At 47.8% G+C, this 70,958-nt stretch overlaps 2 protein-coding genes and 2 pseudogenes across 3 annotated transcripts in view; 1 reads left to right on the forward strand and 3 right to left on the reverse strand.

Annotated features, from left to right (window-relative positions):
• Positions 1-7,397, forward strand: part of CYP2E1 (cytochrome P450 family 2 subfamily E member 1) — an 11,206-nt gene extending 3,809 nt beyond the window's left edge. Inside the window, exons 3-9 of the mRNA XM_008017283.3 lie at positions 50-199; positions 583-743; positions 1,151-1,327; positions 2,212-2,353; positions 5,390-5,577; positions 6,071-6,212; positions 7,095-7,397. Coding sequence (XP_008015474.3) covers positions 50-199; positions 583-743; positions 1,151-1,327; positions 2,212-2,353; positions 5,390-5,577; positions 6,071-6,212; positions 7,095-7,279 — 1,145 coding nt within the window. The 3' untranslated portion in view covers positions 7,280-7,397. The remainder of the gene's footprint in view (positions 1-49; positions 200-582; positions 744-1,150; positions 1,328-2,211; positions 2,354-5,389; positions 5,578-6,070; positions 6,213-7,094) is intronic.
• Positions 7,398-21,394: 13,997 nt separating this feature from the next.
• SYCE1 (synaptonemal complex central element protein 1) lies at positions 21,395-33,192 on the reverse strand. Of its 2 annotated transcripts, none has more exons than XM_008017285.3 (13): positions 33,066-33,192; positions 27,642-27,704; positions 26,849-26,908; positions 26,416-26,490; positions 25,705-25,752; positions 25,402-25,456; positions 24,597-24,686; positions 24,283-24,346; positions 23,512-23,578; positions 23,311-23,434; positions 23,128-23,238; positions 22,882-22,969; positions 21,395-21,839 (listed from the first exon to the last, which is right to left on the reverse strand). In XM_008017285.3, exons 1-13 carry the CDS (start codon positions 33,136-33,138, stop codon positions 21,801-21,803), a joined length of 957 nt encoding a protein of 318 aa, XP_008015476.2. In that variant the 5' UTR covers positions 33,139-33,192; the 3' UTR covers positions 21,395-21,800. The 2 variants fall into 2 exon arrangements, with proteins under 2 accessions (XP_008015476.2, XP_008015475.2); XM_008017284.3 differs by lacking the exon at positions 21,395-21,839 and adding an exon at positions 22,306-22,660.
• A 697-nt stretch (positions 33,193-33,889) lies between these two features.
• Positions 33,890-36,257, reverse strand: LOC103245980 (shadow of prion protein-like; annotated as a pseudogene).
• A 14,054-nt stretch (positions 36,258-50,311) lies between these two features.
• LOC103245975 (keratin, type I cytoskeletal 18 pseudogene) lies at positions 50,312-51,594 on the reverse strand (annotated as a pseudogene).
• Between the last annotated feature and the right edge of the window lie 19,364 nt (positions 51,595-70,958).

Below are 70,958 nucleotides of genomic sequence, written 5' to 3' on the forward strand. Positions count from 1 at the left end.
CCCCAGAATGGGTACTTGGAATAACCCTCTCCTGTCCCCTCTGCCTTAGGAATTATTTTCAATAATGGACCTACCTGGAAGGACATCCGGCGGTTTTCCCTGACTACCCTCCGGAACTATGGGATGGGGAAAGAGGGCAACGAGAGCCGGATCCAGAGGGAGGCCCACTTCCTGCTGGAAGCGCTCAGGAAGACCCAAGGTGCGTATCTGCTGCAAGGCCCAGTCCTCATGCAGACCAGGGGCGCAGGGAGCCCTGGCTGGGACTCCTAGACTGCATCTGAACCACAGGGACCTGCGGACAAGGAGAGGGTCCTGTGAGTCCACAGATACTGTGTTTTAGAACTCTAGTTTCCAGCTACACAGTTCAGGGAGCAAGGGTGGCCATTAAACATGTGACTTGTATCCTAAATACTGTCGAAAAGCAAAGGAAATTCAAACAGGTTCAGACATTCACTATCTTTTGTAAATCGCCAGTTATCAGGGCACCTTCTCACAGGCCTTGGTGAACCTCAGCGGGTGACTGAGTCGGTGGAGGAGTCTCCTCGTGTCCATCTTCTGATTGCCCCGACTGCCTGTTTCTAGGCCAGCCTTTCGATCCCACCTTCCTCGTCGGCTGCGCGCCCGGCAACGTCATAGCCGACATCCTCTTCCGCAAGCATTTTGACTACAATGATGAGAAGTTTCTGAGGCTGATGTATTTGTTTAATGAGAACTTCCAACTGCTCAGCACTCCCTGGCTCCAGGTGAAGCCACTTTCCTCTTTCATCAATCATCAACTGTATAGTTTACATTAGAAAAAGAAGGAAAATTCAGGTTATATGTGATAGACAGGACTGCAAAAGCCAAAGAACATAGCTTCACAGGGTGTTTGATTAGACATCCTAAATATTACTCCCAGAGACATCTCTGGGGCCCTACACACCCCGTTTCGTAACGTCAGGATGCGTATTGACCTGTGTGTGCCCATTTGCCGTGCAGTGTGCACTGCTGAGGAGAATGGTGCCCAAGAAGGACACTGTTAACCCAAAATATTCCAAATAAACAATGATTACAGCCACAAATTCAGGTTTGGAGAATGTGTTGTTGTTCTAACCCACAGAATTATGTTGCATCCAGAAGAAAATAGTAAAATATTTTTTTCCCTCTCTAGCTTTACAATAATTTCCCCAGCTTACTACACTACTTGCCTGGAAGCCATAGAAAAGTCATGAAAAATGTGGCTGAAATAAAGGAGTATGTGTCTGAAAGGGTGAAGGAGCACCTTCAATCTCTGGACTCCAGCTGTCCCCGGGATCTCACCGACTGCCTGCTTGTGGAAATGGAGAAGGTAGGCTCGGCCCTCCCGTGATGTGGGCTCTCTGGGGTGGGCAGGGAGCGCACGATTTCCGATTTACAGTGTGACCTGCACTCGCTGGTGTCCAGGCCTTCCAGCGCAGCACGCTCTTAGTTTCACACACACACTCTTGGCTTCAGCATGACCACTGGACGCAAGTCAGCCTGCCTGGCTGCCAAGCTGGCCTGAGGCTTTGGGGTGGTGTAGGTGGGCCCCTTAGCTCTCTCCAGGTCCCGCTGCTCAACTCTTTCTAGTTCACAGACTTTGAGAATTGCATATTGTCTGAGGAGAAACCCTCAGCCTTCCTTGTGGGCATGTACTCCCCAAGTGCACAGGTGCAAGACTTCTAGCCCTCCCCAGCTTCATCCACCTGCAGCCGCTCAGGACCCTGATCCCCTGCCTCCTTCCCAGCTTGGAGAAGCTTCTTGTGTCCTTGTCTTGTCCTTTCCTGTGGCTTGTGGCTCAAGAACAACATGTGGAGCCCACACTGATTTCCCAGAACTGTCTGAGCATCTCCTCCACCAGTTTGGCCCCTCATGGCAGCAGACACTAGCCCTGTAGCAGGAGGGGTCAGCAGGAGCCGTTTAGCTCCTGCCTGAGCTATGACCAAGGTCAGGGGGATGTCGCCTCTCCCAGGGTGGCCCTCATGCTGTTGAGGGAGACAGAGCCCTGTCCTGCCCTCAGCAGGTTTCCAGGGAGCCTCAGTTTCCATGGCTGTGCGGTGGAGACGACCCTGTCTGTCACAACTCCAAGTCACAGTTCCACTGGGAGAGCCTCTTGGACACTGTCTCCTGTGTCCCTGTGGAGCTGGGAGGTGGCTGGTTCTGTGCTGAAAGGAGACAAGCAGCCCCTTCTCCTGTCTGTCTCTGGCATCACAGGAAAAGCACAGTGCAGAGCCCTTGTACACAATGGATGGTATCACCGTGACTGTGGCCGACCTGTTCTTTGCGGGGACCGAGACCACCAGCACCACTCTGAGATATGGGCTCCTGATTCTCATGAAATACCCTGAGATCGAAGGTAAGCAAGTGACTGGAGGGACACCGTGCGTGCAGATGCATCTCCCTGGATGGCCAGCCTTGCACGTTTTAGGCTGCAGCTTTCTGTTTGAAGCTGCTTGTTAACCCTCATGGTGATGTGGTGAGATGGCTGGATGCACTGCTTTGAGGGGAGATGTTACTGTCTGTGCTGGACACCTGGTACTCTTACACACTGGTCCGTACCCCACGAAGAAGCCCCTGGTTGCAGAAAACATCCCAACACCAGAGTGGAGAGAGGTGGCAGGGTCAGCATTCTGCTCCATAAATAACCTATTTATGACAGAGAAGATAATGTCCCAGTTCCCCCGAGTAAGACCTGGTCTTCTAGGCAGAGCAGGTGGGGAGGTTGGAGCTGGAGGGGAGGGTCCTTGCTGGGGCATCTTCCTCAAATGCAGATGTGAGGAGGGAAGTCCAGGAAGAAGCAGCTACAGCTGCCCTGGACCCTCGTCATTCCTTCCCCAGGTCTCCTCCCAGCGGCACCTGGGGCAGTTGGGACTCTGTGCCTGGAGGAGGTGTGAGGGGTCTGGGCCTAGGTGGGCAGAGGGTCGTGTCCTGAGAAGCACCCATCTGGGCCAAGTAGAGGTGATGTGAGGGCACCCACGTGTAAACAGGCCAGTCAGGGCTGGTTCCAAGTAAAGGGGAGGAAAGGGAGCTGCAGCCTGGCTGGAGACTGCCTGGGGGCCCAGACCCCCGCCTCTCGCTGGGCTGGACACAGGGCTGGGCAGCCTCTGCCCGAGGCAGTTCACAGCCGGAGTGGTGTGTCCCGCCCTCCTCAGAAAGCTGCTGCTAATGGTCATTTGTGGTCTTAAGTCTCGTCAGCTCCTGAAAGCAGGAATTACAGGCTATGAAGTTATTGTCCCCAAGAAAGTCGACATGTGACGGACCCAGGGTCAGACCCTGGCTTTTCTTGTTATTTTCCTCTTCCTCTTCCTCTTCCTCCTCTTCTTCTTCTTTTTCCTCTTCTTCTTCTTTTTTGAGGGGACAGGGTCTCACTCTGTTGCCCAGGCTGTGCAGTGATGCAGTCATGGCTCACTGTAGCTTCTACCTCTTGGGCTCAATTGATCCTCCCACCTCAGCCTCCCAAGTAACTGGGCCACAGGTGTGCACCACCACACCCAGCTGATTAAAATGTAAAAGAAAAAATATTTTGCCTGGGCATGGTGGCTCATGCCTGTAATCCTGGCACTTTGGGAGGCAAAGGCAGGTAATCACGAGGTCAGGAGTTCGAGACCAGCCTGGCCAACATGGTGAAATCCCGTCTCTCCTAAAATACAAAAAAGTAGCCGGGTATGGTTGCACGCGCCTGTAGTCCCAGCTACTTGGGAGGCTGAGGCAGGAGAATCGCTTGAATCCCAGAGGCACAGGGTGCACTGATTGGAGATCGTGCCCCACGGCACTCAAGTCTGGCAACAGAGCAAGAATCTGTCTCAAAAAAAAAAAATTTGTAGAGACAGGTTGTTACTGTTTCGTCGGCTGGTCTTGAACTCCTGGGCTCAAGTGATCCTCCTGCCTTGGCCTCCCAGAAGTGCTGGGGTTACAGGTGTGGCCACCATGCCCCATCCCTGGCCTTTGCTTTTTCAATCACATGGAAATGTGAAGGGTCAAGGAGCCAAAAGTTTAGGGAAGGAATCATTGCATGGATCTGCAGCGATTATAAGAGAACTTTCAACTGCTCTGCACTAGGGGAACCATGGACTCAAAAAATGTTTTAAATTATTATTTATGAGGAGGTTCCAATATAGACAAAAGGAAAATAAATATGATTGACATGCATATATCCATTGCCAAATTTAACATTTATTAACATTTTGCGATACTTACGTCAGAACTCTTCAAAAGAAAACGTGTTACAGAGCCAGCCAAAGTCCACCTCCTCACATCTCCCCACCTCTCTCCCCAGAGATGGCTCCAGAATTGCTGTGTGGCTTTGCACCTTTAACAGTTATTAGTTAGCACAATATTCATATTATTGCTGTATGTGTTTAATATTTCACCTGGGTACTTACATAACATTTTGCAACTTGTGTTTTTTTTCACTCAACATATGATGACATTCCATGGGAAACTCCAAATACGGGAAGGCTAGGCAACTTGCCCAAGGCAGCTGTGACCTCTGTCAGAAAGACAGAGACTGTCCAACTTCAAGAAGTAGACCCTGCATGTCTGATTCTGTTCTGTAAATTCCCTTCATACTCAGAAGCATGCAGTAAACAAGCCTGGAGTAATTATCAACGCAAAGATTACCCTCCCAGAAGAAATTTCCAAAACACTTTCATTATCTTCTACTCATTACATGAAGAGAACTGAATAAGCCATCATCAACTAAGATAATGGATGCCAAAACATCCTGTAAATAACCTCATAGAGCTTAGCTCTCACTAAGTTTTTGGAGAATTTTCCAGTAATGCAAAGGACCTAGGGAAATTTAAGCACTGCTTAGGATGTTCCATAAACATCTTCTGGCTGGGTAGGGGAGTGGATGGATGGGGGTGGACAGACAGACGGATGGATGGATGGATGGATGGATGGATGGATGGGTCAATGGATGGGTGGATGGGTGGATGGTTGGATGGGTAGATGGGTGGATGGGTGGGTGGTTGGGTGGATGGATGGGTGGTTGGATAGATGGATGGATGGGTGGGTGGGTGGATGGGTGGTTGGGTGGATGGATGGATGGGAGGGTGGATAAATGGGTGGATGGGTGGATGGGAGGGTGAATGGGTGGGTGAGTGTATGGGAGGGTGGATGGATGGGTGGTTGGATGGATGAGTGGGTGGGTGAATGGGAGGGTAGATGGCTGGCTGGGTGGGTGGGTGGGTGGATGGTTGGGTGGGTGCGTGGTTGGTGGATGGATGGAGGGTGGATGGATGGATGGAGGGTGGATAGATGGAGGGGTGGGTGGATGCGAAGATGAGTAGATGGTAAAAGGGTGATTGAATAGATGGGTGGATGATGGGTGGGTGTCCAACTGGCCATGAACCAATCCCTTAAATTTGTCCCATTCATATCCTGGCAGAGAAGCTCCATGAAGAAATTGACAGGGTGATTGGGCCAAGCCGAATCCCTGCCATCAAGGATAGGCAAGAGATGCCCTACATGGATGCTGTGGTGCATGAGATTCAGCGGTTCATCACCCTCGTGCCCTCCAACCTGCCCCATGAAGCAACCCGAGACACCATTTTCAGAGGATACATCATCCCCAAGGTCCAGCGTGAGCCTGGAGCACACAGCATGAACACCATCTTATCAGCTAATCGCCTTCATGCCAGGGAGCAGGATGGGGGCCCCAAGACCCTTCCCTTTGGCAGGGGTCACCGAGTGGAGAGGCTGCCCCCTACTCCCACCCTGTGGAGTGCTGCTTCCCCAGGAGTGCTCAGATTGGCCTGGTGACCAGAAAGGTGGAGGAAATCTGGAAAATGCCTCAGCAGTTAATGCCTGGGACTGTAGTGAATTCTAATGCCAGGAACAATCACAACCAGTTCTGGGGTTAATCCTGTGAGATTAGGGCTTTCATCTTCATTTAGACCTGACCCCTGACTGCTTTCTATCTAATCCTTCACTAAGCAACTCCCTCAGTTGGAAATATACTATCTTCTATAGCATAATATTCAAAACAACATTCATCACTGGGGGTTTCCAGGTGAAAGCCCACATTTTGTTAACATGACTCACTGAGACAAGTCTTTGTTTCTTCCAGGGCACGGTCATAGTGCCAACTCTGGACTCTGTTTTGTATGACAACCAAGAATTTCCTGATCCAGAAAAGTTTAAGCCAGAACACTTCCTGGATGAAAATGGGAAGTTCAAGTACAGTGACTATTTCAAGCCATTTTCCGCAGGTGAGAAAGATCAGAGGCAGCACCTTCCCTTGAGGAGCAGCCCACACTCCTCATGTCCACTCCACGTGTGCTCTGCCCTTGTCCCAGGCACCCACTGACACCCCAAACCTCACTGTGTGTCCTGTTTCTATTGACAACATGACCCACATGTACTCTTCCCTGTTCAGGGAAGTTACATAACATCTTTTAGCAGCAATCCTGGGAATGAAGTGTTGTAGGTGGATTTTTTTTCCCCAAAGACTAGATATTTTACATCATTCATTGCTAAATTCTGTTTCTATTTTAACAAGACTTAGTGAAAAGCTCTCAAAGCCATATAATCCAATTCTCCCTAATTGTAAACCAGAGCTACTAAACAAAACCTAACCTTTGGTTACCTAGAATCATCACAGGAAGCATCAAAGCCTTCCTGGGATGTGACTCAGTGACTCTCTCTGAGGCACTTGTCCTCCTTCCCAGGGCCTCATCTTAGGGATTGTTGTGGGAAGATCACACAACCAACTCCATACTTTTCACACCCAATGCTGGAGCCCCAGCTTCTAACAGGGCCCTACTTCCCTCCTGTAGGCATCACTGGTGAGCACTGGGGGTGGCTTCTTTACTAGGCAGACACGGTCTTCCCAACTTAACACCGGTTTTTGTAGTTGAGCTCTGGATAATTGAGGTTGATGAAGGCTGGTCCCTGAATTAGTCAGTGTCGCTGGTATTCTTCCACTCAAGTACATTTTGTGCTGCTTTTAATAGACAGAGAGGGGTGAGTCCTGCCTTGTGATGGTCATTTGCCCACAGCCTCCTCCTCCCTGCTTCCCCTAGTCTCACTGTTGACAGCGTCATGTCTCTGAAACTCCCTCAGTGTCTCATCAATACCATTGTTACTTCTAGGAAAACGAGTGTGTGCTGGAGAAGGCTTGGCTCGCATGGAGTTGTTTCTATTGTTGTCTGCCATTTTGCAGCATTTTAATTTGAAGCCTCTCGTTGACCCAAAGGATATCGACATCAGTCCTGTAAATATTGGGTTTGGCTGTATCCCACCACGTTTCAAACTCTGTGTCATTCCCCGTTCATGAGTGTGAGGAGGACCCCCTGAATCCCCTGCTTTCAAACAAGTTTTCAAATGGTTTGAGGTCTGGCTTCCTCAAATCGATTCCTTTCTTTGCATATGAATATTTGAAAATAAATATTTTCCCAGAATATAAATAAATCATCACGATTATTTTAACTACACGTGAAGTCATGGAATACCTTAATTGTTGAAGTGATTCTCACAGAGAGAGGTTTTTTTTCCTTTGAGAGTTTCGCTCTTATTGACCAGGATGAAGTACAGTGGTGCGATCTTGGCTCACCGCAACCTCTGCGTCCTGGGTTCAAGTGATTCTCCTGCCTCAGCCTCCCGAATAGCTGGGATTACAGGCACCCACCACCATGCCAGCTGATTTTTTGTATTTTTAGTAGAGACAGGGTTTCACTATGTTGGTCAGGCTGGTCTTGAACCCCTGACCTCAGGTGATCTACCTACCTCAGTCTCCCGAAGTGCTGGGATTACAGGTGTGAGCCACTGTGCCCAGCCAGAGAAAGGTTTTAAATATATGTTTACTTTAATATTAAGTTGTAACATAACTTTCATATTATTGAAAAGCTCTTCAATCTAGGATCACATCACTTCAGTTTCAGAAACATATTGAGGTGGGGAATTTGTATTAAGTTTCTCTAAAGGGACAGAAACAATAAGATAGATGTATATACGAAGGGGAGTTTATTAGGAGAATTGACTCACGATCACAAGGTGAAGTCCCACAATAGGCTGTCTGCAAGTTGAGGAGCAGAGAAGCCAGTTCGAGTCCCAAAACCCCAACAGTAATCCTTTCCTAACGTCAGGATGCATATTGACCTGTGTGTGACATTTGCCGCGCAGAGCGTGCACTGCTGAGGAGAATGGTGCCCAAGAAGGACACTGTTGACCCAAAATATTCCAAATAAACCATGATTACAGCCACAAATTCAGGTTTGGAGAAAGTTGTTGGACAATTCACTTTATAGGATAAGTTAATAAATAAGATTTTTCAAACCCAATTGCACTATCATCCTCACGATTCTGGAAAGGTTGAACGGACAAATGGTATCTTGAAGCTAACATTAGTTAAACTAACAGAGTCAAGTGGTTTATTTTGGTCAAAAGTTTTTACCACTAGCCTTAATGGTAATTAGATTAACCTCTATGGGAAAACACAAACTAACCCCTTATGAAATAATTACTGTAGCATCTATTCCTTTGATAATACAACATTGTGTATCCCCTGTACTTGTTAGCTCTGATGTGACTCAATAATGCAAGGCCTTGATGCATTTTGCAAATGTACATGTCCACCACTTGAAGTAGGCTTTCTATGAACCACCAATTGATAATGTTCAGATCTTCCATCACCTGGAACCTAAAGACTGGGTCTTTTGGAGATGACACTAGAGAAAAACTGCCCTTGAGTCTCACTGAAAAAACCATACCAGGGTCTTCTTACTACTCAACACTGCAGTAAAGCTTCAGTGCCTGAGCCTTGGGTTCATGTCTCTGGACTAAAGAGAGCTCCCTTGGTTTCTTGGACTTGTCAACCTATAGGTGACTTAAAATTGAGAATATCCAAAGGAAATCTTTCTTAGAAACAGATGGCATCACGAAGTAGACAGCTTTCCCAGGATGGTGCACCAAGACTTCATTTGACTCTTTTTCATTGACTAAGATTTGTTTTTGTTTTGCATTAATGTAAAGATGTTCAAGCTTCCTCTTTTGTTAGAAACTTTCACTACTCAAACCAAACATCCTTTAAGGTCTACTGTGCAGAGTATAGCCACTCTCACTAACTGAAACAATTGCTGACTATGTCAACTAGATATATGGGAAGAATCCAAAGTAATATTAGAACCTCATCCCATACACATTTGGGTGAGCAATTCAGGAAGCTGACTTTATCAAAAGGTTTGGTATCCTTCCCTTGGCAGATTGGTTGATTTTTTTTTTTCAGTGTATAAATATTATCATTCTATATTTGTTTCTTGATTGTAAAAACATTTAGAGAGCACTGATTATTATAATCAGAACTAGGAAGATTATCAAATAATGTTCCTGCTGTTATTGTTTTTTATTCTTTATTTTTTAAATTTTTTCTTCTCCATAGGTTCTTGGGGAACAGGTAGTAGGTATCTGGCTACATAAGTAAGTTCTTTAGTGGTGATTAAAAAAAAACTTGCGGGCCGGGCGCGGTGGCTCAAGCCTGTAATCCAAGCACTTTGGGAGGCCGAGACGGGCGGATCACGAGGTCAGGAGATCGAGACCATCCTGGCTAACACGGTGAAACCCCGTCTCTACTAAAAAAATACAAAAACACTAGCCGGGTGAGGTGGCGGGCGCCTGTAGTCCCAGCTACTCGGGAGGCTGAGGCAGGAGAATGGCGTGAACCCGGGAGGCGGAGCTTGCAGTGAGCTGAGATCCGGCCACTGCACTCCAGCCTGGGCGACAGAGCCAGACTCCGTCTCAAAAAAAAAAAAAAAAAAAAAAACAAAACAAAACAAAAAAAAAACTTGCTCATGCATGTTTATAGCAGCACATTCACAACTGCAAAAATGTGGAACCAACCCAAATGCCCATGATTGAACAAGTGGATAAAGAAACTGTAGTATATATATATGATGGACTACTACTCAGCCATAAAAAATAATGAGTTAATGGCATTCACAGCAACCTGGATGGGATTGGAGACTATTATTCTAAATGAAGTAACTCAGGAATGGAAAATCAAATATCGTATGTTCTCACTCATGAGTAGGAGCTAAGCTATGAGAATGCAAAGGCATAAGAATGGACTTTGGGGACATACCATGGACTTTGGGAACTCACAGGAAAGGGTGGGAAGGGGGTGAGGGATAAAAGACTGCAAATTGAGTTCAGCGTATACTGCTCAGGAGATGGGTGTACCAAAAATCTCACAAATCACCACTAAAGATTGGTTGATATTTATGATCAACTAGTTTGACATTGGGAAGAAGCTACAGAACCAAAGGGATAGACTGTAATTACTACTGGTTTTCTTTCTCTCTCCTCTCCTCTCCTCTCCTTTCCTCTTTCTTTGACGGAGTCTTGCTCTGTCACCAGGCTGGAGTGCAGTGGCGAGATCTCGGCTCACTGCAACCTCCACTTCCCAGATTCAAGCGATTCTCCTGCCTCAGCCTCCCGAGCAGCTGGGACTACAGGCAAGTGCCACCATGTCCAGCTAATTTTTGTATTTTTAGTAGAGACAGGGTTTCACCATGTTGGCCAGGATGGTCTTCATCTCTTGACCTCGTGATCCATCCACCTTAGCCTCCCAAAGTGTTGGGATTACAGGTGTGAGCCACCACGCCTGGCCTACTACTGGTTTTCTTAAAGTATTCTTTTGCTCTTAATGAAACTGCAAAAGGTTTTCATTTTTAATTCTGAAATCTGTGTCTTCTTGAAACATCTCAGATTAATATCCCAGGAGTTCAACCTTTGTGGTTGAACCTTTGAATTCAGTACCTTACTGAATTCCATTTTGCAGGCCATACTTATTGTCTTCTGTTCTTTATCCCTTTGAAAAGGTATGTTTTTTCCCTTGACTATGATGATAACTGTCTCCTTCCATCATTTTGTCAACTCCTGTAACTTTTTCTCTGGTTGTAATTCTGCTGTTATGACCTGATACTGAAATGTTTATTTTCAAGGTCTAGAAAAAGCATGTTTTCCTACAGTATAACTTGATTTTGTACTCTTGGCTTTTCTTGGTATGTCTGAATTGTTCAATGTAATCAGGAAACTTACCATGCTGTTATTAAGAGCCATGTATTCCCCAATCAAGGAACTAGTTTTCTTGTTTACATTCCTCTATAATATGGTGTACACTCATCACAATGGACATACTCTTCCTGTGTCTGGTTAAAGTACCCTTTTCATCAGGTTTGACTTCCAGTTTATCTAAATGGGCCTTTAACATTTGTATTTCTAGCAGGAACCTTAAAACTTTCAGTCTGTACTTACCTATTACCCAGTTTCAAAGCCATTTCCACATGTTTAGATATTGTCACAGCAGTACCACATTCCTGGTAATACAATTTGTCTTAGTCTACTTGAGACGCTATAACAAACTATCATAGACTGGATGGCTTTAACAACAGAAATGTACCTCTCACAGTTCTTGGACTTCTGAAAAGTCCAAGATCCGGAGCTGGCTGATTTGGTTCCTGGTGAGGGCTCTCTTCCTCGTTTGCAGATGGTTGCATTCCTATCGTGTCCTAAGATTGCACTTCCTTGGTTCATGCATGTGGGTAAGGTCGGGAGAGGTGGGAAAGGGAAGATTTTCCTGCTTTTATAAGGCCACTGATATCATGAGGGTCCCACCCTTGTGACTTAATCTAATCCCAATCACCTTCCAAAGACCATACCTCGAAATACTACCACACTAGGGGTTAGGGCGTCAACATATGCATTTGAGGAGCGACATAAATATTCAGTCCTTAACACAAAGGGGGTGGTTGTGGTGGCCACGGTCAAATACTCAGGACAGGAATTCATGGTGGAAAGCTGCAGTAGGGAAGTAGGAGAGGCACTGGGAAGTGGGCTATCCTCTCCTCAAGGACAATTGCCTCCTTGTGAATGCAATAATCTTCATTAAATGCTAAAAAAGGGATGGGTAGTAGTAACCTCTACCAGGTTTCCTTTTAGGTCTGGGAGTGTGGGGTGTAGGTTGTGGCAGAGAGCCAAGCCAGGATCATGACACAGTTGTGTAATTTGAAGGTGTCTTACTTAGTCTGTTTAGTGTTGCTATAAAGGAATACCTGAGGCTGGGCAATTTATAAAAAGAAAAAGAAGTTTATTTGGCTCATGGTTCTTTAGGCTATACAAGAAGCATGGCACTAGCATCTGTTTCTCATGAGGGCTTCAGGCTGCTTCCACATATAGTGGAAGATGAAGGGGGATCTGCTGTGTGCAGAGATCACATGGCAAGAGAGGAAGCAACAGAAGGGGAGGGAGGTGCCAGGTTTTGTTTTCTTTTAACAAGAAGTTCTTATGAGAACTAATGAGTGAGAACTCACCCATCCTAAGGGAGGACATTAATCTATTCATGAGGGATCTGTCCCCATGGTCCAAACACCTCTCATTAAGTTCCATCTCCAACACTGGGAATGAAATTTCAACATGAGATTTGAAGAGGTCAAACAAACCAAAGTACAACAGAAGAGAATATTGGGCCTGGGAGTCTGACTGGCAAATATACTTTAAGTCAAGGAGCTATGTGCGTGCACAGGTGGCAAAGGCAATGTTGACATCTGCAATACTGTCATAATGAACCAAGGTGCAGTAACCCAACTGGGAAAGTTAGAGCCCAAATTAAGGGTGGGGCAAGCAAACAGTTTTTTACATTGCAGCGTTTTGCCCCCAAATGGGTGATGTTCTATTGCAAATAGGTTTTAAATCATATGGCCTGATTTGGGTGTGCGTTGTTAATAGACTGTGAGGTTGTCTGTCAATTAAAACACTGCCCTGTGGGCAGGCCCAGTTGTTGGTTTGTTTGGTCACAGGCAAGCCAGGAAAGTCTTTAGGTTGTAGGCTTGTAGTAGCCAAAATTGATGGCTTGTTGTTCTTAGCATTTATGCTGTTGGTTTAAACAATGGCTTACTTGGAAGGTTTTGGCCTCTGGATTGCAAACCAATGAAAGCACCCAGACCAATATAGTAAGGAGATCAATAGTACACAGAAGAGTGTGCAGCTGCATTTGACTGGCTTTTGTTGTTTATTATTGAATTTCCTCCAGAATGTACTACTGCCAAGAAGGGGTTGTCTGGTTTTTTCATTATTGGATATAGTATTGATTTTATTATCTCCAAATTTTTATTTACTAAGTGGAGCGTTCTACCTCCCTTTTTGGTACTGCATACTGCTTGTGGGAATGACCCTGTAGAACTAATTTTAAACTTCTTGAAGGGAATCAGAGGGAGATCTTGGATTATTTATCTTCTTATGGCTGAAATATTCAGAAAGTGGGGGAGGGGCCAAGATGGCCAATTAGAAGCAGCTCTAGCCTGTGGCTCTGACCTAGAAGAACAAACACTGTGAGTGAATCCTGCACCTTCAGCTGAGGTATCCAGGTTCTCACTGGGACTGACTAGGTGATTGGCGTGATCCATAGAGAGTGAGAAAAAGCAGGGCAGAGTGACAGCCCACCCAGAGGCCACACAGGGTAAGGGAAACTCCCACTCACAGCCAAGGGAGGTGGCGAGTGATTGTGCTACTGCATCAGGGAAACCACGTTTTTTTCCATGGATCTGTGCAATCCACAGATCAGGAGATCTCCTCATGAGCCCATGTCACCAGGGTGGATCCCAAGCACAGAACTGTGCAGGCTCTTGGTGGCTGCTTGGGTTGCAGCCAGCAGTAGCACACTGGAGACTGCCTAAGGTGACTGAGTTTCCAGGGGGAGGAATGGCTGCCATCATTGTGGCTCCATGTGGCCATTTTACCCTGCTTGTGCCAGGGAGACTGGGTGGTTTGGACCGGGAGGAATTCCCCACAGTGCAGCACAGAGGCTGTGGCAGATTGTGGCCAGACTGCTTCTTTAGGTGGGACCCAGGTCCATCTCTCCTCACTGGGTGGGGCCTCCCTGTGGGAATTTCAGCAACTCCAGCCAGAGGTTTGCAGATGGAACTCTGATCTCCCTGGGATGGAGCCCCTGTGGGGAAGGGCAACCGTGGTCTCCAGTTCAGCAGACTCATCTTTCCTGCCTGCTGGCTCTGAAGAGTCCAGGCAGCATGGACATGGGGGATTCCAACCAGTGCAATGCACCCACTCTGGCAAGGGACAGCCAGAGTGCTTCATTAAGCAAGTCCCTGATCCCATGCTGACTGACTGGGTGAGATCTTACAATAAGGTTTGCCAGACATCTCATACAGGAGAGTTCCAGCCGGCATCAGGCTTTTGCCCCTCTGGGAAGGAGCTCTCAGAGGAAGGAGCAGGCAGCCATTTTTCCTGTTCTGCAGCCTCCACTGGTGATAGCTTCAGGTGAAGGAGGGACCCCAGCAGATAGGGTCTGGAGTGGACCCCCAGCAAACTGCAGCAACCCTGTGGAAGAGGGGCCTGACTGTTAAAAGAAAAACAAACAGAAAGCAACAACAACAACAGCAACAAAAAGGACCCCACAAAAACCCAATCCAAAGGTCAATAGCATCAAAAATCGAAGGTAGGTAAATCCAAGAAAATGAGAAAGAAATCAATGCGAAAAAGTTGAAAATTCAAAAAACCAGAGTGTCTCTTCTCCTCCAAATGATCACTGCACCTCTCCAGCAATGGCACAGAACTGGGCTGATGCTGAGATGGATAAACTGACAGAATTAGGCTTCAGAAGGTGGATAATAACCAATTTTGCTGAGCTAAAGGAGTATGTTCTAATCCAATGCAAAGTTCTCTCAGTGGAAACCCTATAAGCCAGAAGAGATTGGGGGCCAATATTCAACATTCTTAAAGAATTTTCAACCCAGAATTTCGTATCTGGTCAAACTAAGTTGTATAAGTGAAGGAGAAATAAAATCCTTTTTAGACAACAAATGCTGAGGGAATTCATCACCACCAGGCCTGCCTTGCAAGAGCTCCTGAAGGAAGCATTGAATATGGAATGGAAAAACTGTTACCAGTCACTACAAAAACACAGACTAATGACACTATGAAGCAACTACATTAAAAAGTCTGCAAAATAACCAGCCAGCATCATGACAGGAACAAATTCACACATATCAATATTAACCTTAAATGTAAATGGTCTAAATGCCCCATTTAAAAGACCCAGAATGCTAAGCTGGATAAAGAGTCAAGACCCATTGGTGTGCTGTATTCAAGAGACCCATCTCATGTGCAAAGACACACATAGGCTCAAAATAAAGTAAGAGAGGAAAATTTACCAAGCAAATGGAAAGTGAAAGAAAGTAGGGGTTGCCATCCTAGTTTCTGACAAAACGGACTTTAAATCAACAAATTCAAAAAAGACAAGGAGGGCATTACATAATGGTAAAGGAATCAATTCAACAGGAAGAGCTAACTATCCTAAATATATAGGTACCCAATACAGGAGCACCCAGGTTCATAAAGCAAGCTCTTAGAAACCTACAAAGAGACTCAGATTCCCACACAATAATAGTGAGAGACTTGAACACTCCACTGTCAACATTAGACAGATAATTGAGGCAGAAAATTAACAAAGATATTCAGGACTTGAACTCAGCTCTGGATCAAGTGGACCTGACAGATATCTGTGAAACTCTCCACCTCCAAACAACAGAATATACATTCTTCTCAGCACCACGTGGCACTTATTCTAAAATTGATCACACAATTGGAAGTAAAACACTCTTCAGCAAATGCAAAAGAGCTGAAATCATAACAAACAGTCTCTCAGATCACAGCATAAACTAGAAGTCAAGATTAAGAAACTCACTCAAAACCACACAACTACATGGAAATTGAACAACCTGCCTCGCAATGACTCCTGCATAAATAATGAAATTAAGGGAGAAATCAAGAAGTTCTTTGAAACTAATAAGCACAAAGAGACAATGTACCAGAATCTCTGGGATGCAGCTAAAGCAGTGTTAAGAGGACAATTTATAGCACTAAATGACCACATTGAAAAGCCATAAAGATCTCAAACTGACATCCTAACATCACAACTGAAAGAACTGGAGAACCAACAGAAAATGGATGAATTCCTGGACACATACACCCTTCCAATACTGAAACAGGAAGAAGCTGAATCCCTGAATATATCAGTAATGAGCTCTGAAATTAAGGCAGTATAATAGCATACCAACCTAAAAAAAAAATAAAAAAATAATAATAATAAAAAAAAGGCCGGGACCACAAAAATTTACAGCTGAATTCTAACAGAGGTACAAAGAGGAACTGATACCATTTCTTCTGAAGCTATTCCAAACAGTTGAAAAGAAGGGGCTCCTCCCTAACTCATTATATGAGGCCAGCATCATCCTGATACCAAAACCTGGCAGAGATACAACAAAAAATGAATACTTCAGGCCAATATTCCTGATGAACATCGATGCAAAACTCCTCAATAGAATAATGGCAAACTGAATCCAGCAGCGTGTCAAAAAGCTTTATCCACCACAATTCAGTTGGCTTCATCCCAGAGATGCAGGGCTGGTTCAATATATGCAAATCAATAAACACAATTCATCATAAAACAGAACTAAAGACAATAACCACATGATTATCTCAATAGATGCAGAAAAGTCCTTCCATAACATTCAACATCCCTTCATGTTAAAAACTCTCAAAAACCTAGGTATTGAAGGGACATACCTCAAAATAATAAGAGCCATTTATAACAAACCCACAGCCAATATCATACTGAATGGACAAAAGCTGGAAGCATTCCCCTTAAAAACCAGCATAAGACAAGGATGCACTCTCTCACCACTCCTATTCAATATAGTATTGGAATTTATGGCCAGGGCAATCAGGTAAGAGAAAAAAATAAAGTGTATTTAAATAGCAAGAGAGAAAGTAAAATTGTCTTTGTTTTCAGATGACACAATCCTGTATCTGAAAAACCACATGGTCTCAGCCCAAAATCTTCTTAAGCTGATAAGCAACTTCAGTAAAGTCTCAGGATACAAAAATCAATGTGCAAAAATCACAAGCATTCCTGTACACCAACAACATACAAGCAGAAAGCCAAATCATGAATGAACTCCCATTCACAACTGCTACAAAGAGAATGAAATACCTAAGAATATAGCTAACAAGGGAAGTGAAGGACCTCTTCAAGGAGAACTACAAACCAGCTCAAGGAAATCAGAGAGGACACAAACAAATGGAAAAACATTCCATGCTCATGGATAGGAAGAATTAATGTCACAAAAATGGCCATACTGCCTAAAGTAATTTATAGATGTGATGCTATTCCCATCAAACTACCATTGACATTCTTCATGGAATTAGAAAAAACTACTTTAATTTTCATATGGAACCAAAAAAGAGCCCACATAGCCAAGACGATCCTAAGCAAAAAGAACAAAGCTGGCGGCATCAAGCTACCAGACTTCAAACTATACTACAAGGCTACAGTAACCTAAACAGCATGCTACTGGTACAAAGACAGACACATAGATCAGTGGAACAGAATAGAGAACTCAGCAATAAGGCCACACACCTACAACCATCTGATCTTCAAGAAACCTGGTAAAAAAAAAAAAAAAAGTAATGGGGAAAGGACTCCCTATTTAACAAATGGTGCTGGTGGCTGGGCATGGTGGCTTACACCTGTAATCCCAGCACTTTGGGAGGCCAAGGCAGATGTATCACGAGGTCAGGAGATCGAGACCTTCCTGGCCAACATGGTGAAACCCCATCTCTACTAAAATACAAAAAATTAGCCAGGTGTGGTAGTGCACACCTGCAGTCCCAGCTACTCAGGAGGCTGAGGCAGGGGAATCACTTGAAATTGGGAGGTGGAGGTTGCAGTGAGCTGTGATTGCACCACTGCACTCCAGCCTGGTGACAGAGCAAGACTCCATCTTAAATAAATAAATAAATAAATAAATAAAATTGTGCTCAGACAACTGGCTAGCCATATGCAGAAAACTGAAAGTGGAACCCTTCCTTACACCTTTACAAAATTTAACTCAAGATGGATTAAAGACTTGGAAGTAAAACTGAAAACTATAAAAACCCTAGAAGAAATCCTAGGCAGTACCATTCAGGACATAGGCACAGGCAAAGATTTCATGACAAAAATGTCAATAGCAATGACGACAAAAGCAAAAATAGACAAATGGGCTCTAATTAAAGAGTTTCTGCACAGCAAAAGAAACTATCATCAGCACAAACAGACAACCTACAGAATGGGAGAAGATTTTTAACAAATTTACAAGAAAAAACAATCCCATTAAAAAGTGGGCAAAGGACATGAACAGACACTTTTTCAAAAAAGACATTTATGTGGCCAACTAACATATGAAAAAATGATCAACATCAGTGATCATTAGAGAAATGCACATCAAAACCACAATGAGATACCATGTCATGCCAGTCAGAATGGCAATTATTAAGAAGTCAAGAAACAACAGATGCTGGTGAGGCTGCAGAGAGACAGGAAGACTTTTATACTGTTGGTGGGAATGTAAATTAGTTCAACCATTGTGGAAATTCCTCAAAGACCCAGAACCAGAAATACCATTTGACCCAGCAATCCCATTACTGGGTATATACCCAAAGGAATATAGATCATTAAATCATTCTATTATGACGATACATGCATGTGTATGTTCATTGCAACACTATTCACAATAGCAAAAACATGGAATCAACCCAGATGACCATCAATGACAGTCTGGATAACACCATGCAGCCATAAAATGAAATGAGATCATGTCCTTTGCAGGGACATGGGTGGAGCTGGAAGTCGTTATCCTCAGCCAACTAATGCAGGAACAGAAAACTGTATATTCTCACTCACAAATGGGAGCTGAATGATGAGAACACATAGATGCATGGAAAGGAACAACACACTGTGGGGCCTATGGTGGGATGACATGGTGGGAGGGAGAGCATCAGAAAAGATAGCTAATGCATGCTGGTCTTAATACTTAGGTGATGGGTTGATAGGTACAGCAAACCACCCTAGCACAGGTTTACCTATGTAACAAACCTGCGTATCCTGCACACATTCCCTGGAACTTACCAAAAAAAAAAAAAAAAAAAAAAAAAAAAAAAAAAAAAAAAAAAAAACCCTTGATATTTGACCTTAATTGAAAATGCCACATTTCTTTAGTAAAAAAAAAAAAAAATTTAAAAAAGAGAAATATTCAGGAAGGACTTAGGGACAGTGAAAGTTAAGCTTACATGGGTCCTATTGCAGATGGGCAGCTACCTGGTCCATGGGACGTTCTACAGTTAATGGATCTGGCCTCTAGCCCTTATGGGGTGGGGACAGGAAGAAAATGTCATAAAGCTAGGAGACATTATTAAAGGTCCTCATTTATAAGCAGTCTTTGTATACATAGAAATGAAACATATCCCACTTTAAAGATAGGAAAGTGTGATGGGAAGGTTTTTCAAGTTGGTATAAGGTGTAAGTCTACAAAAAACCCTTCAATTAAGAGAGTAAGGTTTGTGGCAAGACAGAGACCTATTTAGAGATCCATTGCTGAACTGGTATTTGAAAAGGGGTTGTTTTAGGAGACCACTATGCCTCTTTGTTAAATCAGCTATCTTGGGTCTAGCAGGGAAATTAAATTTTATTCAATGCCTCTTTCAAGAGTCCAGCATTGTGTATCCTGACAAGTGAAATGGTTACTATAGTGCCGTGGTTATTATCAGTAGTGACTCCAACTCCAGAAGGAATAATGAATGATAAGGATATATCTGTATACACATTTGCTTGCAGACAATGCTTCTGCCATTACTACTACTGGTGGACTTACAGAATGCCATTTCCACAACCACGGTACTACAACACAGCATTGCTGCTGATCAAGGAACTCTCTTCACAGCAAAGGAAGCACTTCAATGGGTCCATGCTCGTGGAATTAACTTGTCTTACCATGTTCCCCACCACCCTGAAGCAGCTGGTTTGACAGACTAACGGAGTGGCCTTCTGAAGACCCAAAGTACTAGCTAGGTGGCAATACCTTGCAGGGATGGAACAAGATTCTCTAGAAGACTGTATATGCTCTGAATCAGTGTTCATTATTGAGTACTGTTTCTTTTGTAGCCATAATTCACAGGTCCAAAAATCACAGGGGTAGAAATGAGAGTGGTATCCCCATTATTACCCCTAGTGACCCACGAGCAAAGGTTTTGTATCCTGTTCCCATGACTGTGCTCTTAGGTCTTAGTTCTGAAGGAAGAAATCCTTCCACTCAGAGACACCCTAGTGATTCCACTGAACTGCAAGGCTGCCACTGGCCACTTTGGGCTACTCATGCCTCTGAATCACCAGCAAAGAGGGAGTTACTGGCTGGGGTGGCTGATCCCGACTACTGAGTGGAATTTGGACTACTCTTTCATAAGGAAGAGTATGTCTGGAATACAGGAGATTTCTGCAAAATTTTATTGAAATTATAATGGACTTATATGTCCTTAGGCAGGAAGGACATCTTTACAGTAATGAGTTTCCATTAATGAATATGACCTTTCTCTCCATTTATTCAGATCTTTTAAATTTTCTCTAAAGTTGTTTTGGGGAAATAACATACATCTGTCGCTACATTAATTCCTTGGTACATGGTATTTTTATAATACTGCATTTATTTTCAAGTGTATTTTTGCTTTTCGTAGCTGGCTATTAGTTCTACCAGGTATGCAATGGGCTGAGCTCTGTTGCTGGAATGAGATGTACCTGCATGGCAGTGACCCCTAACTGAGGTGTCAAATATACAAATTAATAAGTGAATCCAAGTTGAGTTTGGGTATGGTTGGTACCATCTCATCACCATTGCCATTGGTAGTAGTAAAACTGATTATTAAATAGGTTTCCACCTGGTCTTGGCGAAAACACAGGAAGAGATCTTCTGTTGGGAGCTGGTTTACAGTGAGAGTATGTCTACATCATCAGCAGGGTATATAAGAATCCCAGTTTACATTATATTCCTACACTACGGCTCCAAATAGAGTGTAGAGAACCAGAACAGTTCTCCCATTCTGAGCTATTCTACACACACAGCTGATTTCTTACCTGAGGAAGCATATTCTGGCAGAACCCTGCAGAGAGGAAAAAAATAGAGCTCGTGCCAGCCTCTCCTGACCCTTCACTGAGGCAGCCTTTGACTGAGATGCTTATCCTTATCTGATGCGTATCATTATTTTGTTACTGGTTTTTGTATCCTTTTCTATCAACTAACTGTAGATTGCTAAGTGATGTATTTTGTGGGTCCTGTGCCCTAGCATTGAGACACAAAAGTGATTTTGAAATATTGATCTGTATTTAGCAAACTTTTATACTCATTTAGACGTTCTGAAATTTATCTGTAGATTGAGATTCATAAAGCATATAATCATAAATCCATGTCTTAACTATTTCACCATTTAGAACTTCTAGTATGATAAACAGTATTTGAATATTGCAGACATCCTTATTTCCAACATGAAATTGTTTAGACATCTCACCAATAAATCTAAGGGAAACTGTTTGTTTTTTTAGTAGTCTTTTTTTTTTTTTTCACATGAATAAGTGTGGAACTGTGTCAAAGGCCTTTTATTCATTAACTGAACAATCACTGGTTGATTTTTTTTTTTTTTTAATTGTGGTGAACCAATAAAAGCTAAAGTTCTTTCTAATCATGGGCTTAACTGAATTCGTTTTAAAATGTGGTGTCTTCATTGCCATTCAGTTCAATATATTTTCTAACTTCCACTTGATTTAAAATTCATGTTTGATAGTGTATCACCAGTTTGTTTGAAACAGGCATGATTAACTGCATCTTAGAGAACTCGTCTGTCCTGGACTGATTGAAGAATTTCTGCACTTTGCCATGTTCCATTTTTCCATGGAAACAGTGCTCTTCAGTGAGCCTCTCTTTTCAACTCCACCATGTCACTGGTCTACCTGGTCTGGGAGCCTGTCAAGAAAAGGGATCTCTTTTGTCATGAATTCAATGTATTCGGACTCAGAAGATGCAGACTTTGACTCCCACCATTGGCCTTGATTGGGTCAATGCATTTCAGTGAATTTGAAGCATGCATCAGATGCACATGACTTACATCCTAGTTGATTGACTCCCTGCATGCTGAGGATTTCTATCCTGTTCCTGTCCAAAAGTGCCTGAGTTATACATTTTGTGTTCTTGAAAGCACGAACTACACAGCTAACACGTGGAGACTATCATATGGAACTGGCTGATTTTGAACCCCAGCTCACTGATCCTCATTTTTTAAATTTTTTTTAATTTCTGGGAGTCTGTATAGTCCAGACCTGTAATGAAGGAATTGAAGAATAAATCACAAGGTGTGTGTATGTGTGTATGGAGGTGGGTTCCAGACCTCCTGGGTCCACTGTGAGAGTGTCTCAGGCCTGCATCCCTCTGCCTGGGGACCCAGAAGAGCCTGGCAGGTCCCAGAGATGAGCAATCCAGAGACCAGGAGGTTAAGGAAGCATTTATTGAAAACCTGTGATGTATCTCTGACCCAGACCCAGAGGCAGAGTCAAGCCGAGGCTTCAATCAGTCACAGGAGCCTGGGGGTCTTGGGCCCGACCCCTACTCCTCACCAGTAGACTCAGCTGAGATGGGTCGTATCAAAGTAACTCCTTTGTTTCCTGAAAGCCCCTTGGGCTAAGGTCAGGGGTGGAGTGTGTCCTCTTGGCCTATGAGGACATCAGGTCCTGCTCGGTGTGCAGCTCCAGGTCTTTCTCCTCAGGGGCTTTTAGGGGCTTGGGACTGGCCTGCAGGTGGTTAGTGTCCAGGGTGGGAATCTGTATCTGTCCCCATGGCCACATGGTCCCCTCCTGCCCCATCAGCACCTTGGGTGGACCCACTATGGGAAAGCCCCTCGCCACAGACCATCCTCTGAGGAGTCCCAGGACCCCCTCCCTTGTCCTCCTGTCCCTTCCTCCATCCCTTCAGTAGCTGTCTCTGTTCCCTGACACCCAGTTCTGGGACTTACCACATCTCCTGGGCCAGCCTCTTCCTCTTGTGTGCTCTGGGCTTGGGCAGGGACTTGCATTCCACGCTTTTCCAGCTCTTCCTTCAGCCTGGACAGGAAGAGGTAGGATGGGGGAAGGAAGAAGAGGGAAGGGTGGAGGAGGGACAAGAGGTTTTCAACAGTCAGAGAGACAGAAAGTGGAGAGAGGAGATACAACATCAGTCACCTTCCTGGTGGGGGTTGCAGGGACAGGGCCTCCACACACACCTCTGCCGCTTCTGCTGCAATTGTTGGCACTTCTGCTGCAGCTGCTGGTGGCTCTGGGCAGCAGCTGCTAGGAGCTCCTCAGCCTTCCTGTGCTCTTCCTGAAACAGCTGCCTGGGGGGTCCAGTAGGGGGTGGTCAGCACCGGCCACTCCCTCCTCCCACCCTCTTCACCTCCACATCTTACACTGTGGCTGCAGCCTCCTGGCTGCGGAGAAAGAGTCCCTCATCGAGGGTGGAGGGGCCCTCAGCCCCACACAGGGAGCACAGCTGATGCTTCACATCTTCCAGTGTTGCCTTGACCAGTTTCTCTGCAGCACGAAGGGGCAGGTGAGCACATGAGGGCACGTGAGGTCAGATATGGGCCATCCACCTTCCCTGGCCTCACCTTCCTTGAGCAGCTGCTCCTTGTTGCTGTCCAGAGCACAAATCTCCCTTGCCAGCCGCTCTGGCCTCTGAGGGGGAAGAAAAGGGGCCTGTCCACAGCTCTTGGCTGTCCCCCATGCCTCAAAGAAGGCTATCTGGATCTTGTTTCATACTTGCTCACTATGCCTCACTTCGAACAACTCTGCCCCTCTGTGCACACCAGCCACAGTACAGCCTTAGGGCCATGGCACTGGCCATTTCCTCCCTGTGCACTTCTGTCATTCTACATCTCTGCAGTGCTGCAGTGGGGAGGCTCATGGATTGTTACAACAGATAAACCTGCAAACACTATGAGTCTTGGCTATTTTCTGGAGGATCAGGTACCAGTTTAGCTCTGCAGCTCCCCCCACTCCCCTCTTGTCCTGGTGTGACCTCCTCACTGAGCCCTTCCTTCCTAACACTCACTGTCTATTTTCCTGTTCAGTGCCTAGGGTCCCCCTGACGGGCAAACACTGATTGCTTATCCTCGTTGTCTCCCTTGTGCCTGTGATGGTTCCAGACACATCCACTGACACTGATGGAAAACTTGACCTTGGCTCATCAGAGATGCCCCTGACCACTGAGCAGCAGGGCCACAAGGAGGTGACAAGGGGCTGGATTTGGGCAATGTTGATCTTAGCACCACCAGGGCTTGCTCGAGGACTGGGTGTGACAGGTGAGAGGAAGTGACCGTTTGGGCCTGGTGCTGCTAGGGTAGATGTGGAAAGGGGAGAGGTGGCTTTGAGGGACTCACATGGAAGTCCCAGAGGTCCTTGTGCTGGCCCATCAGCTCCTCCAGCTGTTCCTCGAACGCTAACCTGGGGACCAACCACAGGCATGAGGTGATATGGGATGACATCACCACCTTCACAGCCTGTCCAAGTCTGTGGGTCTTCAGGCACAGACCTTGGGGTGCTTTGCTCATGGTCTCTGCTCCACTGGGAGCATCTTCTCCACCTTGAACTTCTAAGGCTCAGCATAGCCAGCTCTTCTAACCCCCATCTTTGACATTATGCCCCAACTACCAGCCATCCAAACCTCCCCCCTGCCTCAGGTGCTAAGGTTTACCTCAGCTGTCTCTGTTTGTTCTTCTCTTCTTCAATCTGCAAGCTTAGAGCAGAAATTCTCTCCTTGCACTCCTGCAGCACGGTGTGCTTCCTGGGAGAGGTGAGGCAGCCCTCAGCCATGTTTTCTTAAGCCCCAGGAGGGCACTGGGTTGGGGCTTCTGCCTCCCTCTATTGAGGCTATTTTTTTCCCCCTCTACATTAAGGTCCTTCTCTGTAACAAGTGATGGGTAGGGAGTGACGTGAGCATTTGCCCCCTGGAAGTAATGTTGTCAGGTTAAGAGAGATGAGTGTGGACATGGTCAAGTAAGCAAATGCACACACATCTTAATATAATCTGGTTTTCCCAAAGAACTGAAATCTCAGTGTGCTAGGGCCTGTGGCCTCTGGTAACAAAATGAGCTAAATCAGGAAGTGGAGAAATGCATGGACAAATCGATGTGTGGATGAAAAGATAATGGATGGAGAGAGAATGGACAAGTGGTTGGCTCAATGCCAACAGACAAGTGAACAGACAGATGAGTGAACAGACATCCAAGGAGTATGACAAAGAGTAAAAGGCAAAGAATAAAAACCAGTTGAAGAAATCTAATTGATAATTTAGCAAATGAACGTCTATGCCATTGAGAGAGTTACCCTTAACACTACTGCCTGCTGTTGGAGCCAAAGGGGAAAGACACTCTTTGGACTCTCCATTGTTTAGAGGGAGAGAATGAGAGCTGTGGATCTCAGACTCACCTTCCTGCCTCTTTCTGCTCTACCAGAATAAAGAGGTAGGGGCAGAGTTAGGCTCAGCTGGAAGCTCTTACCTCTGTGCCTCACTTTCCTTTTCCTGGCAATGCAGCCGGAGGATCCTCAGGGTCTCTGTAGGGAGAGCAACAGGGTCCTATGAGAACCTGTCAAGGTATCAGGTTTTGGCAGGGGAACACGGCCAGATCATGTCAGGTCTGTGGACACTTGATTGAGCTTTAACATTTACTACATGTCTGGTGGAAGCCACAGGCGAGAGGCAAGCTGGGATAGGTTTCAAAAGGCTTCAGCTGCCATAGGGGGAGAGTGGGCCTCTGTGGGCTGGCAAAAGGAACAAGCCTGGAGACGGGAGTGGCAGATACCTTGTTTTTTGCTCAAGATCTCCTTCAGGTGTACTTTCTCTCCATGCACTGGAAAACAGTGACACATTTTGGCATCAGGGACTATGCAATGCACCCTCAGGGATGGGGATTGCTCACGGTCACATGGGAAGTTGGGCACAGCCTTGCCCCCAATCCAAATGTGAACCCCTCGAGGTGAGCCCCTCCCTACTCTCTGGTGCCCACATTCCCTGTAAGCACCAAAGGGCCTTCACATTTACAGAGGGTGGCTGTGAGGGCCCTGGAGGATGCTCATGCTTTTACATGGGGAGAAGAGAAAAAACACAAACACTCATGAAGTCGGGTAAGGGCTGTGAAGAAACACATCAAATAGGAAGGGGCATGTGACCAGATGGTGACAGGGTGCCACCTTTAGATGGGATGACTGGGGAATGCCAGTCATCCTGTCTGGGGACATTCTAACTTAGAACTGTTGATGTGAGGAAAGAGGAACCTGTATTATCTGAGGAAGCATAGGCAGCACCTGGCAAAAGCTCTGAGGTGGGAATGAGGTTGGAGGGTATTTCTTGAACACTTCCACAAGCAGAGAGGAGAGGGGGAGACTGGCAGGACATGAGGCTGGAGAGGGTACAGGACCCTTGGCCATGGCAAGGATGCTTATCATCTGGAATACAGGGTTAGAGGAGGCTTGAGACACTGTAGGGACCTCTGGGTGACCCCCAGCTGTCTTACGCAAGTCCAGTTCCTTCTGCAGGGCCTCACAGATGGTCCGGGCCTCTCCTAGGTCTTCATTGGCTTTCTTTTTGGCTTCACCAGAGAGCAGAAAAACATTGTGTGAGTGCAGCCTCTATTCTCTTGCCAACAGTGACATTTCTCATTTGCCTTCAGGAAAATCTATAGTGGCCTAGATTTTACACAGTAGGAAACAAGGCTTCCAGAGTCCAGGCTCTCCTTGCCAGGCTCTGCTGATAGCAGGGCTAGGATCATGGGTATATTAACTATGGCAGTTGCATGCTGAAACGCCCTGTACTTAATTTAAGGCTCTGCTGCTGCTGTTGTGAATAACCAGTAACTTTGGAACAAGGGACCCTGCATTCTCATTTGGCACTGAGCCCCGCAAACCATGTAGCTGGTACTAGCTGGCAGCCAAGGCCCCTGAACTCACCTTGCTGGGCCTCATTAATCCGGTTAATCAGGACCTCAACTCGGGGCTCTAGGCTTCCCACTGCAGGGAGGAAAGGAGGTTGAGTTGACAGGGCAGGCAGAGGTGGGGTGCTTGCCAGCCTTGTGTCTCTGCTGCTTTCACGCAACACAGATCTATTGAGTACCTACTGAAAGCAGGTGCTGTGTGGGGCCCTCACAGGGCTCATGTTCTGGGTGGGCGAGACTGGGAACAGACACAATAAGATACCGAGTGGGGCTGTGGTAACCGTGTTCAAGAGAAATAAAGTAGGGCAACGGGGGTTAAAGCGCAAAGGAGTGGAAAGCGCTCCTCAGATATGGGAAGGTATCATGAGAGCCCCAAATCAGGTGGCAGGGGGGCAGGCCCTGCAGCTCTTTGGGTTGGGGTGGGAGGTGGTCAGTGCAAAGACCCGCTCTGAGGTGGGAACATGGCTGGCAGGAGCCTACTGAGCAAAGAGGGAGTAGCGGTTGAGGGGAAAGGAAGGGAAGTAAAGGTGGCAACTTCTGGATTTAATGGACTGCAGTGGAGCCAAATGGGTGACCAGCAAGAGGTTTGGGACAGGGTTTTGGGAAAACACTTTGCCTTCCTTACCCTTTTTCCTTCTTTAATTTTGAATCATGGGGCCCTATTTTTAGTTTAAGTAGTTAAGTTTTAAAAGAAAGAGAAGGTGAAGAGGATTATTTCCCAAGTTTGTACATTGTGGGGCCGGAAATTGAACCCACATCTGCTTGGCCCCAAATCTCAGGCTGAGCCTCACACAAAGGAGACACATGACCTTTCTGCAGCTTTTTCACCATTTCCATCAAGTCTTCAATTTTCTGTGAGGATGTGTCCTGCCCTGTGGAGACAAAACCAAACATTTCAGAATCAAGCAGGGCGAGAGGCCAGAGGAAGGATCTGACAGCCCCTGGGCTGAGACTGAGGTAGACTGAGGGCAGGTCTCCAGCCAGAGTGGTAGCCCTGCTCCTTGTCCTAAGGTGAACAGTACACTAGATGAATCAGGCTCCTCCATGGTCAGCTTTTCCCTGCAGGGTAAAATTATACCAGACAGCCCTTTGTAAAACTCTGGGTGAGGGCAGGGGTGTACTCTCACTGCTGAGGCTGTTCAAAGTAAGGTCAAAGCTCCTGATATAATAATTCAAGAAAAAAAATGAGGGTATAAAAACCTGGAACAAGGAGTCAAAAATCACTGTAACTAGCAGATGACATAATCTAGGAAGTTCTTAAGAGAGTTTTCTATAAAACCATAAGGATTAGTAGCAAAATGCCTTAGGATGTTAGTTTAAAAACATATATAAATACAAATAGCTTTCCTATATACAACCAATACTAAACCTGAAATCTCCCCATAAAATATTTCATATTAATTTTTTATAATTATTGGAACCTATTTTTAACACTAAAATTAGTAGATCTAAGAAATTATTTATGGCATTAACATTGTGAAAGGAAAATAAATCTTTTTATAAATATTTGAAAATAAATCAATTCAAAGTTACCCTCTGCTGAGATAGATGCGTATCTGATTTTGTAAAATAAATATCTGAAAATAAATGAATTCAAAGTCATCTCTCTGCTCACTCAGATAAATGCATATCTGATTGCCTCCTTTGGAAAGGCTAACCACAAACTCAAAATAATGCAACCATTTGTTTTTTATCTACCTATGATCTTGAAGTCAACCTCCCTGCTTCAAGTTGTCTCATCAATGCTTTGAGGTGACCCACCTTTCCAGATCGAACCAACGTTCATCTTACATATGTTGATTCATGTCTCATGTCTCCCTAAAAAGCATATAAACCAACCTGTGCTCTGACTACCTTGCCACCCTGGGCACATGTCATCAGGACCTCCTGAGGCTGTGTCGCAGGCATGCATCCCTAACTTTGGTAAAATAAACTTCCTAAATTGACTGAGACCTGTCTCAGATTTTGGGGTTTCACATTTTGGCAACCACAAAGGGATTCTGAGTAGAGGTGCTCCTGACCTTTGACAAATATTCTACCAGTGCCTGCTAGCCGCTTGAGCTATCCTTGTGGCTCAAAATAATTTGATAAGTTGCTGAGGTCTGGAAGTCCCCTATCCAGGGAATCCCTCATTTCCCAAAATTCGTTCCAAGGCCAAAGTTTATTTTCTGAACAACTCTTATCTTTTTCTGGAGTTTTACTTGCTTTTGACAAGGAAGGCAAGTTTTCCTGCTACCATGAAAACTCATTTCTGGAGTTTGAACTCGCTCCCAACAGGAAAGACAAGTTTGAGGGGTTTTTTTCCTGCTTCTAAGATGATAGAGACAAGTCTTCAGCCTAAGACCCGTCCCTAGGTAAGTAACTGAATTGGGGTTTGTCTTGGCTAAAGGTAAGATTAACAACCAGCTGCTCTTAATTTTTCCTTACCATTACAGTGTTCAGTAATCACACAAGTTGTGTGATCATTTGTTTGTTATGCTTAACCGCTATCTTTTTTGTTGTTTCTTTCTGTTTTTGCTGTTTTGGTCCTTTTCCCACTGGGTTTGGCCAATTCTATCTGACCTGATCAAATCCAAAGGAAAGTTCCAAATTATGTGGAAAGGCCTCTGAAGTGGCTAAATTCCCATCAGAAAAGTGGTGGTGGGGGAAGAAAAAACGGCCAGTAAAAGTAAAAAAGGGGGAGAAGATTTTTGATTTTGACTACTTAAGTGGTTTCATTTACATAACAAGGCCATCTTTTTGCTAGCCAGGCCAAAATGAAAGACAAATGATTGTCACCCACACTGCAGTTCCATAGCTGAGGTTCTGTCTTCTTTTTTTCCGTAACAGCCTGGGTTTGGTTCCTAAATCAAGACCTTTCTGGTTTGATACTTGGTACTTCTGAAATAGCAACTAATCGTCCTAGCTGAAATATGTTGAAGAGATTTAGAAAAAAAGTTTAAAAGAAATTCAAAAGGTTAAAACTCAGCTTAATTAAAAGCTAACATCCAAGATATATGTGTGTGTGTGTGTGTGTGTGTGTGTGTGTGTGTGTGTGTGTGTATGTTTAAAAGGCTTTCATGATTTTTCTTTTTTCTCTCTCCTAGGTCCTCGTGTTTTTTGAGCAAGTTTTTTTTTTCTTCTCAGTTGACTGAAGGTTGTTTTCTTCATTTAGTTCTGCTGTCTCTCCTTTCTCTTGCACCCTCTGCTGCATGAGGGACCTAAAACAGTTTATAATAGCATGAGGTTCCTTAAAGAAAATGGAGAAGGCATCAGACTCCCATTTGCGGAGAAAACTGCTTTTCCTTATGCATTCCCAAGAGTGTAAACAGACAAATTCATCTCAGCTCTTAAACTGCTTGCTTTTGTACTGTGTTACCTGATATATATATATATATATATATATACACACACACACACATATATATATATACACACACATATATATATATATTTTAACTAATTATTGCAACAGATACTACTTTTGCGTTTTTAAGGAAGAGTATATTTTAGACACTTAGAAATTTTTTTAAAAAAAATGTTTCTTAAGTGTACTGTTAAAGCATCCATGTGGACTAGCCTCATAATAATTCTCCCTTTTGGACACCCATGATTCAGTGTGGCCTCTTCCCAGAGCTCAGAGATCCAGTTAAAAGATAGGTGGTCACTATCTAAATAAAATTGGTCTCCTGTGATCCGACCACCTCCCACCAGGCCCCACCTCCAACACTGGGGATTACAATTCAACATGAGATTTGGGTGAGGACACAGATTCAAACCATATCACAGGCCAAGGCCGAGGCATGGTTGAGAAGGCTCAGAGGCACCTGACCAAAGTTTGTCACAATTTTGATCGACATTACCAAATTACCCTCCACTGATGTATACAAGATGCCCAGTTTTTCATTTTTACCAACCACCTGTGTTTTCAAATGTGTTCATCTTTGTCAACCAGATATGCAAAATCAAGGTGTCTCCTTACAAACTCTCTGATAGTAAATATCAAAAGTTTGGGTGCATCTTCTTTTCTAAGACTATGTCCTAAGTAATTCTGATATGGATAATGCACAAGGTGTTCATCACTATATTGTTTATAATAGTAAAAAACTGGAAGAAGCCTAAATATGTCTTAGGGGATTTGTTAAATTATAGCACATACACAGAATAAATAATTTACAGCCATTAAAAATCATGGATACATGCATAAGGCCAGGCTCAGTAGTTCACATCCATAATCCCAGCACTTTTGGGAGGCTGAGGCAAGAGGACTGCTTGAGCATAGGAGTTCAAGAGCAGCCTGAGCAACGCAGCAAAACCCCATCTCTACAAATAACAAATTTAAAAATATTATCTGGAAGTGGTGACATGCACCTGTGATTGCAGCTACTTAAGAGGCTGAGGTGGGAGAATTGCTTGAGGCCAGGAGGTCAAGGCTGCAGTGAGCAGTGATTGTAACACTGCACTCCCGCCTGAGCAACAGAGCACAATCTTGTCTCAAAAAAAAAAAAAAAAAAAAAAAAAAAAATCAAGCATAGAGTTTTGTGAAATGCTTATTTTTGAGTTTATGGAGTCACCTCATTTTGGTCCCACCTGAAATCTTACACAAATCACTGCTCATAAATTTATGAATTAAGTTTTACATTATGCAAGTAATTGGCATGTGTGAAAAAGCATGAAGAAAAAATTGAAACACAAACATTCGTTTTCCCCAGTCATTCCCCTTTATAGTAATAACTGCAGCCAGTTAGATGGAGACTAACAGACGTTTTACTAAAATGTATCTAGTGTCACTGATCCTAGATAACATCCCGACTAAAACTGGAATCTTGTCCTTTAACTTTCTTCTGTAGCTGGTCACTATAGACTGAATGTTTGTGCCCCCATCCATAATTCGTATGTTGAAATCCTAATCCCTTAGTGTGACTGCATTAGGAGGTGGGGTCTTTGGGAGGTGATTAGGTCATGAGAGTAGGGCCCTCAGCAATGGGATTAGTGCCCTTATAAAACCAGAGAGGCCGGCAGCAACTTCCCCCATATGAGGACAAAATGAGAAGACAGAAGTCTACAGTCAGGAAGCAGGCTCCCACCAGACGCTGCATTGCACCTTGATCTTGAACTCCTAGCCTCGAAAACTGTGAGAAATAATGGTATTTCTGTTGTAGCAGTTTGAACGAAGGCACAAGCAACGTTGGTTAAACCTTATCTAAATATACTAGGTTATGTGAGGAACATGGAGCTGTGATACTGAAAGGCTACCACAGTGGCGGGCCAGTAGGTGCTTAATGAAAGGGATACGTTTGCGTCTGTCCTGTTTACTTGCTTCGTCCTTCACTGGGGCTTTCACTGTGCCACATCTCACTGTAGGGATGCTTTCTGTGCCAAGCTTGTTTCAGTATTCAAACCTTCATTTTGTAAGAACACGACAGAGCACCTCATGATATTCACGCAGGTAGGGCTGGAGGGAGCCACTGTGGCGTTTGTTAATTGCAGCGTTTTAACTCAGGGGGGACACATGAGCTCAGGACAGAGTGACAAGTTGAGTGACCGCAGGAGGGACGTCACCGTACAATTCTCTCCACTTTTGTGTAAGTTTGAAAATTCTCCCAAAACACCCAGAGGTACACAGCGTCCTGAAGTGGAAACGGCCAGGACAGTGTTCCTTCTCTTTGTTGGGCTGCAATTTCGGGACTTCTGTACAACTCTGACCGGCTGCCTTGTCCCTCCCTTCCCAGGGTGAGGTAGGAGCCTCTACGGCAGGTCGGGGTCGGGGAGAAACAAACGGGAGATCTGCGCGGAGTCGGCCTCCCCCGGTTCCCCGGGGCGTCGGGATGCTGGGTGGGGAACCCACTGTCAAGAACCAGGTTAGTGCGACCGGGAAATCTGGACACTTGCTGGTTCTAGGAAGAGGAGTGTGGAATTAGGAATTCCCTTGGGATTGGGAGCGTCAGGAAAATGTCCTTTTTGTTTTAAGAGGTGTGTATGGAAAGTCTGTGGAACGACAGGATGTCTTTTGACTAATTACCTAAACCAAAATTGGAGCAACCACGATAAAGGTTCAATGCTTTAAGACGAAGTGAGGGGTGTGCGGGCAAGCACTCCCTCATCTTGGCGGAAAGTTTTCTGAAGAAACCCGCTAAGTCTCAGTCAGCACCATCAGGACTGACAGGAAGAAGTAGTCGCCACCCGCGCCCCAACCCTGCCCCGCCTCGGCGAGGTCAGACCCTCACGCACAGTTCCCTGCCTCCCTCCACTACCTTCGGCCTTCTCAGCCCCGTCCATGGCTCCGGCGGTGGGCTCGGCCTTCGACGCCAGGGACCTCCCCGCCATTTCCTCTCAGCTCAGCAGCGCGGGTGGCTTGGGAGGGAGCCTCCAGTGGTGATTGGAGCAACCCCTGCAGGGGGCAGGGCTCCAGGCAGCGCGCCTGCGCAATGCACTCCCGCGCGCTCTGGATATGTGAGGTAATGTTCGGCCGGCCTGCCTGGCAGCTAGTGCGCATGCGTAAAGGCTCGAGGGTTACAAAGCCCGCGAGGGCCACGTGCGGCCGTCCAGGCTCGCGATTGGCCTGGTTCTGGGTGCTCCTGCGCATGTGTGCTGGCTTCCGAGGGGGCCGGCCCTGGTTCTGGAGGCCCTCCCCACGAGCGAGCAGTGCGCGTGTGCCACTCAGCAGCTGCCTGTGAAATGTGCGTGTCTCACGGACGACTCCACGAGGCGCCGTGACCCCGGCAACCTCACGGGGTCGCGGCTCTGCTTGGCCACGCCACCGCGGGAGTACACGGACCCCAGCAAGTGACGCGTCTGTGGCAGCCCCCGCGGGGCCCGCTGTTCCTGCTGGCGCAGAGGAGCGCAGCCTGCCCCTAGGCCGCGTTCCTGTGAGCTCCATGCCCACAGCGGCCCATGCCGGCCACAAGCCCACGGTCCCTTCTGCACGGGCCCTGCCACGCTGGGGCCACTGGGGAGGCCTGGAGGGCACTGGGAGGAGGGAGGAGGAGCCGAGGCTTTCGGGAGAACACAGCCCTTCACCGGCCAGGGGAGGCCGCGATGCACCGTGACTGGTTGTGAAGAACCAACAGAAGAACTTCCCGTGCAGGTGAGTGGGAGACACCAGAACACCCGCCCGTCCTAAATACAAAGCCTCGAATCCCAACCTATAAAAGGTTACCTTAGGGTTTTGGGTTAGGGCTACAGATTAGAGTTAGGGATAAAGGTTAGAGTTGGGGTAGAGTTAGGGTTTGGGTTAGGGTTTAGGGGTTAGAAGTTAGTTTTAGGGTTGGGGTGGGGTTAGGGTTTGGGGTTAGCGTTAGGAGTAGGGGAAGGATTAGGGGTAGGGTTAGGGTTGGTCCAGGGTTGGGGTAGGGGTAGCATTTAGGGTCAGGGTTTAATCGTTAGGGTCAGAGTTTAATGGTTACGGTCAGGGTTTTAGGGTTGGGGTTAGGATGTTAGGGTTAGGGTTTGGGGTTAGGGTTTTGGGGATAGAAGATTAGGGTCAGGGTTAAGGGTTAGGGTTTGGGTGTTAGGCTAAGGATTGTTAGGGTTAGAGGTTAGTGTTTTAGAGTAGGTGTTAGGGTTAGGTGTTGGTTTTGGGGTTAGGGTTAGGGGTTACAGTTTAGGGTAAGGGGTTAGGTTTAAGGGTTAGGGTTAGTGTTAGGAGTTACAGTTGGGTTAAGGCTTAGTGTAGGGGTAGGGTTAGGTTAGTGCTTAAGTTTAGCATTGTTATGGTTAGGTTTAGCTTCAGGGGTTAGGGGTTAGGGGTAGCAGTAGGATTAGGGGTTATGGTTTGTGGTTTCGGTTTAGGTTAGGGTTTTAGGGCTAGGGGTTGGGTTCAAGTTTGGGTTCGGGGGTTAGGTTTATGGTAGCATTAGGATTCGGGCTCGGGCTGTGGCTAGAGTTTAGGGTTAGGGGTAGGGGTTGAGGTTAGGGTTAGGGTTCAGGTGTTGGGTCATGGGTTAGGGTTGGATTTAAGGGTTGGGGTCAGGTAGGCGGCGCGGGCTGGGGGCCAGATGTCGCCCCTGAGCCCAGCCAGGCCTAGGGCCGTAGCAGCCCCAGGGTGCTGAGGGCGCCACCCAGTACGAGACAGAAGCGGGGGCCGCGGGTGGGTCCAGCGCCCAAAGTCCACGCCCGGTAGGGTTAGAATTAGGGGTTAGGGGTTTGGGTTTGGGTTGTGTTAGGGTTGGGGCTTAGGGGTTAACGTTAGGGTTAGGGCCAGGGCTCAGGTTTATGGGTTAGGTTTAGGGTTTAGGCTTAAGGTTTCGGATTAGGGGTTTAGTGCTTTTCCTTGGGATTGGAGTAGCGGTTAGGGTTGGGGTTTAGGTTTAGGGGTTAGTGTTAGGATTAAGGGTTCGTGTTTGACATTAGGTGTTAGGGTGAGGGGTTAGGATTAAGGGTCAGCATTAGGGTCAGGGGTTAGTGGTAGGGGTTGCACTTAGGGTTTTGGTTAGGGTTCCTGGAGAGACGGTTTTCTTGCTTGAGAGTGTTTCTGGGCCGTGAGGTGTACTCTTCTCTTCTGGGCAGGTGGTTAGCACCTATCGTTTTCCCCTCACTTCCCTGCAAATCCTTAAGTCCTTTGGTCCATTTCATTGCTTCTTTTGGGGAGGGTCAGATTCCTCAGGATGTCAGGGGCAGAACCAGCCTGAGGTCGCCTCCCTGCCCATGGGTCACCACAGCCCCAGGGAAGGTGAGGGGAGCCGGGGTGGCTTATGTTCCTGGTCTTGGCACCTCCCTTTGGGCAGCTCTGGAGCGTGGCTGGGCCGTTGGTACAGGAGCCACAGGCCGCTGCCTTTTTGACTGAGGGTACCCTAACATCCTGGAAGGGGTGGAGCAGGGCCCATGGTCCCCTCTAGGTGGGAGGTAGGAGGCTGAGGTGGTGTGGGCAGGACAGTGGATGGCAGGTCCACAGGGACAGCCTGCAGTTCCTGCACAAACTGGGGCTCCAAGACTGTGGGCAAGGGAGGAAGGAGGAGCCCAGGTCAGAGGAGCCTGGGGATCGGCGCGGGCTGGGGGCCAGATGTCGCCCCTGAGCCCAGCCAGGCCTAGTGCCGTAGCAGCCCCAGGGTGCTGAGGGCGCCGCCCAGTACGAGACAGAAGCGGGGGCCGCGCGTGGGTTCGGCGCCCAAAGTCCACGCCCGGTAGGTGTAGTTGCCGAGGCCGGTCCTTTTGCCTCCAGGAACCCAGTCCTCATCGTCCTCCAGGTCGCCTTCCCCGGGTCCCGCGGCCCTTCTTCAGCCTGAACTTGCTGCCAGGCCCGCTGCCGCCCTCACGGCCGTTCCGGCCGCAGCCATGCGCAGCGAGGAGCCCGGGGCACCATAGCGCGGCGCCGGCCTTACACGCACCATCTAGGCCCCTATCAAGCCCCCGCGGAGCCCTCCGCGGCCGCCCTTGGCTGCACCGCTGTCTCAGAGGAAAGCGGCCGCCGGTAGCAGAGCCAAGCACGTCGCGGGTGCCTAGTTCATCTTCATGGGGCCAAGCCTGCAGGAAGAGCGGGAAAGGGCCCTCGGTTTCCATGGAGATCGGGTGCCCAGGGGCGGAGGCCTCAGGGCTGGAGAGCAGAGGAACCCTCGGCTTTTGTGGGATCAGGGTGCCCTCAGCATCTTGGAGGCCCACGCAGGCCTAGGGGGGTGCGGTTTAACCTCTAGCATCAAGGACTGAGGCCTGGAGGAGGCGCTGGGAAGTGGCAGGTGAGGCAGGAGGGTTCTGCAGCTGAAGGTTGTGCACCTGGATTGGGGGCGTAGAAGCGGGGATGGAGCCCCGCGGTGGGAGTGTCCAGGCCTCGGGGGGCGTCCAGGTCCTGGGTGCGGGGAGGTAGGCCTGGGGGAGGGCCGCCATGCTCCTGGGCTCTGCACGCGTTGCTGGGATGTCGGGGGCAGCATGAAGGGAGGGGTGTTGTGTTTGGAGTACATGTTAGCGGGGGCCAAGTGCTGGCTCAGATCAGGGTCTGCAGCGCAGGCCAGCAGTGCCTGGGCCTGGCGCCCACCTTTGGGGCCAGAGCCTGGGTGCGGGCCTTGCGGGTGCTGCGGCGGACAAGCGGCTGCTGACACCATGCGGACCCCGCCCCAGCAGGCCAGTACCCCAGGGACGGTCCGTCCCGCGCAAGCCCCGTGCTCCATGCAGTCCCTGGCCGCCTGGTTCAGCAGCTGGCGGGGGATAGGACAGGGTCGAGTCGCGGGGCTGCCTCCGGACGCGGCCACCTGGGCGACGGCTGCATCCCCTCCCTCGCTTCCGGCTCTATACCCGCCTCTGTACCCGCCTCAGCCTCCCGGCCTTACCCGCCACAGGCCTCAGTTGGAACCGGGCACCACAGTATCCTCCCCAGGGGCCGCGGCTGAGCGAGAAGGAGCGGGCGGGCGGCGGCGCAGACCCTCAGCCGGAGCTCGGAGCCGAGGCGCCTGGGTTTTGCGCGAGGCCTCCGCCCTGGGATTGGGGCGGGCAGTCGCGGAGGCGCATCCGGGTGAGCCGTGGGAGGGGAAAAGGAAATCCTCATTCCCCATCCTCGCGGCCTCCTGTCCTCCGTCACCAGCCCCCTCCATCTCCTGCATCACAAAGTCCGGGCTCCGCCATCCCCCGTGACCCCCGCATCCGGCCCCGTTCCACCCACCCGGCTTCCTTCCCCTTCACACCCTGGTCCCCACCTGGTCCCATCCGCCTGTGAGTCCCGGTGCCCGGGGATGAGGGCCAAGGCCCTGAGAGGAGAGGGTCCCTGTGCCGGCCCCACGGAGGCCCGAGCCCACCCCGCGGTCCCTACCCCGGCAGGTGCGGCTTCTCGCCTTGTCAGCTGCGGGGCCGGGCAGGGACCTCCTCAACCTTCGACCTTGTTTCAGGGAGGATGGGGTCGACTCTCGCGATCCCCAAAGGCCTGCCACGGCCCCTCCTGGGCCAGCTGCCTCCCTCCTGTGGGTTCTGATGCCACCTGGGCCCACGGCGTCTTCCCAGCCCAGGGCAGCCGCGCCTCCGGTGAGTTTCAACTGAGCCTGGCTCCGGGTGCACCGCCCACGTGGGACCTCTGCTGTCCCGTGTAGGGTTGCTCCGCAAATATGTGATGAATAAGTGAATATATACTTTCTGTCTTCTAACTTGCCGGATATTAGAAGGACACCAAGCTGTGCTTCTCATTTATAGCTACCGTTAAGGACTGAACAGAAGCTTAGCTTTCTGGGTGAGAGGGACAACAGTGTTTTTAGAACCTCTGGAAAGAACATGTATTTGAAAGTGACTGACAGGTCTTCTGGCCCTAGGGGGCCGCCTGAGCAGGTCCACCCAGCTTCCCTCCAAGACAGAAAATAAATTAACAAGGAGAGCAGGAAGGGCCCCGGGAGACTCCAGACCGGACCGGGGATGCTGCCCATCAGGGAGGACGAGCTTGGAAAGGAGGGGCCGTGGCCGTGGGATGTGGAGGTGGAAGTGGGGGTCATCATAGATCTGTACACTCTGGTCGAGTCCCCCTTTCCGGTCACGCAAAGAACAGCCAGCAGTGAGCTGCTTACTCTAAGGAGTCAAGGGGGTTCATGGGCAACCGCTGGTGCTGGAGCCAACAGTGGACAGCACCACAGCCAGACCTCGCTTATTTTTGGCTCATGAGGAAAGTCTGTGACTGTTCCCTCCCCTGGCCCTGGGAGGGGATGTGTGACTTCCACTCAAGACAGTGATGCGGCTGGAGGGTGGGGTCGTCCCGGGCACACAGTGGGGCTGCTCTGCTGCTCTGCACTACTGGGTGTCTCACCTCTCGCCCCTGTTTTAAGTAGGTACTCCCTAGACTTGCAGCTAGATGTGTACCTTAGACTTAAAGGATGGTAGAATTTCTCTACCAGAACAAAAAATAGCTTTAGGAAATATAAAAGAAAAAGTCATTCATAGCCTGGCATGATGGCTTATGCCTGTAATCCTAGCACTTTGGGAGGCCAAGTCGGGCAGATCACCTAAGGCCAGGAGTTTGAGACCAGACTGGCCAAAATGGTGAAACCTCGTCTCTACCAAAATTACAAAACTTAACCAGTCGTGATGGCACGTGCCTGTACACAGGAGGCTGAGGCATGAGAATCACTCAAACCCTGGAGGTGGAGGTTGCAGTGAGCTGAGATTGCACCACTGCACTCCAGCCTAGGTGGCAGAGCAAGACTTCATCTCCAAAAAAAAAAAAAAGTCATTCACCACAGTCCACAATGTAAAAGACCTCTATGGAGAACATCAAAAAGTTATTAAAGAATATAAAAGAAAATCTGCATAAATGGAGCATGAACAGGATATTACAAAGGTGAGAATTCACCACAAATTGAGCCATAACTTTAATGAAATTACAATCAAAATCTTGGCATAATTTTTAAAAGGCTCTGTTATGAGCTGAACTGTGTTTCCCTCAAATTCATGCATTGAAGTCCCAACCCCTAGTACCTGCATTTGGAAATAGGACCTTAAAGATGTGTCTAAAGTTAAATGAGGTGAGGTGAGCTTGATGTCCTTAACAAGAGGAGCTTAGGACCCAGACACCAATTGAGGGACAGCCCTGTGAAGACATAGGGAGAAGACAGTGTCTACAAGCCAAGAAGAGAGGCTGCAGAAGAAACCAACCCTGCCAAACTGTGAGAAAACAAATTTCTGTTGTTTAAGCCACCCTGTCTCTGGCACTTTGTTATGGTAGTAACAAAATAGTGCAGAACCCAAAAGTTTCTAAACTCTATATGGAAAAATAAAGGCCTAAAATAACTATTAATAAAATAATTTTGAAAAAGAAGATCAAAGAAGAGCAACTCACCATGTCATATTAAGACATTATAGACAGCAATAGTAATAAAACAACCCAGTCTTGGCAAGGATTAGACAGAGACTAACACGAGAACAAGGATACCATTAAGAAACTCATGTAGGAACCTGTCCATGTCTACTGGAATAAAACAAGATTGAGAATTTTGGTAGAGAATGGGAAACTAAAAGGACTAAAAGGAAAGTCTGGAATCAAAAAATACATTTTAAAACACAGAAGATTAGGCATGGCTAGAGAGAGAATTAGTAACTTGGAAGATCAGAAAATAATCCAGAAAAAAAAAGAGTGTGGAGAATAGGATGTTAGGAGGCAGAGGGTACACTATAAAAAAGCCTGACATGCCATGTAATATTAGAACCAATGGAAGAAGAGGAAGAATGAGGTAGATGTAATATTCAAAGTAGTAATCACCAATAATTTCTAAAAACTGATGAAAGGAATTAAATCATTAATTCTAGAAGCATTACAAACTCCAAGTGCAATAAATACAAAAAGAAGCATACCTAGGTAAGACAGCTGTAAACCAAACAACTTCCAGAAGCAGGGGAAACTCAAATTACCTACAAAAGAGTAAAAGTAAGACTGGCAGCTGACTTCTCAACAGAAAGCAGAAATGCAGTTTGTCAAGTCCCTTTTCCAGCATCACAGAGATGTGGGCAAAATGACTGGTCTCCATAGCAGCTGTTCATCTGAGAGGGTCAGGGGAGCGGCCATGAGAGGGGGCTTCCTGTGAACTCCAGGCCCAGCTTCTCCTGGGGGAGGCTCCCAGCTGCCATGGCTGGGACCCAGCAGTGCTGAGGTCCAGGTCTGGTGTGTCTGCCCCTCCCCTGCTCATGGAGATGCTTGCCTATGGCCACTCTATGCTCTTGGCAACTCTGACTCTGGGTGATATGGGCGAGGGTGGGGCTTGCTGACTGCCCTGGTGTGAGTGGGCTGTGGCTGCCTTGGGGGGTCACCAGTGTCTATGAGCACAGGGAAGGGAAGAGGGATTGGGCAGCGCTCCCTCCTGCAGCTGGTGCTCTAAACGTGCAGGGCCTGGAGGAGTTTGGCCAGGGCCTCCCTGATGTTGCAGTTCTCCAGGCAGTGGATGATGAGTTTGAGCTGAGGGATCCTAACCACGTAGACCCCTGACACCAGCTTGATGAGGTCAGAGGAGCCGCCACTCCAGGTGGGAGACATGGGTGGGGAAGGCCTTTGGCTGCTGGACTTTCCTGGAATTCTTAGCAACCTGGCCAGGATAAGGGTGTAGGAGACTGTGGTTGCCTGCAGGAAAGCCACGAGGATCACCTGGGCTGCCTGAGTCCAGCATTTCTATGGCAGTGGTGTGGGAGCAAGAGAGCCACAGTAGTGGGGGTGAGATATCACAGAAGTGGTTGAGGACTTGGGGGCTGCAGAGCCTCAGGCTGGAGTTGAGAGCCATGGACATAAAGGAGTCCGGGAAGCCACAGAACCAGGTGCTCAGGGCCAGGTGCATGCAGAGCCTGGAGTCCATAATGGACTGGGTAGTGCAGCAGGTGGCAGATGACTGGGGGCCAGTCACAGTCCATGGTGGTCAGGAGGAAGCCCTCAGAGGAGCTAAGTGAGAGGAAGAGGAGCAGCCAGGTGGGGTGCCCCAAGAAGGAGTTAGATGGTCCTTGCTGGTACCAGGAGGCCGGCCAGCAGCTTCGGGATGGTGACCAAGGTGTACAGGGTCTCCAGCACCGAGAGGTTGGCCAGGAAGAGGTACGTGGATGTGTGCAGGTGGTGGCTGGCTCCGATGGTCCCCACATGGATGATGAGGAGTGACCAAATAGCAGCCCTTGAAGATGGCGCCGCTCTGGAAAGCCCAGAAAGACCACCTCTGTCACCAGAGTATTGCTGGAATTGTACATGGCCCTCCTGGTGAGGGAGGTCACTGCTGAGCACACTGGAACAGTGGAGAGACTCGGGTGTGGTGTGTGATGGGCTCAGAGCCCTGCTCCACTGGTGAGAGCTAGGTAACAGCACTGTAACCCCTCCTGGGATCTTAGGGCAGGGGCTCAGGCTCACAGGCAGGGAGGGTGATCGTCCCCCCATGCACGTTTGGGACCTGCCGCAGTACTTACCTGTCATCCCCACCTCTCAGCACAACATGCACGCTTCCCCAGAGCTAACACCTGGCTAAGGGGCCTTGGGACCTGTGCACACTCATATGATCAGGTATACACCCCTTACACCTATACACCCTGAGATGCATAATCTTCCCTGCCCCAACACACAGGTACATGGCCAGGTGCACACAATACACACCCAGTGCCTGTCCTTCCCCAGACGCACACACACCCTGGTGCACACACATGCACCCAGGTGCACACCCCCAGATGTACACACACAGCGCAAGGGAAGACCCAATCTTCCTGGTGTGCTATCTCAGGGGCTGTGTGCCCTGGAGCCCTTCCTGGAGCTCAACCCTGCTGGCCCCCAGGGGCCAGGGGCACCCTGTAGGGGTGAACAAAACTTCCAGGGGTTTTGCAGAGGTGAGGGAGACTTCTCCCCACGTTTTAGGCCCTGACATCTTTATCTTGTACTTTCTGAGCCAGCAAAAGGGTGGACAAGGGAAGGGTGGGAGCCATCCACTCAGAGCCTCCAATGGGTCTGTGTGGCATGGGGTTTTGTTTCCCGGACCTGCCTGCATTTGGGTGTCTGAGGGCAGGTGGGGGGTGGAGGGTGAGCTGGAACAGTGGTGGGAGAAGGAGCTCCGCAGGCCCGCACAGCAGCTCCTCTGGGAGGTCCCTCCCCTCTCTGGGGAGATGAGCCCCAGACCCCTACCTCGCATTGTGCCTCTGGGTCGGTCTGCGCCCGGACAGTGGCGGGGTCCCCATGGATAAGTGAAATTCCCCGGTGACCCTTGACTCAGCCTTCTACCATCCCCTCCTCACCGGTGCTCTGAGGACTGTCCCCAGCCCGCCAGCGAGGCAGCTCGAGGCTCAGTGTCGCGGCCCTGGGTGCAGTCCTCGCAGCCTTCCCCAGGCCTTTGCGTGGAGACCAAGGTCACGACGGGACCCACCTCCCTCGCAGGTGCATCTCCCCCAGCCCCGTCTCTACCCGCCCCCGCTGGTGTTTCTTATTTGCTCCTTTGTGACCTTGCCCTCCTTACCCCGTATCTGCTCCCCATGCTGGAAGTCTCTCATTGCAAATTGTCGCTCTGGTGGGACTCCCAGAGCGATTTGTAAGGTGCTCTGCAGGCCCATGGAGGGACCTACCGAGCTGGGAGGCCTCCCCACACTCTGCTCAGTGGCAAATAGGGCTTTCTATGCAACCTTCCGTCCTGGTGACCTGACCCTGGGGATGCCAACTCGGGACAGGTCGCAGACTCAAGGCCCTTCCCTTGAGGTTGGGGGCTGCTGAATGCTACCCAGCAGGCTGCCTTTGGAACACCCATTTCATTTTCTTTCTTTTTCGATGCATGGCATTTATTCATCTATTTATAAAATAATACAAAGAGCACATAAACCTCCCTCAGCACAGGACATAGACAATTACTAAGCCATGAGCTTAGCTCCTCCCCTCTCCCACTCTCAGAGGTACCATTCCTTGGGATTCTCTGGCGGCTTTCTTGAAAGCACGTTGATGACCTGAAACACAGGCGGAGCTTTGCTGGGATTCAAGCTTCATAACCCAGAGCGCTGGGCTGTGCGCTGTCCTCTAGGTCTTGCTCTTTGGTGTCAAGGCTCTCCCTCTTCTCAGCAGCTGCACTCCGCTCACTTGGACACCTGTGTAATATTCCATGGTGTGACTACACCCCAAGTCATAACACATTCTTTGTTCACCGACACCTGGAACGATCCCCAGTCCTCTGTCATTACGAATGGCACTGGGTGACGTTCCTGTGCCAGGTTCCTGGTTGTCGTGTGTGAATATTTCTCTTGTAATCCACCCGTAAGAGTGGGAGTGCTGAGGTCAAACTTTACTCAAAACTTCCTAAGAAAATACCAACTTCTTTTCCCAATGTGGTTTCACAGCTCCTGTGGATCTCCCACCCTCTCCAGCAGGTGGTGTCGTGGAATTCTCAGTCTTGGCCACTTTAGTGGGTAAGAAGCAGCGTCTCATTGTGTTGGTGACTCATATGTTCTTGCTTGTCCCACAGGTTTGGTATCGATGCGTGTTTCTGCTTCTGTGTGTCTTTTCCACATTGCTCCCAATGGTGTCATTTTTAGTAAGTGATTTGTAGGGATTCTTTAGCCCTTTCTAAATTTCTTTGTGGAGGCAAAGTTTACACAGTAATGTGCTTAGTGTTGAGGTGATGGGTTTTGATAAATGTGTGTGTGCCTGGAAACCAGGATATTTGCCTGGAAGAGCGGCTCAGCCTCTCCAGGGGCTCCTTGTGCTATGGTCTGGGGGCCAGTTAGGGAGGGATGCAGGGAGGGGCCTAAGGGTGGGGCATTCCTGTGGGATGTGAATCCCTGTGGGGGCCCCCAGTGCCTGGGATGGGGTCCATGAGTGCCTGGGTCAGTGTCCGTCAGGGCCTGGGTCAGGGCCCATCAGGGTCTGGGTCAGGGTCCATCAGGGTCTAGGTCAGGGTCCTTTGGGGTCTTGGTTGGCATCCATCGGGGTCTGGGTCAGTGTCCATCGAGGTCTGGGTCGGGGTCTGTAGGTGTTTGCATCAGCGTCCGTCGGGGTCTGGGTCAGGGTCCACTGGGGCTGTGAGCTCAGATTCCAGCCTCCTTTACCCACTGGCTCCCAACAGAGCTGGGGACCAGCCGTCCATGGAGACTGGGTCATGGGTGGGCAGTGGGTGACCCAGCAGCTTGGATTTTTGTTTGGTAACATTCTTGGCCACCTGAGTCCTATGTCCTGTTTTCCTGTTTCTCCTCTCTCCCCACCCCGTTTTAAAGTAAATCTGTTTGTGTGTAGTGTGGTTGGGCTTTTCCTGCTTATCTGCACCGTAAGTACCTCTGGTAAGCCCTCCATGCATCCTCCACTTAACCTCAAGGTGAAGCTCAGCCAGTTTGATAAACAAGCTGCGTAATTTTGTGAACGCATTTGGGCCAGGAATGGCTGACGACCAAGCACCACAGAGCTGAGCTTGGGGCATGGCGGGTGGTGTGTGTGGAGGGCTCCTCCAGCCCTGGGCCATGGCAGCCTCTGAGGCTGGCCAGCTAGTAGATGCTATGAGCGGGGGCAGCTCTGCCCACCCTGCCACTCCCCAAGGAGGTCCCTGGACCAAGAACCCTGCAGGATGGACTCGGGAGGGCAGCCCCCAGCCTCGGCCCCCACCCTCACCCTGCACTGCTCGTCCACTGCGTCTCCTGCCTCTGCGCCTGGGCTGCCCAGACTCTCGGTGCCTTTCTCTCCCTAGCCGGCTCAGTGCCTATGTGAGGCCAGCAGAAATGTGCAGTTTTGTCCTGAAAAGACTATGGGAGGCAGCAGAGCTCTTCAGAGTGTGGGCTCTGAGACAGGGGCTGGAATTCAAATTCCAGACCCACCCTTGCTTTGTGACCTTGGACCTGTGGATTGGGAGGGGTCAGGAGTCTCTGCGGTGCAGCCCCTGTGCTGGTCCCCCATGGACGAGCTCGCTCTGGGGCTTCGGGTGTCCGTCGGGGGTGGCCTGAAGCTGTGCACCAGGAGGTTTTGGATCAGATCTTAGCGAGGTCAGACCCAGTGTGGCCAACGCCCTCACCTTTGCACAGCCTCCATCCTTGATGCTGCCATCTCCCTGGTGATCTGGGCCTCTCACTGCCCACGGCTCCTGTGACTTGTGACCACCAGCTTCCTCTAAAAGCTGCCATTCAGCAGCCGTGGGGCTTGAGGTGCACATCTGCCTCTTCCGGTCTCAGGTTCCCTCTCAAAAGACGCAGCCAGCGTTGCCTTATCTGATAGAATCTGAGGCGGAATCTGCAGCGGAGACTTTGAGTTCTCGTCATTTAGGTATGTGGAGCACCCTGTGCTCTGCTGCCGTGGGGCCGTGGGGTGTGAGGGACCCCATCTGCTGCCGAGTGTGGAGCCGGAGAGCTTCATGCCCTGTACACAGAGGTGTCCACGGACAGCCTGGCATGCAGGCCCTGCAGAGATGCTCTCACACAGCCCATATGCCCCCCACACCTGCCGTAAGTGCAGAATCGCATCCCCTACCCCACACTTGGCTTCACTCACAGGGCACCCAGGTACCTGCATCAGAACTATACCCATCCCCACCGGGACACATGTGTCCCCAGCACAGGCCCCCACGCAGACAGAGGCTCCCAGCAGGCAGACAAAACACGCACACAGCAGATCCAGACCCGGCACACAGACATCCATGCAGACATGCTGCTCCTGCCCAGGAGACAGGCATTACTCACCCCGGCCTCTGGGGCACCGTGCTTCCCACAGAAACGAGTGGAAAAACAAGGCCATGAAACAGGGACAAACGTGAAACCACAGACATGCTGCCCCCCCTCATGGCCGCCTGCTTCAGGGAAGCTTGTTGACCAGCCCACCCCAGACAGCTCGCTGCCCGATGTAGTTATAGGCACAGGCATGTGCAGATGTGCTGTGGTGCAACTGCCAGGGCCGAGCAGGCCTCCTCCCTGTTCTTCAGAGGGTAGGAGTCAGGGTGTGGGGGAAGCCTACCTGCCTGGGCAGGTCCACGCAGGTCCTGTACCCTTGATGCAGGGAATGTGGCCATGTACTGGGCAGCCTGGGAGCTGAGGCCTGTGTGGACAAGGCCAGAGTCTACTGTCCTCCACCCTCACTGACACTCATCTCAGAAGAACTCAGAGAAGAGAGAAGCTGTTCAGATGGGGCTTCTCTCAGAGGGCTGGGGATGGGCGAGGGAGCAGAGGCTCTTCCCACCTATCCTGGGGTGGCGCACACAGGTCCCTCTCACCTGCCCAAGGGACCTGCCTCCCCTGTGACCAGGCCCATCAGCCGGAGTGGCTGGAATCGGAACTTGAGGCCGAAGGGAAACCTGCCCACCGGCCCCGCCCCAGCTGCCTCTGTGGGACAGGGCAGGTGTGATCTGGCCTGAGCAGGATGTGGGGCACTGACAAACATACCTGCACACCCCAGCAGCAGCCGGAGGAACAGAGGGGGGCCAGGAAGAACCCCCCTGGGGATCCTTATATGCCTCCCAACCCCTACATCCCAGAGCAGAGGGCACCGGTCCCCCAGGGCCTCCCACAGGTGGGCTCCGCCTGCCCACTCAGAGCAGAGGGTGCCAGTCCCCCAGGGCCTCCCACAGGTGGGCTCCGCCTGCCCACTCAGAGCAGAGGGTGCCAGTCCCCCAGGGCCTCCCACAGGAGGGCTCCGCCTACCCACTCAGAGCAGAGGGTGCCAGTCCCCCAGGGCCTCCCACAGGTGGACTCCGCCTGCCTGCTCAGAGCATTCGGGGCTAAGATTGGAGTTTGACTCACTGTCTGTCCCTCACCTCCTGATCTCTGGCCAGGCCACTGTGAGGGGCACAGGGTTAATTGAGGAAACCTTTTCATGGGCTATTAAGGCAAAGGCACCTGAACCCTCTGCCCTCGTCACCTAGACCCGTGAGGACCAGGGCCCTGGGACAGAGCCCTCTCCCTGGACACCAAGGTCCTCTGACTGCCTCCCGCCTGGTTGGCTGAGCCTGGCTGATGCTCCACAGAGGGGTGGTCCAGGCTGGACAGCTCAAGCTGGCAGAGGGCAGTGGGAGGTGAGGAGAAGGTGCCCAGGACCCACTGAGGGGTCTTTGGCCCCCGCCTTCTGTGTGTGCTTGGAGAAGGGACTTTGTTGGCCCTGGGGACAGCAGATCAGTCCATACAGCCTGGCTTGGGGTCCTGATCCACGCAGGCCACAGACCTCCAGGGCTGCTGGAGGCAGATGTATGGCTCTGTGTTCTCGTGCCCCAAAGCCACATTCATAAATGTCCCATCTATTCACATTCAGCCATATGTCAGCGGGTCCTTCCTGGGTCTCTGCACTGGCTCCCGACCCAGCAGTGGACGGATGAGTCTTTGCCTGGGGGATCAGGTGTTGGAGGGGGACAGACAACAGCTAATGGCGGTCAACTCTGCCGCACGTGGGGGTGGAGCGTGGCACGGAGAGGCAGGCACGAAAAGGAGTGGGATCAGGGCCACTGCTTGGACAGAAGACCCAAGGCCAGGTTCCACCCTGGAGGGGTGAGGGAAGAGAGTGCTGGGAAAGGGGACGGCTCCTGCAGAGGCGAAGGTGGGCATGGGCCCTGCGTGGTGGGGGACCCAGCAGTGGGCAGGAAGGGCTGAGCTCAGCGGTGGGGGGCGGCACACAGGCCTGTGGTGTGTCCTTGACTGTCACCGACTGAGCGGCTGCGGGGTGGTGAGCAGAGTGGGGACTGATATGACTTTGCTTTCATGGATCCCCCTCGACCTGTGGACGCTGGAGGAGCATGCGTGGGGCAGGGCCCAGTTGGGGGCAGCCCTTGCGGCTGAAATCATGCAGACGCTGCCAGGGTGCAGTCCGATGGATTTGCTGATGGATCGGATGTGGGTGTGGAACAGGGAAAAGCGGAAGGCTCTGGGTTGGGGGCTGGGGGAAGTCGGAAGTAAGGTTTTGGGGTGCAAGTTCAGAGATGGAGGAACAGTTGGGCAGAGGCGTGGACACAGGCGTGTGCAGTGGGGGCCAGGGCTGGAGGTGGGCATTGGGGTGCGTCGGGACCGAGCCGGGGCTCCAAAGGCCGGGGCTGTGGGTTAGGGGAGAGCGGAGGCTGGGTGTCCATCGGTGAAGGTGCCATTCTCATCTCCTCTAGTTTTGTGCTGGGGGCAGCCCGGGAGCTTTACTGGGTCTGTGTGCGCGGCACAGCCCGGCTCCACCCTGCGGTGCCCACCAGGAGGCTTTGCCGGGGCGGCCAGGACCCCTGAGGGCACGAACACCGCAGACTCGCGGCTCTGGCCCTGCCCAGTCCCGCCAGCCCTGCCCTGGCGCGGCCCCTTCTCCCGGGGCAGCTTCCGGGCCGACCACCCACCCACAGGCAGAGCCCCCCGCCTGGAGGCCCCGGGCTGAGGCCTGTGCACGCGCCGGAGGCTCTTCCTGGACGCAGCGCACCGCGTGGCGGCGCCGCCCACCCAGCCCTGCAGCCCCACCGCGCCCCCTGCCTCGGGCGGGTGCAGACTCCAGGTCCCGCCCGTTTCTCGGGGTCTCTCCCAGGGCTCCGGGTCCGCCTCACTGAGAGCCCAAGACGGGGGCGCCACCGCCTCAGCGACCCTCACCCCCTCCCCGCCCCGGGGACCCCGCCTCGCGCAGCGCCCGCATCCGCACGTCCTGGGCCCGGCGCCCCCGGGCAGCCTCCTGGCTGTGTCCGTGCGCGTTTGGGGTCCCATCCACGCGGTCCCCTGCCCCCCACGCCGGGCTGGCAGGGAGGAGCCCCCGGACGCCCCCACTCCTCAGCACCGCCCAGGGAGAACCCGCGGCCGCCTGGCTGGGAAACCCACAGCCTTCTCCGCCCTGCGCTGTGGGCTGGGTTTCCAGGGAAATCTGAAGTCAGTTGGTCAAGTCCTGTCTCCCTCCCAGAGTTTACTTTGAGGGAAATTTCCCATCTTTGCAACAGGAAAGCTTCCAACCCAGAAACGTGGTGCGTTTCCGCGTTTACTTAGATCTTCCTGTGACGCCTCTCAGCTTTCTGCATTAACGCCTTCCACGTCTTTCACTAGATTAATTCCTAGATGGTTGGTAGTTTTGTTCTACTCCAGGCCTTGTGTTCGTCCATGGAGAGTGGTGGAAGCAGATGCGACTCTTTACTCTCTTGATCCTGCACAACTTTGGGACCGGGAGGAGGAGCATTGAGGAGCATGTCCAGGAGGAAGTCCAGCACCTGGTGGAGTCCCTCACCAAGACAAAGAACTGGTTTGCGATTAGTGCCTACTGCACAGTTGGGTGGGGAGTTACATTCTCTGCTCCTGCTCTTTTCCTTGGCCGGTGACAACCCTACTGGAAATAATTTCCCTCTTTTCTGTTATGGAAGTATAAACTATTTATGGTAATTTTGATTTAAAGGGAACAGTAGGTGGGACATGTGTATGTCAAAGTTTTCCTTGATTTTTTTATGACTTTCTCACCAGCTCTGACCCCACCTTGTCCTCGCTTGTGCTTCCTGCAACTTGATCTGCTCCACCGTCTTCTATGAGCGCTTTGACTACGAAGATGAAGATTTGCTCTACCTGATTAGGTTGTTGTCTGAAAATTTTTCAATATTAAACTCTTCCTGGACCCAGGTAAAGCCATGACTGTGTCTGGCTGTTGGATTAACCAAATGTTCGTGCCAAGGGTCAGTCCAAGTGCAGAGCCCCACCTTGGGAAGTGGGGAGATGGGCAGAGCCCAGCACACCAGAGGAGATGGAGTGGCAGATGTGGAGAAGCGACAGGTTTACGTAATGCAGCTGAAATTCATGGAAGGATGTTAATTCTCTCCTCTGTCAGCTTGCCTCTTCTAAAGTGCTGACAAGCTCCCCTTGCTCTTTTTAAGGTGCAAGGCAGCCCTGCCTTAAGATCCCTGCAGCACAGCCAGTGAGTTGCTTTACACAATAGGAAAATGCAGCTAGAAACCATAGTAGGGTCTGGGGAGAGCATGTTCCTCTTTAGCACAGAGATGCCTTTAATATTACACAATGTTTCTTCACTTTTCTCATTCTGGTTGACAGAAGGGAGTACTAGTATTGTAAGAGTATTTCTTTCACAGCTCTACAATTTCTGGCCTTGGTTCATTCACTATCTCGTTGGAAGTAGCCATAATCTTTTTTTTGTTTTGTTTTGAACTCTAAACTTTTTATTGGCCTCCTGCTCCCCAAAGGGTACCCTGCTTCTGCTGGCTTAATGCCTCAGAACTTGGGTGTCATTGGTCTCAGACACCACTTTGCCATCCACTATCCAGCGGGTGGTGGTCTTTTGGATGGTTTGCATGGAGTTGCTGATGTCCAAGCCATCACCAAGATTGAATTCCTTGCCATCTTCTGGCAGGCAGCAGTTGGTGGCGATCTCAGCTTCCAGCTTGACCTTGATGTTCAGCACGGCCTCTTACTCCTGGGCCTGGCACTGTCCCTCTGCCTGGGTCTGTGCCAGCTCTGACTCCAGGTGCAGCAGGATCCTATTGAGCTGCTCCATGTGTAGGGTCTAGCGGGCCTCCACCTCCCTCAGGCTGTTCTCCAAGCTGGCCTTCAGATTTCTCATGGAGTCCAGGTTGGTCTCCAAGGACTGGACTCTATGTCTCAGCTCTGTGTGCGTCATCTCAGCAGCTCCAACCTCGGCGGACTGTGGTGACCACTGTGGTCCTCTCCTCAATCTGCTGAGACCAGTACTTGTCCAGCTCCTCTCGGTTCTTCCGAGCCAGCTCGTCATATTGGGCCTGGATGTCTGCCATGATCTTGGCGAGGTCCTGAGATTTGGGGGCATCTACCTCCATGGTCAACCGAGAGCTGGCAATCTGGGCTTGTAGGCCTTTTACTTCCTCTTTGTGATTCTTCATGAAGAGCAGCTCCTCCTTGAGAGCCTCGATCTCTGCCTCCAGTCACAGCCGAGTGACACTGGTGTCATCAATGACCTTGCGGAGCCCATGGATGTCGTTCTTCACAGACTGGCGCATGGCCAGCTCTGTCTCATACTTTAAAGTCATCAGCAGCAAGACGGGCATTGTCAATCTGCAGAACGATGCGGGCATTGTCCACAGTATTTACGAAGATCTGAGCCCTCAGGTCCTTGATGATCTTGAAGTAATGGCTCCAGTCTCTGACCTGGGGTCCCTTCTTCTCCAAGTGCTCCCGGATTTTGCTCTCCAGCCTCCGGTTCTCGGTCTCCAGGCTTCTCACTCTGTCCAGGTAAGAGGCCAGGCGGTCGTTCAGGCTTTGCACGGTCTCCTTCTCGTTCTGGATGCCTCCCATTCCTGCCAGACCCCTGGCCATCCCTGAGGCCAGGCCCCCGAACCCCATGCCGCCCCGGAAGCTGGTGGAGCGGGACACGGAGATCCGGGAACCAGAGGCCCCGGCGCCTGCATAGACGCTGGCCGTGCTGCTGACCAGCCGGGCGCAGTAACTGGGCGCCTGGACAGAGTCCAGGGACCGGTGGTTGGTAGAGAAGGTGGAGCGAGTGGTGAAGCTCATGCTGTATGGGAGGAAGGCAAGACGACAGGACTCAGGCTTTGCCGATGACAGCCATAATCTTTTTAAAAATGTTCAGAAAATAAAAATTTTAATTTTGGAGAGAGTGAAAGGGCATCAGGGGACTCGGGACCCTGAGAGCCCCCGGGATTATATCGACCACTTTCTCAGTGACATGGAGGAGGTGGGTGTAAGCGGACAACACTGTCCTCACCAGGGATCTGGCTGTGCCATTCTCAGTGTAAGTGTCCCCACAGCACCAGGACAGAAGAAGACGCTGCTCTCACACCTCTGCAGAGAGCAGCCAGCACATGCACACTTAACATGAGTTATATTCTGTGTTCAGCAGTCTTCTACGTAGAATCCCTTCTGGTCTTGAAACTGTTTGTTTTACTACCATTGGACCTCTAAATGGAGTGTTTTACCTTTTTCATTAACTGGCTCATTAAACACATGTTTACTGAGCACCTGCTAGGCAAATCGATCATGACAGAGACTCTGTGTGCCCCCAAAGAGCTCACAATCCATTAGTGAAGATGAAGCGTAAGCTGCCTGATGTGTAAACTGTCTCTTTCCCTAACGCCCAGACAGAGCCTGCAATGTAACAGATACTCAATAAGTGCTTTTGTAGGTGTTGAATACGTGCTTCTCTATCCCCACACAGGCATGCCTGTGCATGTGTGTGCATGTACCTGTATGCATGCATGCCTGTGTGTACACAAGCATGTACCGGTTTTACCTTTTCACAAGTCTGTCAAAAGTGAAACATCTTACAAGATGTTTTCTGTCATGCAAAGTGTCAATATTTCATTGCTGAATACAAATTAGACATCAAATGAAAATCACAGACCAAAAAATCACCATAAAAGTTATTCATTTATAGCCACCATTAATTTTCATTGGGTATCTCCTATTCACAAATAAAATGTTACTGAAAAGTGTCCTTTTATGAAATCATGTAACTGCTAACCCCATTATCTACAGGAAAACCACAACCCATCTTCTGAGTTGAATTTGGAGAACTTCACATGTACTACGTTGAGTCTGTTTACTGCCAGCACAGAGACGGTCCCCATCACACTGAAACACATGGAGCTGAAGGGTGAGGAAATTTCTGCCGGGCTTGGACAGCAGATACAGGAGCAGAGGCGCCATCCCATTGCTTCATGTTCATGTAGTAGCTTCCTTGACTGAAGGATAATACAGGCCTATTGAAAAATGCATGTAATTGTGAAGATAAAATTTTAAAAATTCAGTAGCAAGCCTATCATTCAGAAAAAAGTTTTGCACTATATTGGGCTGGTCTCCTGCCACCCTCTTCCTGTTTATGTGTGTGCACATTTTGCAAACAATATTCTAATTGCACTGCATCATAACCTTAGTATTTCACTAGATGATGTATCATGGATTTGTTCACAGGTTATTTGGTGTTCTTATACTGTTATTAACTAGCATGTACTTTTTCATTTTGTGAATACACCATAATTTACTTAACCAATACCTTATCGTTGGGTATTTTCATCATTTTTCACTTTTTGCTATCACACATAGTGCTATGAAAATGATCATTACACAGAAAACTTTTGTTATGTACCCGATTATGGCTTTAGGATATATATCTAGTAATTGAATTGCTGTATCAAAGGTTGTTACAGGCCAAAAAGAATGAGGGTCGTGACCAAACTCAACATACCACTGGAGGCTATATGAGCAAACAGAAAACTGTTCTCATGAAAGCAGGATGTTGGAAAACTGACAAATTGCATCTGCTGCCAGAAGGATTGCTGAAGGCAGTTACGCCCCCAGCACAGTGTTCCTTGTGATTATCTATAGGAACATCTGAAACCTGTTGTGCCAAGAAAGCAATTATGTGCACCCGTGATAAATCTAGCAGCTGACCAACCATTACCTCTCCCTCCATGCTCTTTTTATTTTTTTTTGACGGAGTTTTGCTCTTGTTCCTGAGGCTAGAGTGCAGTGGTGCAATCTCAGCTCACCACAACCTCTGCCTCCCGGGTTCGAGTGATTCTCCTGCCTCAGTCTTCCCGAGTAGCTGGGATTACTGGCATGTACCACAATGCCTGACTAATTTTGTATTTTTAGTAGAGAGGGGTTTTTTCCATGTTGGTCAGGCTGTTCTCGAACTCCCGACCTCAGATGATCCACCTGCCTCAGGCTCCCAAAGTGCTGGGATTACAGGCATGAGCCACCACACCTGGCCCCTCCCTGCTCTTTCTACCTAATACATACAAAGGGCTGTGGAAGCTCAAGGCTGCCCTTGCTTGCTAGAAGCAAGGAGCCCCCTGACCCCTTCTTCCAAATATACTCTTTTCTCTTTGTTTTTATTCCCGCATTCATCCCCCTTTGTTCAGTCCCACAGGGTCCGTGCCAAGGTGGTGCCCAAACACAGGGACATGAGGACATGAACAAAGAAGGTTTGCTGTAGCAGAGGAACTGAAATTGACAAGATGAACCAGGATGAGTCTCCTGGCAGTGGATATAAGGTCGTGCCCTAAAGAGGTACTGGGAATGGGAAGTTTCTGAATGAGGGTAACATGGGGAAGAATTTGTCTATTGAAGAAAAACATTATGTGCAGTTGCTTAAAGTTTTGTTGAAACAATCTGGTGCTCAGGTTAGTTCTCACACATGAATGAAGGTGCTGCAGAGGTTATTACACATAACCCATGGTTTCCACAGACAGGCACTCTCGATGTGGAAAATTGGGACAGAGCAGGAGAAGGATTAAAACGGGCTCAAAATATCTCAAAGTTGATTCTTTTGTTTTCTCCACTTGAAGTTTAGTTTATACTGTCCTTCTTCCATTATCTCCTTATTCTGCTGGACAACAGGAGTCATGTGCTGAGTCTAAAAATCTGAGAGAACCTGTTGTCCCACCCACAGCACCAATTGAAAATAAAAAACAGGAAAGGGAGGATAAAAATTGGCCTATACCACCCCCTCCAGTTGCAGAAATATCTGTTCTGCCTCCTTTGGTAGCAGAAATAGAGACCCCAATACAGAGAATGTTACACTTTGCTGCCATAGCTAGAGAGCCCTTAGGACCTTGCGCTTTTCCTCTTTCTGTAAGGCCTGATCCAAACAATCTACCGCAGTTTATTTATGAACACACCATATTAGAGTTTAAGTTGTTGAAGGAATTAAAAGCTAGTGTAGTTAATGATGGAATACAGAGCCCATTCACTTTAGGATTGCTAGAATCTATATTTGGTGCTGTGTGCCTTCTACCCTTTGATGTAAAACGTTTGGCTCACACTTGTTTGTCTGCTGGTGCATATCTGAAATGGAATTTAAATTGGCAAGAACTGTGTGCAGACCAGGCTAGACAGAATCATGCTGCCGGACACAGAAACGTTACAGAGGATATGCCGTTAGGTAATGGCCCTTATTCAGACCTGGAACATCAAATGACACTCCCAGATGATGCTTATCAGCAGTGTGCACAGGTCGCTAAATGCACCTGGGCCACAATTGCTGAAGAGGGAGTCCCAGTACAAGCCTTTTTACATATCATGCAAGGGTCACAGGAGCCCTAAGTGCAATTTCTTGAAAGATTACAAGAGGCAGTGAAGCATCAGATTCCTCATACTGCAGCTGCAGAAATGCTAACCTTTATGAGAACCTTTATGAGAAATGCAGAAATGCTAACCTTTATGAGAAATGCTAACCTTTATGAGAATGCAAACATAGATTGTAAACATGCACTGGCACCTGTGAGATGTACAAAAAACTTGGGAAATTTTATCAAAGCTTGTCAGGATGTGGGAACTGAGCTTCATCACTGTACAATGTTGGCTCAAGCAAAGGAATAATAGATAATTTTTATCCATCAGACAAAGTGTTGCAATTTTAAAAAGTTCACTCTTTTATCCTTCTTGGCTTACTCATCACAAGCCTATTCCAGGTGCCAGACTTACTTCACTGATGGCTCTTCCAAAGGCTGAGCAGCTGTTTATGGACCTAAGCATACTCAAACAATAAAAACCCCTGGAGTTTTAGCTCAATGCTCAGAATTAATGGCACTTACTCAGATTTTACAGCTCACCACTTCAACTCCTGTTAATACTGTCTGTGATTCAGCCTATGTTGTAAATGTAGCCAGTCACATTGAGACAGCCACTATTAAAAGCAGCCTAAAACAAGAGTCATTTAGTTTGCTTCTAAGACTTCAGCAAGCTGTTTGCTCTCATGCTGCTCCTTTTCATATTTTTCATATTCGCTCTCACACACAACTTCCTGGACTACTATCTCTAAGTAATGATGGAGCAGATAAACTGATTGGCTATGTATTTCAACAAGCGCAAGCTTCTCATGCATTACTGCATCAAAACACTACTGCCCTTACTCGTATGTTTCATCTTTCTTGCAGCCATGCTTGAGCTATTGTGCAAGACTGTCCCACTTGTCAGCACGTCCCTGGTGTTATACCTGTAGAAGGATGTAACCCATGAGGCTTAGCTCCAAATGAAATCTGGCAAATGGATGTTACACACACAGCAGCCTTTGGAAGCTTAGCCATGTTCATGTGACTATAGACACTTAATCTTATAAGCTACATGCCACGTGTCAAACAGGGGAAACAGTTGCCCATGTCCAGTGACATTGTCTGCTGTCATTCACCCATATGGGAGTCCCCAAACAAATAAAAACTGACAGTGGACCTGCTTATGTTAGTCATGATTTTCAAATTTTTTTACAGTTATGGGCAGTCACTCACAAAACAGGAATTCCTTACACTCCCCAAGGACAAGGCATCATAGAGTGGGCACATCACACATTACAACATATTTTTACAACATATGTTGAAAAAACAAAGGGGGAGTAGGAGACCAGCTACCACCTCAAACAAAATTGCATTTAGCCTTATTTACTTTAAAATTTTTGACTCCTGGTACAGATAATAAGACTCTGGCAGAACGACATTGGCAAATGTTACAGGAAAAGAGGAAAGTTTACCCAAAGATATTATGGAAATCTCCAAAAGAAGGACAATGGAAAGACCCAGTGGATTTCCTGATGTGGGGACGAGAGTGTGCTTGTGTTTTGCAGATCAAGAAAACCACACAGGAAGCTGAGAAACTGCTGTAGTGTCAGAGTCAGGTAAAACCCCCTGATCCCATGTTTATGGCCATGCTAGCTGTAATATCCTGTGCAGTATGTTTTCCCTGTGTAGAGGCAAAAACATATTGGGCATATGTTCCTAACCCCCTGGTAGTATGACCGGGACTGTGGACCAACACTCCTCCTAAGATATATCATGATCAAGGAGCATGGGCACCAGGACCCCTAACCTCCCGACACAGAGCAATTAGACTCTCAGAAGAATGGTATCAGTTATACTGCTCCATTGGAGAAACTTCCTTTATGTGTCACCCAGGATACATCACTCAACTGCAGTTGCCTTGCAATTCAATCCCAGGCATGGTTGAGTTACCAGGCAAAATATATGTACCTATTGGGCCTTAGCTCCGTTAATATTATTGGTGTAGTTACTAATCACTCCCAGCCACATCGCCCAAATTGTGTTAATCATACAGAGTGGCCTCCCTTTGATAATCCTAATCCCCTTCCTTGGACCAGTGTCTTGGCTCCGTAACTAGACAACAATCTGTGTTAACGGGAGACATTATTGACTGGGGTCCTGTGGTCTTTTGGTTGGGAGAGATGAGCATCAGACCTCATGGCATGAACTTTGCTGGCACTGGTGGTGAAACTTTAATATCTCTTTGCTATATCACACTGGGATTCAATCCCAATCTGCCATGCAAATTGCTTGGCACGGCACTGGCTTTAGCCCACCTTTGCCTCAATGGCATTATCAAGGAAAGAGAGGTCCAATTCAGGAGTTGATATGGAAAGCAGCACTCCCATTTATGAATGGCAGCATTTGAGTCAGAACACTATTCAATAATAGTAACAGTGCTAAACGCAGTTTTAATGTTACTCTTGTAAAAAAAATTACCACTCAGTTTACAATTTGTGCTTTTAATCCTTACATTTCTCTAGCAGCAAAAGACGACCAACTTCAGATCGACAATGCCCAGTTGACTTGTGATTCCTGTCAACTGTATCATTGCCTTATATATAGCACAATACAAACACACAGCATATCCATCCTAATAATTCTGGGTTGTATTCCTGAATTATGGATTTCTGTAAATTTGTCCGAACCTTGGGTGGCCACCCCTGCTTTACATCTTACAAAACTCCTTTTTGACTCAACTTACTCATCATGCTTATAGAGCCTTAGGCATAATAATTTTTGCTATACTCTCCTTTAGTTACATTAATAACCCTGCTGTAGTGTCCTCAATAACAATGCACAGCTCCATTCAAACAGCTCAATATGTAAAAAATTGGACACGCACAGCTGACCAGGTATGGATGCTTCAAAATAAAATGAACACCGAGATACAAATGGAGGTTGCAGTGTTAAAGACTGCTGTTCTGTGGCTGTGGAGTCTGTTGTTGAAAGTCCTCTGCTGAATCCTACACTCAAAGCGCAACTTCACACAGGGAGGGAGAAACCTATGTTGGAGTGCCAGACGTAGGGTCCAGCCCTACAGGGCTTGGCGGATGTTCTCCCCATGCGTGGAGATTAGAGATCATAAGAAATAATGACACAAGACAAAGAGATAAGGAGAAAACAGCTGGGCCCGAGGGACCACTACCACCAAGATGCAGAGACCGGTAGTGGCCCCGAGCGGCTGGGCCCGCTGATATTTATTGCATACAAGACAAGGGGGCAGGGTAAGGAGGGTGAGTCATCCAAGTGATTGATAAGGGCAGGCAAGTAACGTGATCACAGGACAGGGGGCCCTTCCCTTATAGGTAGCCGAAGCAGAGAGGGAAGGCAGCATATGTCAGCGTTTTCTTCTCTGCACTTATAAGAAAGATCAAAGACTTTAAGACTTTCACTATTTCTTCTACCTCTGTCTTCTAAGAACTTCCAAGAGGAACCAGCAGTATGGGACGAATATGAAAGTGGACAGGGAGCATGACCATTGAAGCACAGCACCACAGGGAGGGGTTTAGGCCACCAGATGACTGCGTGCAGGCCTGGATAATATCCAGCCTCCCACAAGAAGCTGGTGGGGCAGAGTGTTCCCCGACTCCTCCAAGGAAAGGAGACTCCCTTTCGCGGTCTGCTAAGTAACAGGTGCCTTCCCAGACACTGGCATTACCGCTTGACCAAGGAGCTCTCAAGCGGCCCTTATGCGGGCGTGACAGAGGACTCACCTCTTGTCTTCTTTGTCACTTCTCACAGTGTCCCTTCAGCACCTGACCCTATACCCACGGGTTATTCCTTGGTTATATTAGTAATACAACAAAGAGTAATATTAAAAGCAAATGATTAATAATGTTTATACTAATGATTGATAATGCCCATAATCATCTCTATATCTAATTTCTATTATAACTATTCTTATTCTAACTGTTTCCTTTATTGTACTGAAACAGTTTGTGCCTTCAGTCTCTTGCCTCGGCATCTGGATAATCTTCCACCCACAACTGAGAGAACCAGTACAAAGCTTGCAGTTGCAGCAGCAATTGCACTGTCATTTTAACCATATTCATGTTTGTGTAACTAATTTGGAATACAACCAAAGTGAATATCCATGGAGCTTTGTAAAGGTCCGTTTACAAGGAGTTCTCACAGCTGTTACTTTTGATATTAATGATTTACAAACTAAAATCCTTAAGCAGACTCAAAACATTTCAGCCCTCTTTAAAAGCTTGAGCAGAATACCAACAAAGTTTAGAGAGCTTTAAACCTTGGATCTACTTCAAACAGCACTTCAATGTCTTTCTTGTAATTATTGGACTAATGTTATTATGTTTTTGTTTTTTGTTCATAGTCTGCAAAATCAACTGGACCACCAAACGGCAATTGACAGCTGCACAACCTGCAATTACCTTTATCCAATTAATGCATAAACAAAAAGGAGGAGATGTTACAGGCCAAAAAGAATGAGGGTCGTGACCAACTCAGTATACCACTGGAGGCTATGTGAGCAAACAGAAAACTGTTCTCATGAAATCAGGATGTTGGAAAACTGACAAATTGCGTCTGCTGCCAGAAGGATTGCTGAGGGCAGTCACGCCCCCAGCACAGTGTTCCTTGTGATTATCTATAGGAACGTCTGAAGCCTGTTGTACCAAGAAAGCAATTATATGCACCTGTGATAAATCAAGCAGCTGACCAGCCGTTACCTCTCCCTCCCTGTTCTTTCTAGCTAATAAGTATGGAGGGTTATAGAAGCTCAAGGCTGCCCTTGCTCACTAGAAGCAAGTAGCCCCGTGACCCCTTCTTCAAATATGCTCTTTTCTCTTTGTCTTTATTCCTGCATTCATCCGCCTTTGTTCAGTCCAACAGGGTCTGCGCCAAAGAAAAGAAACACACAAATTTGCTCATTATTCCCAAGTTTTGAAGGGTCTGTTGGAAAGTCCTCTATAATCTGTTACATAGTAAGTGGCACTAAATAACCTCAAATATTTTTATCGTGATGAAGGTGACATGAAGTGGCCCTAATGATTTTTAAACAATGCCTCAGGTGCAAGAGGAAGAGAGTGCTTCTGAATCTCAGAACGTGGGGTGGGCGCTGCACACACTGGCTGTGACTTGGAACCAGCCTGTGCACTCTTTCAGCTCAGCTTCCCTCTTGTTATCGGGATGCGGGGTGGGTGCACCACACACCAGCTGTGACTCGGGACCATGTACAACAAACCCCTGTGAGATGTGTTTACCTATATAACAAACCCTCCCATGTACCCCCAAACCTGAAATAAAAAGTTAAAACAAGCACAGCTTTTTATTTTTTTCTCTTTAATACCATAAAGGTCATGGGCCATTTGCCACTTGAACAGTCAGTAACACATGAGTGGAAAGAAACTGAACACCCAGGGACACCAGAGACCATTCACTGTAGAGGAAGGAGGCAGTCATATCATGTAAGGCGAACTTCCTCCAGCTCTAACGTGGTTCCCCTCTCCTCTTAAATGTGGGTCCCATGGAATTTAGGAAGTAAAGCAAATGAGAATGGCCCACAGGGGAGCAGTTCAAATGTGTGTAAAAGGATAGAGCAGCCCCACTGAGGAAGGAAGGCCAGACAAGAAATGGATTTGTAGGGAAGACAATGTGCACCCATCAGAGCTGATTCCTTCTCTTCCACTACCCTCCCCTGCCCACTAACATCGAAAAAGTATTGATGGCAAGTGTCGGGCCGTAACACATTTCCTTGCTTTACAATCTAGATTTGGGGGGTTAAATTTCAGAGATAATGAAAACATTCCCCTTTAGTTAACTTTTAATTTCATAATTGTACCTTTTTTTAAAAACAGATTTGTGAACATGTAAAGAAAATAGTATGGGAGTAATTTATAATCAACAAATATGTGTTCACTGGGTAAGTGACACTCACAGGGCATATGGCATATGAACATCCTGAGAGTAGGATCATGGGGCATCCACTTGTGATTATCCTTAGAGCTGGTGGGGGCCCAGCCTCCCACTGTCCGTGTAATGCTGCAAGTACAGTCGGTGTCTCCTTTAACTTCACAGTGATGCCACAAGACAAACAGCATTGTCTTCACTTTCTGTGTAAGAGAACTAAGGCTGGGTGAGAGAATGCAAAGCTGGATCATGGATTTGTTTGGCTCCTTTTAGTTTCAAAACCCGTGAATATTTTCCTGTCTCTAATGCTAATCTTAGCACTGTATTGGAATAAGCATATAAACATGTAACCACAATCCACTCAGGTAATAGGCAATTAAATTATAAATAAATGCTCAACAAGATTATGAGTGACTGAATGAGCTATATATAAGAATAATGACTGGTTGAAGTGTTATTCATAGGATAAAGTAGAAATCATTTAAATGGCTAACAGTATAAGGAGGGTTAAATCAAGCATCCAGGTGTGGAAATAGCTGATTTACATATATAGTTTATGCCACGTAAAACATTTATAATCTAATATTGAATGAAAAACAGATATAATAATGTATAGTACAATCTAAAATTTCTACATTTATTTAAAAATGCAGTAATATAATTTTCAAAATTAGAGTGATAAAATTATGAGTAATTTTTCGTTTATAACTTATTTTATATATATATATAGAGAGAGAGAGAGAGAGAGAGAGACGGATCTTGCTCTGTCGCCCAGGCTGGAGTGCAGTGGTGCGATCACGGCTCACTGAAAGCTCCGCCTCCCACATTCACGCCATTCTCCTGCCTCAGCCTCCCGAGTAGCCGGGTCTACAGGCGCCACCCACCTCGCCCGGCTAATTTTTTTGTATTTTTAGTAGAGATGGGGTTTCACCGTGTTAGCCAGGATGGTCTCGATCTCCTGACCTTGTGATCCGCCCATCTCGGCCTCCCAAAGTGCTGGGATTACAGGCGTGAGCCACCGCGCCTGGCCAACTCATTTTATATTTACCAAAGATCCTCCAAAGAGATTATACACTTTTATAATTAGAAAAAAAGTTATCTGTTAAAGAGATCATAAATGACATAATATTTTACAGAAGTTAAAAGCTGAGATTGTGAGGATTTCCAGGGACTTTTGCTAGTAGCCCACCTCACATCATCATTTACATGGAATTGTTGGGACTGAGGTGATCTTATGCCTCTCAATTCCCAGCCACCTTTCTCTCCCTCTGGCTCGCTCCTGTTAAACAGAAAATAATCAGTGAGACAAATAAACACCCTAGTCTTCTAACAAGTTACACATAATTGCTTGCTTACCAATTGTCTACCTCAGAACTTTCTTTTCTTTATAGAGTCAATATAATCATCTATTTTAAATTCGGTTTTTGCCATTTTATAGTCCAAGATGCAGGACTTTACATAGGGCATGGATGGGTTTCCACAGTCTGCATGAGGATGGGAGGAGAACAGGGCAGATGCAGCCCCACTCAGTGAGAGTTCTTGCTGGAGTTACTTGGCTGGACCTCACTCCAGAGAGAGGAAACCTTCTTCTGGACCAGCTACCAAGACAGCCCCTAGTTGGAAAATCTTTTCTTTTTGCTTTTCTTTTTCTTTTCTTTTCTTTTTTTTTTTTGATATGGAGTCTCGCTTTGTTGCCCAGGCTGGAGTGCAGTGGCTCGATCTTGGCTCACTGCAAGCTCTGCCTCCCAGGTTCACGCCATTCTCCTGCCTCAGCCTCCAGAGTAGCTGGGACTACAGGTGCCCACCACCACACATGGCTAATTTTTTATATTTTTAGTAGAGACAGGGTTTCACCATGTTAGCCAGGATGGTCTCAATCTCCTGACCTCGTGATCTGCCTGCCTTGGCCTCCCAAAGTGCTGGGATTACAGGCATGAGCCACAGCGCCCGGCTGGAAAATCTTTTCTTCTAAGGTGAGATGCAGCCCCCACTGGAGAGGAAAACAGAGAATTTTAAAAAGGAAAAACCAAGGTAAGCTGAGGAGCTTCTTGACAGGAGACACAGCAGAGTCCACCCAGCTGGGGTGAATCTCTGCAGTTCCCCAACAGGACAGCGAGCAGGACCCCCAAGTCACTGGTTCCTGCAGCATGGGAGCAGCATGAGCCATCTGTGGTCACATTGTCTCCTCTGGCAGCAGCCTTCAACCAGAAATCCATCTCGGGGTCTGTCCTCACAGGAACCTGATGCCAGAGCTGTGCACTGAAAGGATTTGGACACAGGTATTTTGTGGAACTGAGCATTTTCCAGGTCTTGCTGGAGGTCATTCTGTGTGAACTTGATGGAGCTCTTTCTCATGGGCTTTTTTTCTAAGTGTGGGAGAGCATGGCCTGCATGACTGCTGGCTTCCAGCACGTAGTGTGCAAACCCAAGCCAGGGTGTGTAATTCACTGTAGCCCTTGACAAAATAGCGGGGGTAAAAGTCATTTTTAAATCTTCTGTTTATTACTCTCAGCCAATTAACTTTTATCTATAGTAGAAGATATTTTACCATTTTTTTTCAAAATGGAGAAATACCATGCTCTTTAAAAAGTCTTTTAGAGGCACAGACTTCTCAATTTCATTACATTAAAATCACCAAAAGGTAGAAAAAAGTGAAATTTACATATCAAAGAAATTTTCTCTTGGCAAAATACTCTATTTTGTGTTTTTGTGTTTGTGAATTTTCCATGCATGTGTCCAGATGCATAGGGAGTTTATTCATTCAATTAAGTTAAAACATTAGATAACATGGTACATAGAAAAAGTAGTGAGAACACACTTTGCTTCTATCTCTTTAACTGAGAAAACTGGCTGATGCCTCCTGTGTGAGAGCACTGTGTCGCTGATGCAGATATGGAAACTGAGCTTTTCTTACTTGGTGCCGCTGGCCTGGGCACTGGAGGTTGGCTCCAGGAGGGCAGGGTGTCCGTTTTTATTACCACTCAGCAAGTGTCACACAAATACACAAAGTTGTGTCTGCCCTGTAGTGGATCCTGGCAGGCACTGTTCTTATTATCACTCAGCAAGAGCCACACAAAAACACACCGGTGTGCCTGCCCTCTAGTGGATGCTGGAAGGCACTGTTCTTATTACCACTCAGCAAGCGAGGCACAAATACACGCGGGTGTGTCTGCCCTCTAGTGGATGATGGCAGGCACTGTTCTTATTACCACTCAGCAAGCGCCACACAAATACACGCGGGTGTGTCTGGCTTCTAATGGGTGCTGGCAGGCACTGTTCTTATTACCACTCAGTAAGCGACACACAAATACACGCGGGTGTGTCTGCCCTCTAGTGGATGCTGGCATGCACTGCTCTTATTACCGCTCAGCAAGCGACACACAAATACAGAGGGGTGTGTCTGCCCTCTAGTGGATGCTGGCAGGCACTGCTCTTATTACCGCTCAGCAAACTCCACACAAATACACCCGAGTGTGTTTGCCCTCTAGTGGATGCTGGCAGGCACTGTTCTTATTACCACTCAGCATGTGCCGCACAAATACACGCGGGTGTGTCTGCCCTCTAGTGGATGCTGGCAGGTACTGTTCTTATTACCACTCAGCAAGGGCCACACAAATACACGTGGGTGTATCTGCCCTCTAGTGGATGCTGGCGGGTACTGTTCTTATTACCACTCAGCAAGTGCCACACAAATACACACGAGTGTGTCTGCCCTCTAGTGGATGCTGGCGGGTATTGTTCTTATTACCACTCAGCAGGCACCACACAAATACACGCGGGTGTGTCTGCCCTCTAGTGGATGCTGGCAGGCACTGTTCTTATCACCACTCAGCAAGCCACGCACAAATGTGGACGGATGTGTCTGCCCTCTAGCGGATGCTGGCAGGTACTGTTCTTATTACCACTCAGCAAGTGCCACACAAATACACGCGGGTGTGTCTGCCCTCTAGTGGATGCTGGCAGGTACTGTTCTTATTACCACTCAGCAAGGGCCACACAAATACACGTGGGTGTATCTGCCCTCTAGTGGATGCTGGCGGGTACTGTTCTTATTACCACTCAGCAAGGGCCACACAAATACACGTGGGTGTATCTGCCCTCTAGTGGATGCTGGCGGGTACTGTTCTTATTACCACTCAGCAGGCACCACACAAATACACACGAGTGTGTCTGCCCTCTAGTGGATGCTGGCGGGTATTGTTCTTATTACCACTCAGCAGGCACCACACAAATACACGCGGGTGTGTCCGCCCTCTAGTGGATGCTGGAAGGCACTGTTCTTATTACCACTCAGAAAGTGCTGCACAAATAGACAGGGTTGTCTCTGCCCCCTAGTGGATCCTGGCAGGCACTGTTCTTATTACCACTCAGCAAGCCCCACACAAATACATACGGGTGTGTCTGCCCTCTAGTGGATGCTGTCAGGCACTGTTCTTATTACCACTCAGCATGTGCCGCACAAATACACAGGGGTGTGTCTGCCCTCTAGTGGATGCTGATAGGCACTGTTATTACCACTCTGCAAGCAGCGCACAAATACACGCGGGTGTGTCTGCCCTCTAGTGGATGCTGGCAGGCACTATTGTTATTACCACTTTGCAAGCGCCTCACAAATACACGTGGGTGTGTCTCCCCTCTAGTGGATGCTGTCAGGCACTCATTACCACTTGGCAAGTGCCACACAAATACACGCGGGTGTGTCTGCCCTCTAGTGGATGCTGGCAGGCACTGTTCTTATTGTGACTCAGCAAGCGCTGCACAAATACACAGAGTTGTGTCTGCCTTCTAGTGGATGCTGGCAGGCACTGTTGTTACCACTTGGCAAGTGCCACACAAATACATGCGGGTGTGTCTGCCCTCTAGTGGATGCTGGCAGGCACTGTTCTTATTACCACTCAGCAAGCACCACAGTACACACTGGTGTCTCTGCCCCCTAGTGGATCCTGGCAGGCACTGTTCTTGTTACCACTCAGCCAGCACCACACAAATACACATGGGTGTGTCTGCCCTCTAGTGGATCCTGGCCAGCACTGGGAGCAAATGTGACTATAAACAAAATTAAAGATTTTAAAAATACCCATTATCTCCAGAAGGGATTTAATTCTAACAGGAGGCTTTTTTTTCTTTTTCAAATGGGCTGATGTGTAAAAATAATACAGGACTGGAGATGATGGAAAAAAGCACACTGCATTTGCCTTTCGGCATCTGTGATGACTGAATCCTTCCTCAGCGCTGCCACAGGGAGCACATTCACATTTGTGTCACACAAATACCAGGGTTAGGTCAAAAAACCAAGTGTTACCTGGAAGAAACCACAAAGGCTATGAGACTAAGCCTTCACCTAGAAGACACTTGACAGTTCTGAAGCTGAGATCCTGCAAGGTATCTCGGAGAGTTCAGCTGTGACCCTGCACTGTATGGAAGGGTGGGCAGTGGGGCCCAGGCAGGTGAAGAGAATTGTCCACTGTTGAGCATCATCAGCCTAAAACCAACATGCAACGCTGTTGCTGCAAAACCACCGACTGTTGAAGACACAAACCACAGAAACAGAACCCCTTTATGGTCTCACTGTGCACCTGGTGACCTTTCAGAAGATGAAGATTAAACATATTAATCATGAATTCAAAGTATCAGACGAAATACTAGGAGATTTTCTAACCTCTGCTACCATGACTTTTTTTTTGCAAGATTCTTGAATTATTGTAAATAAGCTCACATAGGCCAAAGTGCTCCCCTGAAGTCATCCAGAAAGAGGCAAGCTGCTAATCCCCATGTCTGACACATCTGCGTTTTCTTAGGATAATATAAAAATTAAAGATAAGGGAGAGAGAGAGGGACAGAAAGAGACAGAGAGAATTGGAGCTAAGAGAAAACACTTTCATGTTTTGACCCCCAAAATTCCCAGTGAACATTCCCGTTGCCAGCGGGTGAAATCCAAGGCCCTGGCTCTGGGATCCTGCTCTTTCCTTTGTTGATTCCTGTTCAAATTTGGCATAGAAACAATATGGAACTTGTTACACTTCTCTGGACAAGTCATTATGCTTTTGGCTTATAGGCTCCACTTCCCCAAACACTCCTTTGTCCTAAACTTCAAGTAATTCAGCTTCACCCTTCAGAGAACAGCTCAGCTGTCACTTCTTCTAAGGACCCTCCCTAGCTGCCTCTCCAACAGAAGGGCCCCCACATTGTTCTTTGCACCTCTGTCCCTCGAAGTGCTGCTGTTGTCTGTGGATGGTGGGACCCCGGGGACTAGAGCCCCTCTCATGCTGGAGACACTCGGCACTCAGTAAGTGTGTGCTGAGCGGATACAAGTGCAGCAAGCTTGCACAGTCTTACAATGTGTACTCTCATGTCTGGAATAGAGCCCCATTTTCATTCTTTGTAAAATGAGTAAGTGGGGCTGGGTGACCCATACTCTCTTTTCAACTCAGAAGTCCACTATGAGCCTGACATCAAATAGCTTCCCAGCCAGCACCAGGCCAGGACTCAGGTTATTCAATGTGCCTGTGTCCCCCACAGCATGGGGAAAGCATGGAGAAATGGGATCAGCTCTGCTGTCTGCTGCCCAGTACCAGCCAGCAACTCTAGGCTCACAAAGCCAAGGCACCTGCAGGAGATCTTGGTTATTTAGTAGCTGTGATTGAGCTGGGAGGGGAGTGTGTTCATTTCTAATTTTCCAGTGACTAGCACGAGACAGTTTGAAATGTGATTTTTTTCTCTTGGCCCCCCCCCAAAAAAAGGCTTTTTTACCTTCTCATCCTTGGAGCCACTGGCATTAGCTATGGGCCTGATAGTTTAAGAAAACTTTATTCTCCAAAGTAACATTTTGATAAATAGTGTAATTCTTTATTACAGCGAAACCATTGCTTAAGTGGGCAAAACTCTAGAGGATAGGAAAACACACTCTTGAAAAAAGGTGGTGATGCCCTGAAATTCAGCAAACTGCAGGGGCACGTGTTGTTCTATCCCAGGTCAGAGTGTGTTAGTCATCACTCAATGCCACTCACAGACCACCAACTTCAGAATATCTAGGTGTAAAGGTCTGTACAATAGTCGTAATATAATAATGTAAACAATTTTACATTATTAATAATTATTATTTATATTATACAATTACACAATGTAAACACTATTAAAACATGTTTGTCTTCAAAGAATGGCCTTGGTTTCTGTGGGCAATGTCTCCTCATGGAAAGGTAGTGCATTCCTGCTAAATCACGGACAAAATGGGCCCCCAGGAGCTCCAGGCTGCAGCAGCAGCTTCTTATCTATGTCCTTCACTGCATGATGTTGTTGTTGACTTTGAAAGCTCCTTTTTGTCTAGTTTTATCAACAGAGCTGGTATTTCATGAGGATCTACTACATGCCAGGTTCCAGAAAGCTAAATGCCTTTTGTTTGTTATTATTCACTAAATACAAATAACAACTCTCTTCTCATTATTCACACAACACAATTTAGCAGAGGGAGATTGAGCGACTTTCCCAGGGTCACACAGTTACTAAGAGCAGAGTTGTGTTTAGATTCATGTCTGAATACTGAACGCTGAAATGAACCAGAGGAAAAATCATACGTTTCAAAAGCCTATTCAAGCCATTTGTTCTTATTTTAAGGAAAATCTTTATGCTAATTTTAAACTCCAAATACTTATGAATGGCAGAGATCTACAGATTTGATTCTGATGTAAGAGATGATGCTCCCCGGCTGGTTACTGCTACTACCCCACAACCCTGAGCATACTGGACAAATGTCTAAGCCTGGTGGTTAGTGGGGACAATGCTGGTGGAGTCATGCAGTGACTCATGAAAGCTTAGGCAGATTTGGTGATATATGACACAGAGATGCAAAGAAATGCAGTAGCTGACAGACACAGGATGGCTCTGGGAGATGCAGAAGGAGCACGTCACCCAAAATAGAGCCAAACGGGTATCCTTAAGGAAGGAGCAAAGGGGCTGAAGAAGGGACTTGTCATGAGAGATGGGACAGGAAGTTCTCGAGAGGCAGAGGGAGAGCATGAGAATGTCAGGAAGGGATGAGAGATTCTTGCACATCTGGGAAGCGACAATCCATCAGCATGGCCACGAGGAAAATAAGGAGAAGTGGAAATAATAGATGAGGCTGGATATAGAAGCAGGGTTCAAGCTGTGTGTATTGTGGCAAAGAGTTGTGATTCTATCCAGAAGGTAATAGGTAGCATTCTAAACAAAGATCTTTTAAAACAAGAGTCAGAAAATATTTTCTGCAAAGGGCTAAATGTTAAACATTTTAAGTTTTCCAAGCCATATGGTCTCTCTGTTAATGATTTAGCTCTTCCATTGTACCATGAAACAGCCAGAGATGTCATATAACACATGTATGTGGCTGTGTCCCAGTACAACTTTACTTACAAATGCAGACTGCGTCAGACATGGCCCATGCATGGTAGTTTGCCACACCCTGTTTTAGAAAGCTCAGGTTTGTGATATGATGGAGAATGCCTACGAAAGTTCTTGTTTTAAATGGTAGAGTGAACATACACTGCAATTCTATCCTGCCTGACCCAAGCTCTTGATAGTGAAAGGTAGAAAAGATAGATAGTAAATAGATAGATGATAGGCAGGTAGATAGATGATAGATAAAGAAAATACATAGCTGTTCCAGAAAACAGAAAGGGATAATTTCATGAACCAAAAAGAAAGTAATATACTTTAGAAAGGAAGCAGGCTGGAAAACCTACAGTTGCAAAGCGAATAAAATTTCCAATTGTCTCTTTGAGTCCCTTCCTGGAAGTAGTCACAGCTGACTTCCTCCTTTGTTTTTTGTTTGTTTTTTGTTTGCTTTTTTGTGGGGTTTTTGTTGTTTTTTGCTTTAAAAAAAAAAATCCCTTTCCCTGCTTTTTTGTCACAGCAGCCTTTGTCACTTCAAACACTGCAAGTGTTCTTTAAAAAAAAATATATCAACCTTTCAATTAAAATGCAACATGTCTGCAACCTGGTATCTAGAGAGGTGAGATGGACAAAGGAGCCCTTGTTACTGCATGTTTTCTTGCCCCAGCCTTCACCTTGCACATAGCAACAGACAATGCACAAAGCCACTTCCTTATGGACTGAAATTCTGATCCTTTTATGACTGGCCTTTCCAACTTTCACCTTCCCCTCTCCCATTCTGTGAATGATTGTATTGGACATTTTTGCTTTAATCTCAGTGACAGGGGAACACAGGTAGCTGTAATATAACTGTGACCCAGATGCTTCTGTTTCTAGCATGTATTTATTTTGTAGCAAACATTTACATCCATCATTTTTCACTGTCTTTTGAAAACAATTAGGCAATATCTCATCTGAGGTAGAATGTTTCTAGTGGTTGTGTTCTGAGGGAAAAAAACTAATCTGTTCTCTATCCACTACATTCCAGGAACAGTAAGAGGACCTTTTGCTTGAATAATTTTTATCCACACTACAGAGTAGGTAATGAGCAGATTATATAAAAACAATTCTGCTTCACTTCAGTAACAGCCTCCTCAACTCGTTTTTTCTCAACAAACTTATTTTTCCAGCAGAAGAATCCCAGGCTTCTTAGAGAATCCAGTGACTTTTTGCACCTTAAATCGGTGAAGTCATCAATTTTCTTCTGCCGTATCCATAGTTCAAACAAAGATGAGGCAAAGCCAGACTCATTCCTGAAGGAACCCAAGAAATTCCTCCTTTCTCTCTCTGGAATGAAATGAATTCTCTAGACCGTCAGTTCTAACCTTCAAAAACCAAACCTGTTTGTGAGTTCTCCTTCAAATACTACTGCAGACCCCAGTGTTTATTCATCAAATTTTTTGAATATTTGTTTTATTTGGAATCAATTTATTTGTAAGTTTAGTATTTGTATTAATATAAGGGAGAAATGTTTAAATCTGTCTATGTCATATGTGCCTCTGGCTTATTGCCCAATTAATTGTAGCCTCAGGCTAAACTTTGGTTTCTGTC

The sequence above is a fragment of the Chlorocebus sabaeus genome, chromosome 9, assembly GCF_047675955.1.
Source record: "Chlorocebus sabaeus isolate Y175 chromosome 9, mChlSab1.0.hap1, whole genome shotgun sequence".
Taxonomy (NCBI): Eukaryota; Metazoa; Chordata; class Mammalia; order Primates; family Cercopithecidae; genus Chlorocebus; species Chlorocebus sabaeus.

Coding starts and splice junctions, on each gene's coding strand:
- SYCE1 (XM_008017284.3), bottom strand. CDS start 33,138: ATGGCGGGGAGGTCCCTGGCGTCGAAGGCCGAGCCCACCGCCGGAGCC. Junction 24,687..25,401: donor AAGGAAAGTGAGGCACAGAG/GTAAGAGCTTCC, acceptor CACCTCTCCCAG/GAAGCACACCGTGCTGCAGG. Junction 24,347..24,596: donor AACAAACAGAGACAGCTGAG/GTAAACCTTAGC, acceptor GTTGGTCCCCAG/GTTAGCGTTCGAGGAACAGC.